General features: G+C 36.9%; 2 protein-coding genes across 2 annotated transcripts; one reads left to right on the forward strand and one right to left on the reverse strand.

Annotated features, from left to right (window-relative positions):
- The first annotated feature begins 27126 nt into the window (after positions 1-27126).
- On the forward strand, positions 27127-28283 carry LOC149630982 (uncharacterized protein F54H12.2-like). Its single transcript, XM_089851198.1, has 2 exons — positions 27127-27806; positions 27926-28283. Exons 1-2 carry the CDS (start codon positions 27127-27129, stop codon positions 28281-28283), a joined length of 1038 nt encoding a protein of 345 aa, XP_089707324.1.
- A 2178-nt stretch (positions 28284-30461) lies between these two features.
- On the reverse strand, positions 30462-32352 carry LOC149630983 (uncharacterized). Its single transcript, XM_089851238.1, has 4 exons — positions 31902-32352; positions 31433-31842; positions 31033-31353; positions 30462-30961 (listed from the first exon to the last, which is right to left on the reverse strand). The coding sequence occupies exons 1-4, from the start codon at positions 32120-32122 to the stop codon at positions 30615-30617; spliced, it is 1299 nt and encodes a 432-aa protein (XP_089707364.1). The 5' UTR covers positions 32123-32352; the 3' UTR covers positions 30462-30614.
- Positions 32353-72089: the final 39737 nt, after the last annotated feature.

Consider the following 72089-nt stretch of genomic DNA (forward strand, 5'->3'; position numbering starts at 1 on the left):
ATAAAAATACAGAAATTCAGTTCACGACTGATTTACTTTTTAACACACTCAAAACTTAAGTGTTAAGCTAAAAATAGGACTGATTACTTAAATTTCATTCTGATAATCAATATTTTAACTATAAAATTATAATATACATGAAATTGAATATGTGTGTTTAAAAGACCCCACTTGTCTGTTGAAATGACAGTGAAGGTCCCCACTTGTAAATTTATCGAGTGTGAAAAATGAAATTGAAATACCTGATGGAACCATATAGGCTTCGACACTAATTCAAAATCTAATAATTTATACACAAATGTCCCAGATATAAGGTTGGAAGACGGTTTAGGTCCCCACTTGTAAACCTGAAATTAGCTCAAAACTTTAGTGTTAAGCTAAAAATAGGACTGATTGCTTAAATTTCATTCTGATAATCAATATTTTAACTATAAAATTATAATATACATGAAATTTGAAAATGTGTGTTTAAAAGACCCCACTTGTCTGTTGAAATGACAGTGAAGGTCCGCACTTGTAAATTTGTCGAGTGTAAAAAATGAAATTGAAATGCCTGATGGAACCATATAGGCTTCGACACTAATTCAAAATCTAATAATTTATACACAAATGTCCCCAGATATAAGGTTGGAAGACGGTTTAGGTCCCCACTTGTAAACCTGAAATTAGCTCAAAACTTAAGTGTTAAGCCTTTAAAAGGTCCGATTACCTAAATTTCATTATAATAATCAATATTTAAACTATAAAATTAAAATATACATGAAATTAGAAAATGTGTGTTTAAAAGACCCCACTTGTCTGTTGAAATGACGGTGAAGGTCCCCACTTGTAAAATTATCGAGTGTGAAAAATGAAATTGAAATACCTGATGGAACCATATAGTCTTCGACACTAATTCAAAATCTAATAATTTATACACAAATGTCCCCAGATATAAGGTTGGAAGACGGTTTAGGTCCCCACTTGTAAACCTGAAATTAGCTCAAAACTTAAGTTTTAAGCTAAAAATAGGACTGATTAATTAAATTTCATTCTGATAATCAATATTTTAACTATAAAATTATAATATACATTAAATTTGAAAATGTGTGTTTAAAAGACCCCACTTGTCTGTTGAAATGACAGTGAAGGTCCCCACTTCTAAATTTATCGAGTGTGAAAAATGAAATTGAAATACCTGATTGAACCATATAGGCTTCGACACTAATTCAAAATCTAATAATTTATACACAAATGTCCCCAGATATAAGGTTGGAAGACGGTTTAGGTCCCCACTTGTAAACCTGAAATTAGCTCAAAACTTAAGTGTTAAGCTAAAAATAGGACTGATTGCTTAAATTTCATTCTGATAATCAATATTTTAACTATAAAATTATAATATACATGAAATTTGAAAATGTGTGTTTAAAAGACCCCACTTGTCTGTTGAAATGACAGTGAAGGTCCGCACTTGTAAATTTGTCGAGTGTAAAAAATGAAATTGAAATGCCTGATGGAACCATATAGGCTTCGACACTAATTCAAAATCTAATAATTTATACACAAATGTCCCCAGATATAAGGTTGGAAGACGGTTTAGGTCCCCACTTGTAAACCTGAAATTAGCTCAAAACTTTAGTGTTAAGCTAAAAATAGGACTGATTACTTTAATTTCATTCTGATAATCAATATTTTAATAATAAAATTATAATATACATGAAATTAGAAAATGTGTGTTTAAAAGACCCCACTTGTCTGTTGAAATGACGGTGAAGGTCCCCACTTGTAACTTTATCGAGTGTGAAAAATGAAATTGAAATACCTGATGGAACCATATAGTCTTCGACACTAATTCAAAATCTAATAATTTATACACAAATGTCCCCAGATATAAGGTTGGAAGACGGTTTAGGTCCCCACTTGTAAACCTGAAATTAGCTCAAAACTTAAGTTTTAAGCTAAAAATAGGACTGATTAATTAAATTTCATTCTGATAATCAATATTTTAACTATAAAATTATAATATACATTAAATTTGAAAATGTGTGTTTAAAAGACCCCACTTGTCTGTTGAAATGACAGTGAAGGTCCCCACTTCTAAATTTATCGAGTGTGAAAAATGAAATTGAAATACCTGATTGAACCATATAGGCTTCGACACTAATTCAAAATCTAATAATTTATACACAAATGTCCCCAGATATAAGGTTGGAAGACGGTTTAAGTCCCCACTTGTAAACCTGAAATTAGCTCAAAACTTAAGCGTTAAGCTAAAAATAGGACTGATTGCTTAAATTTCATTCTGATAATCAATATTTTAATAATAAAATTATAATATACATGAAATTAGAAAATGTGTGTTTTAAAGACCCCACTTGTCTGTTGAAATGACGGTGAAGGTCCCCACTTGTAACTTTATCGAGTGTGAAAAATGAAATTGAAATACCTGATGGAACCATATAGTCTTCGACACTAATTCAAAATCTAATAATTTATACACAAATGTCCCCAGATATAAGGTTGGAAGACGGTTTAGGTCCCCACTTGTAAACCTGAAATTAGCTCAAAACTTAAGTTTTAAGCTAAAAATAGGACTGATTAATTAAATTTCATTCTGATAATCAATATTTTAACTATAAAATTATAATATACATTAAATTTGAAAATGTGTGTTTAAAAGACCCCACTTGTCTGTTGAAATGACAGTGAAGGTCCCCACTTCTAAATTTATCGAGTGTGAAAAATGAAATTGAAATACCTGATTGAACCATATAGGCTTCGACACTAATTCAAAATCTAATAATTTATACACAAATGTCCCCAGATATAAGGTTGGAAGACGGTTTAGGTCCCCACTTGTAAACCTGAAATTAGCTCAAAACTTAAGTGTTAAGCCTTTAAAAGGTCCGATTACCTAAATTTCATTATAATAATCAATATTTAAACTATAAAATTAAAATATACATGAAATTAGAAAATGTGTGTTTAAAAGACCCCACTTGTCTGTTGAAATGACAGTGAAGGTCCCCACTTGTAAAATTATCGAGTGTGAAAAATGAAATTGAAATACCTGATGGAACCATATAGGCTTCGACACTAATTCAAAATCTAATAATTTATACACAAATGTCCCCAGATATAAGGTTGGAAGACGGTTTAGGTCCCCACTTGTAAACCTGAAATTAGCTCAAAACTTAAGTTTTAAGCTAAAAATAGGACTGATTAATTAAATTTCATTCTGATAATCAATATTTTAACTATAAAATTATAATATACATTAAATTTGAAAATGTGTGTTTAAAAGACCCCACTTGTCTGTTGAAATGACAGTGAAGGTCCCCACTTCTAAATTTATCGAGTGTGAAAAATGAAATTGAAATACCTGATTGAACCATATAGGCTTCGACACTAATTCAAAATCTAATAATTTATACACAAATGTCCCCAGATATAAGGTTGGAAGACGGTTTAGGTCCCCACTTGTAAACCTGAAATTAGCTCAAAACTTAAGTGTTAAGCTAAAAATAGGACTGATTACTTAAATTCCATTCTGATAATTGATATTTTAACTATAAAATTAAAATATACATGAAATTAGAAAATGTGTGTTTAAAAGACCCCACTTGTCTGTTGAAATGACAGTGAAGGTCCGCACTTGTAAATTTGTTGAGTGTAAAAAATGAAATTGAAATACCTGATGGAACCATATAGGCTTCGACACTAATTCAAAATCTAATAATTTATACACAAATGTCCCCAGATATAAGGTTGGAAGACGGTTTAGGTCCCCACTTGTAAACCTGAAATTAGCTCAAAACTTAAGTGTTAAGCCTTTAAAAGGTCCGATTACCTAAATTTCTTTATAATAATCAATATTTAAACTATAAAATTAAAATATACATGAAATTAGAAAATGTGTGTTTAAAAGACCCCACTTGTCTGTTGAAATGACGGTGAAGGTCCCCACTTGTAACTTTATCGAGTGTGAAAAATGAAATTGAAATACCTGATGGAACCATATAGGCTTCGACACTAATTCAAAATCTAATAATTTATACACAAATGTCCCCAGATATAAGGTTGGAAGACGGTTTAGGTCCCCACTTGTAAACCTGAAATTAGCTCAAAACTTAAGTTTTAAGCTAAAAATAGGACTGATTACTTAAATTTCATTCTGATGATCAATATTTTAACTATAAAATTATAATATACATGAAATTTGAAAATGTGTGTTTAAAAGACCCCACTTGTCTGTTGAAATGACAGTGAAGGTCCCCACTTGTAAATTTATCGAGTGTGAAAAATGAAATTGAAATACTTGATTGAACCATATAGGCTTCGACACTAATTCAAAATCTAATAATTTATACACAAATGTCCCCAGATATAAGGTTGGAAGACGGTTTAGGTCCCCACTTGTAAACCTGAAATTAGCTCAAAACTTAAGTAATAAGCCTTTAAAAGGTCCGATTACCTAAATTTCATTATAATAATCAATATTTAAACTATAAAATTAAAATATACATGAAATTAGAAAATGTGTGTTTAAAAGACCCCACTTGTCTGTTGAAATGACAGTGAAGGTCCCCACTTGTAAATTTATCGAGTGTGAAAAATGAAATTGAATTACCTGATGGAACCATATAGGCTTTGACACTAATTCAAAATCTAATAATTTATACACAAATGTCCCCAGATATAAGGTTGGAAGACGGTTTAGGTCCCCACTTGTAAACCTGAAATTAGCTCAAAACTTAAGTTTTAAGCTAAAAATAGGACTGATTAATTAAATTTCATTCTGATAATCAATATTTTAACTATAAAATTATAATATACATTAAATTTGAAAATGTGTGTTTAAAAGACCCCACTTGTCTGTTGAAATGACAGTGAAGGTCCCCACTTCTAAATTTATCGAGTGTGAAAAATGAAATTGAAATACCTGATTGAACCATATAGGCTTCGACACTAATTCAAAATCTAATAATTTATACACAAATGTCCCCAGATATAAGGTTGGAAGACGGTTTAGGTCCCCACTTGTAAACCTGAAATTAGCTCAAAACTTAAGCGTTAAGCTAAAAATAGGACTGATTGCTTAAATTTCATTCTGATAATCAATATTTTAATAATAAAATTATAATATACATGAAATTAGAAAATGTGTGTTTAAAAGACCCCACTTGTCTGTTGAAATGACGGTGAAGGTCCCCACTTGTAACTTTATCGAGTGTGAAAAATGAAATTGAAATACCTGATGGAACCATATAGTCTTCGACACTAATTCAAAATCTAATAATTTATACACAAATGTCCCCAGATATAAGGTTGGAAGACGGTTTAGGTCCCCACTTGTAAACCTGAAATTAGCTCAAAACTTAAGTTTTAAGCTAAAAATAGGACTGATTAATTAAATTTCATTCTGATAATCAATATTTTAACTATAAAATTATAATATACATTAAATTTGAAAATGTGTGTTTAAAAGACCCCACTTGTCTGTTGAAATGACAGTGAAGGTCCCCACTTCTAAATTTATCGAGTGGGAAAAATGAAATTGAAATACCTGATTGAACCATATAGGCTTCGACACTAATTCAAAATCTAATAATTTATACACAAATGTCCCCAGATATAAGGTTGGAAGACGGTTTAGGTCCCCACTTGTAAACCTGAAATTAGCTCAAAACTTAAGTGTTAAGCCTTTAAAAGGTCCGATTACCTAAATTTCATTATAATAATCAATATTTAAACTATAAAATTAAAATATACATGAAATTAGAAAATGTGTGTTTAAAAGACCCCACTTGTCTGTTGAAATGACGGTGAAGGTCCCCACTTGTAACTTTATCGAGTGTGAAAAATGAAATTGAAATACCTGATGGAACCATATAGTCTTCGACACTAATTCAAAATCTAATAATTTATACACAAATGTCCCCAGATATAAGGTTGGAAGACGGTTTAGGTCCCCACTTGTAAACCTGAAATTAGCTCAAAACATAAGTGTTAAGCCTTTAAAAGGTCCGATTACCTAAATTTCTTTATAATAATCAATATTTAAACTATAAAATTAAAATATACATGAAATTAGAAAATGTGTGTTTAAAAGACCCCACTTGTCTGTTGAAATGACAGTGAAGGTCCCCACTTGTAAATTTATCGAGTGTGAAAAATGAAATTGAATTACCTGATGGAACCATATAGGCTTTGACACTAATTCAAAATCTAATAATTTATACACAAATGTCCCCAGATATAAGGTTGGAAGACGGTTTAGGTCCCCACTTGTAAACCTGAAATTAGCTCAAAACTTAAGTGTTAAGCCTTTAAAAGGTCCGATTACCTAAATTTCATTCTGATAATTAATATTTTAACTATAAAATTATAATATACATTAAATTTGAAAATGTGTGTTTAAAAGACCCCACTTGTCTGTTGAAATGACAGTGAAGGTCCCCACTTCTAAATTTATCGAGTGTGAAAAATGAAATTGAAATACCTGATTGAACCATATAGGCTTCGACACTAATTCAAAATCTAATAATTTATACACAAATGTCCCCAGATATAAGGTTGGAAGACGGTTTAGGTCCCCACTTGTAAACCTGAAATTAGCTCAAAACTTAAGCGTTAAGCTAAAAATAGGACTGATTGCTTAAATTTCATTCTGATAATCAATATTTTAATAATAAAATTATAATATACATGAAATTAGAAAATGTGTGTTTAAAAGACCCCACTTGTCTGTTGAAATGACGGTGAAGGTCCCCACTTGTAACTTTATCGAGTGTGAAAAATGAAATTGAAATACCTGATGGAACCATATAGTCTTCGACACTAATTCAAAATCTAATAATTTATACACAAATGTCCCCAGATATAAGGTTGGAAGACGGTTTAGGTCCCCACTTGTAAACCTGAAATTAGCTCAAAACTTAAGTTTTAAGCTAAAAATAGGACTGATTAATTAAATTTCATTCTGATAATCAATATTTTAACTATAAAATTATAATATACATTAAATTTGAAAATGTGTGTTTAAAAGACCCCACTTGTCTGTTGAAATGACAGTGAAGGTCCCCACTTCTAAATTTATCGAGTGTGAAAAATGAAATTGAAATACCTGATTGAACCATATAGGCTTCGACACTAATTCAAAATCTAATAATTTATACACAAATGTCCCCAGATATAAGGTTGGAAGACGGTTTAGGTCCCCACTTGTAAACCTGAAATTAGCTCAAAACTTAAGTGTTAAGCTAAAAATAGGACTGATTACTTAAATTCCATTCTGATAATTGATATTTTAACTATAAAATTAAAATATACATGAAATTAGAAAATGTGTGTTTAAAAGACCCCACTTGTCTGTTGAAATGACAGTGAAGGTCCGCACTTGTAAATTTGTTGAGTGTAAAAAATGAAATTGAAATACCTGATGGAACCATATAGGCTTCGACACTAATTCAAAATCTAATAATTTATACACAAATGTCCCCAGATATAAGGTTGGAAGACGGTTTAGGTCCCCACTTGTAAACCTGAAATTAGCTCAAAACTTAAGTGTTAAGCCTTTAAAAGGTCCGATTACCTAAATTTCTTTATAATAATCAATATTTAAACTATAAAATTAAAATATACATGAAATTAGAAAATGTGTGTTTAAAAGACCCCACTTGTCTGTTGAAATGACGGTGAAGGTCCCCACTTGTAACTTTATCGAGTGTGAAAAATGAAATTGAAATACCTGATGGAACCATATAGGCTTCGACACTAATTCAAAATCTAATAATTTATACACAAATGTCCCCAGATATAAGGTTGGAAGACGGTTTAGGTCCCCACTTGTAAACCTGAAATTAGCTCAAAACTTAAGTTTTAAGCTAAAAATAGGACTGATTACTTAAATTTCATTCTGATGATCAATATTTTAACTATAAAATTATAATATACATGAAATTTGAAAATGTGTGTTTAAAAGACCCCACTTGTCTGTTGAAATGACAGTGAAGGTCCCCACTTGTAAATTTATCGAGTGTGAAAAATGAAATTGAAATACTTGATTGAACCATATAGGCTTCGACACTAATTCAAAATCTAATAATTTATACACAAATGTCCCCAGATATAAGGTTGGAAGACGGTTTAGGTCCCCACTTGTAAACCTGAAATTAGCTCAAAACTTAAGTAATAAGCCTTTAAAAGGTCCGATTACCTAAATTTCATTATAATAATCAATATTTAAACTATAAAATTAAAATATACATGAAATTAGCTCAAAACTTAAGTAATAAGCCTTTAAAAGGTCCGATTACCTAAATTTCATTATAATAATCAATATTTAAACTATAAAATTAAAATATACATGAAATTAGAAAATGTGTGTTTAAAAGACCCCACTTGTCTGTTGAAATGACAGTGAAGGTCCCCACTTGTAAATTTATCGAGTGTGAAAAATGAAATTGAATTACCTGATGGAACCATATAGGCTTTGACACTAATTCAAAATCTAATAATTTATACACAAATGTCCCCAGATATAAGGTTGGAAGACGGTTTAGGTCCCCACTTGTAAACCTGAAATTAGCTCAAAACTTAAGTGTTAAGCTAAAAATAGGACTGATTACTTAAATTTCATTCTGATAATTAATATTTTAACTATAAAATTAAAATATACATGAAATTAGAAAATGTGTTTTTAAAAGACCCCACTTGTCTGTTGAAATGACAGTGAAGGTTCCCTCTTGTAAATTTATCGAGTGTGAAAAATGAAATTGAAATACCTGATGGAACCATATAGGCTTCGACACTATTTCAAAATCTAATAATTTATACACAAATGTCCCCAGATATAAGGTTGGAAGACGGTTTAGGTCCCCACTTGTAAACCTGAAATTAGCTTAAAACTTAAGTGTTAAGCCTTTAAAAGGTCCGATTACCTAAATTTCATTATAATAATCAATATTTAAAATATAAAATTATAATATACATGAAATTACTTGATAGGAAGTGTATTAAATATACGAATGAAACAAAGTGTTTCTACCCTTTATGTCTATTCATTTAGAGCTGTTTTTCTAGACCTTCCAGAATCAAAATATTATAGAAAACAAAGGGGTAGGTTCCTCAATTATTCATAATAGATAAATCGCGCCAGCATTTATAACAAATCTTTTAAATCCTACGACTCATACCGTTCGAAGCTCTCTGTTTGAACTTTCCATCTCTAGGCACTGATTGACGATTGAGTCTCTAGTAATCAATTATGGCTTTAAAAACTATTTAAACGCTTCAATTTGCCTAATTTATTATGAATACGAATTATTACTAATTAATATTTTCAATCCACCATAAGGTCATATGCGATGTACCATAAGTTTGTCACTGGTTACTGAGAGCTTCTCTTGAAGTGACGTTGACAAAGGCTTAACACAGACTAAATAGGAAGATGGACTGGAAAACCGAGTGTACTCAATTCTAGAGTCCATCTCGATAGCTCTTACTAAGTCTCTAGCATAAGTTTCATACTTATGAAACATATCTTACTAACTTATGATCCACCTTATTCCCTATCTTATCTTATCTAAGCTTATCTCGGGATTCGTGGAGAAGAGGTTACGCTAAGAAATTTATCTGTCGGCTGCTACTGTAGCATACGACAGACGAATTTCTTTATTTTCTTCTCGTTAATCCTCTTTACGAATCCCGAGATAGACCCATTTTCCGACGATAGGGAATAAGGTGGATTAGCTGGCATAACCGAGAAAAATTCAATTTCCCCATTGTTTTCTCATTTGAGAATGATTCACCAACCTAAAGTAATAAATCTAACCTTGATATCTCTCAAATGTCTGCGGTAATTAAAATTAAGCTTGAAACCAGATTTCATTTAAACGAACCTTTAATTAATCAGGATTATGTTAAATTTGTGTAATTAGTCCAAAATTAACATATTGTGAGGGAATTCCAAAATACATGCGAACAGACCAGAAGCCTTCCAGAAGCTATATTAAACCCATAATTCTTCCAATTAGTTGCAGCAATTAATTCTTCTCTTCAACAGAGAGACACTTTACTTGTACGCGACTCTAAAATCACATAACACAAGCCTGCAAAGTACCACGTGACCACGTCCACGTGTTTAGTTATTCGTAAACCTTCGGTTGAGAAACCCAAATTGTACCCAAAGAGAACCGAAGAGTGAAACTTGCTTGTCCACTATCAAAAATATATTTAGCCCAAGTCCCAAAGGCCCCACAACAAGTGATGCTATCTGTCTCTGTTATCTGAACTATTTTATTTCTTTCATGATTTATCATTATATATAAATCCACCTACAATTCATCACGCAGATTTTCTCCTCAGAAGTAAATGAACTTAAAGCTACGACTCTATGAAACACAATTAGAAACTCTCCCAGATAATAATAATTACATTTCAACCGTTAGAGCTCAATTCAAAAATAAACTTTTCGCGCCACTGTAATCTACTTCTGTCTCCTTTTTTCAAGTCTTTGAACACCCCTCCTACCCCAAACCCGATTTCCATCTGTTTCCTTCATGTACATGTAAAGAACCAACAGTAGTTGGCAGAACAAAACAGAAGGTGTATAATTCTCCCCTACATTATCTGCACTGTCATAATGGATGGCAACCAGACAAGAGTCTCTCCTCTCGTTTTGTTGTGAAATCATAAACGCGTGAGGAAAATTGTTCTCTCGCTATAGGATAGGCGACTCCGAGGGGTCGGTCATTCACGAAATCCAACTTAAGAAATGTGAAATCAATAACAAAATGAGAAATCCGGCAAGAAATCAAACTTATTTCGCTGATTTTGAAATCTCACAAAAATCCGAAATCAGTAACGAATTCACAAAATCCGTAACGAAATAACGAAATTACAAAATCAGTAACGAAATAAAACAATAAAAACATTAGTAAAGAAATCACAAAATCAGTAAAATGGCGAAATACATTCCAAAATTCACAAAATCCAAGAAAAAACCTCAGAATCCAAGGAAATCAACAGAAAAATCTCAAAATCCGTGGAAATCACGGGGAAAATCTGACGAAATCCGAGGGATTTTATCGAATCTTGAAATGAGTCAAAATCCGACGAAATCAAACGACACCCGAAGAAATCAAATTGAATTTCGAAATCCCGGACATTTTATCCAAAATGACCAACCCCTCGCTCTACTCCTCCGACGGCGGCTGAAGCGATATATACACTGTTCCAGGTTCGGTTGTCAGTACGAGCAATGCTAGGTCTCTATGTAAGGTTGGTTTTTGCGTACTGCCAACAGAAGAAAGCAATACTGATATTTAGGATTTTAAAACGCAATATTCTGTATACTGAAAAAAAATATTGCTTCGTCGTTACATAGAGACCTAGTTTGGCTTGTGCTGATAACCAATGCTGGAACAGAGTATATATCGAAATAATCATAATAAGTTCCCATCGGACGCTTTAAAAATTTATTGAACAGCACGCGCACTCCTCGCTATTGAAATCTATAAAACCACAGGAAAAAAAAAATAAATCTAATCAATCAAACGACAAAATAAATCTTCCTCTCGCAAAGACTTTAATAACTCATACTCATACAAAAAACTCCTTCTGTTATCAATAAATAATTAGCCATTAAAACAAAAATTAAAAATAATAAGAATGGCGAAAATGGAGCTTAAAGAAAAAGTTAGCATTGACTTAAGTCGAACCTCAACTTAAACTCCATAAATTAAAATTTAAAAATTATATACAACCCAAGGTCTACTCGTTCAGCACACGCAAAGTGAATTTGTTTACATTAGGGTTTGGTGCTAATACGTCGCTGAAATCTCAGCGCATGTTTCTAGCTATGTCAATATCACGTGGATTGAAATTCAAATACATTATGTATGACGTCAGAAGTGACGACTTCTACATTTCCTCCCCATTAATTGTCGCAGAAAGACCTAGAACATGGCTGTTAGAGATTCCAAGCAGATGAAATCTATGCATTCCAAGCCATATATTTGGGGAGAGTTCTTAACAAACACTTCGATAATGAATTAGTGTCAAAACCAATACGACTCTTTTAGCTATTTATAGATATTTGTTAAAATTCAAAAAATTTACTAATGGGGATCTTTACTGTCATTTCAGCAGACAAGTGGAGTCTATTAAACACACATTTTCCAATTTCATGTAAATTATAATTTTATCGTTAAATATTGATTATTATAATGTAATTTAATTAATCGGACCTATTTCTAGCTTAACACGTAAGTTTTGAGGTAATTTCAGGTTTACAAGTGGGGACCTAAACCGTCATCCTACCTTATATCTGGGGACATTTGTGTATAAATTATTATATTTTGAATTAGTGTCAAAGCCTATATGGTTCCATCAAGTATTTCAATTTCACTTTTCACACTCGATAAATTTACAAGTGGGGACCTTCACTGTCATTTCAACAGACAAGTGGGGTTCCATCAAGTATTTCAACATATTTTTTAACACTCGAAAAATTAAGAGAAAAAAGTATGTCTGAGTTAAGGTCAGTTTTTGCCCCAAATCAGAAAAAATGATGAAAAGTTTGTTAATTAAATATCAAACTATTTTGCTCAATTCCGAACCGAGAATTCTTGAGATTTCGCTCAAACTCTGAGTAAAGTTGCTAAAAAAACATTTTACTCGGGGGAAAGATATAGAATAAATCCGAGCTGTGATTATTAATTAGTTAGCAGATTAAAATTCAAACTAATGAAAATGGTAATTGATTTTTAATTACTTTAATGCTAATTTGAAAATAATTATAATAGATTAGTATTCATTAGAAAGGCATTTATCTATTTAAAAATTAATTAGATTTAGTTTTGGCTAATTAGCCAATTGGATTTTCAATTAATCTCTTTCGACGATTTGAAGTAAAAAAATCGAGTTTCATCTAAACGAGAGAGAATGCATCCCACTACCAGTAGCGAAGGGAAACAAAATTGTTATCCCATCCACTGTTTCCTCTCTCTCTCACAGTGAAGTCTATGACTCTTTCGTGAATCGTAACTCCCGTATTTTGATGTTTTCATGATTTTTCCTTCTTGAATTAATAGCAGTGCCCATGGATTTATAACTCCGGAGTCCGTTTTAGGAGCAGTGGCAAGAAAAATTATGAAATGAAACTAAATTTAGCATGACGGAAGTTTCGAGGCTTGGCTCATTTCTCGAGAATAATACATTTTAGGCTTCCATACCCCTTTATCGAAAACATTAAATGCATTACCAAAGGCGGAGTAGGAAGTCTATGGGCACTTTTAAGGCGTTATTTGTTACTTACAGTTTCTTTTTTGACCCTAATTATACAGGTAATTAATTACAAATTTGAAATAGTAATTTTCTTGGTTTAAAAATTTATGACTAATTTATCATTGAATTTAATTATTTTATGCCTAATTGCTAATTGGCTAATTAATTAGTTAAAAATATTTTTCTAATTGCTATTTATAATTATTTACAGTTATTAGCACAGCTTAGCATGCAATTTTATATTAGAGGCATTCATGTTTTTTTGAGGTTTTATAAGATGCAAACAATTTTCACTAGCGCGATTGCGCTAAACATTTTCCTACTATTGAAGCTTTTTGTTATTACAGGCTAATAAGAGAAACCTTAATTAATTCTATGATGCTAGAACATATCAATTTAAGACTAGAGATGTTAAACAAGCTAAATACGAATGATATTGCAAAAAACTTCGAGAAGAATTGGTATGGCATTGTATTTTATTAACGTTGTTTTACTTAATTATAACAAATTTCTTTATAACGGTGTTTTCATTCCTAAATTTATCGATATTTCAAAATAACAAATGGCTTGAAAAGAAAATTATTTGTAACCACTAAATATTTTGCTTTAAAATTGTCTTAGTTCTTTTAATTTACCTCCCTTGTAATTTTAACAATTACTTGAAAAGAAGTCTATTAAATACTTAAACCACACTTTCTAAATACGATTGAAACAAAGCTTTTCTACCCTTTGAGTCTATTCATTTAGAGCTGTACTTCTAGACCTTCCAGAGTCAAAATATAATAGATAACAAAGGTAGGATCCTCAATTATTCATAATAGATAAATCGCGCCAGCATTTATTACAAATATTTTAAATCCTACGACTCATACCGTTCGAAGTTCTCTGTTTGAACTTTCCATCTCTAGGCATTGATTGGCGATTGAGTCTCGAGTAATCAATTACGGCTTTAAAAACTATTTAAACGCTTCAATTTGCCTAATTTATTTTGAATCCGAATTATTACTTATTAATATTTTCAATCCACCATAAGGGCATTAGCATGTTCCATAAGTTTGTCACTGGTAACTGAGAGCTTGTCTTGATTCTGTCCAAGGCTTACCACAGACTAAATAGGAAGATGGACTGCACTAAATTCTCGCGTCGTTCTCGATAGCTCTAAGTAAGTCTCTGGCATAAGTTTCATACTTATGGAACACATGATATTAACTTATGATCCACCTTATTCCCTATAGCCAGAACATAGGCTTATCTCGGGATTCGTGGAGGAGAGGTACGGGAAGAAATTCCTCTGTCGGCTGCTACTGTAGCATACGACAGACGAATTTCTTGATTTTCTTCCCGTTAATGCTCTCCACGAATCCCGAGATAGCCCCAACTTCCAACCATAGGGAAAAAGGTGGATTAGCTGGCATAACCGATAAAAATTAAATTACCCCTTGTTTTCTTATTTGAGAATGATTCGCCATCTAAAAGTAATTAATCCAACATTGATATCTCACAAATGTCTGCAATAATTCCAATTAAGCTTGGAACCAGTTTCCATTTAAACGACACTTTAATTAATCAGGATTATAATAAATTTGTGTAATTAGTCCAAAATTAACATGTTTTGAGGGAATTCCAAAATAAATGCGAACAAACCAGAAGCCTTCCAGAAGCTATATTAAACCAAAAACGGATTTATGGGATAAGAACGTCGGAGTTAGCGAATTCACTCCCCATCCTCGCATACTTTATTGAGAAACTTCGTCTGCTTATATTTTGACTCCACCCGCAAATTCTGTATATAGCTACTTCTAGAGATCGAATTTGTGGGTGGAGTCAAAATATAAGCAGACGAAGTTTCTCAATAAAGTATGCGAGGATGGTACTAGAGGCTAAAGCTATGATCCGACGTTCTTATCCCATAAATCCGTTTTTGATTAAACCCATAATTCGTCCAATTAGTTGCAACAATTAATTCTCCTTTTCAATAGAGATTAACGTCGATAGCGATGAAGACACTTATACGCGACTCTAAAGTCACACAGAGCCGTCGAGAGATTTGCGGGCCCCGGGAATGGTTATGTGTCGGGCCCCTGGAAAAATTTACCAACTCTTTGGGATGGAAAATATCTGGGTTCAGAGCTGCGGTTCCACCAACTTAAGTATTCCGTGCACTTGCATAAAGCACTGCAAATACTCCTTACTTAGGCACTTTTAAGCCCTGGTATCCTTGTTTTGGTTAATGGTGAAATTCTGAAATTGCACTAACTTATTGTGCCTACCTCTATCGCCAAATTACAAATTTGAACCTAATATAGTTTAATAAATAATTTAAATCAAATTTCCATTGTTTCACTCACTGGCCGTCCGATCATGAAAACTAAGGTACTTCTAGAAGACGAAGAAAAATAAAATTTGGGATTTATTTTGCATTTTATATATAAAGTAAGGAAAAATTTAAAAATACTGAAATTTCTTGATATATATTTCTAGTTCTCACTTTGAAAATTATACCTATGAAAAGAAGTGAGATCCTAACGGAAACACTAACGCGCAAATATACGCAAAGGTTTGCTTTGAAACTGCTACACCGTTAAAGTTCTGATATCAGATGAACGACCAATTTTCATATAAATATTTTAGAATTTTATACACAAAAAAATTTTGTCTCGTCTGTACAGCACATCAAAAATGAGATAACCAAGTGAAGATATGCATGATATAAAGGAACTGAACAAAATTATATTTAAAACTTGGCTGTGAATGGTATTTCAGAACATTTTACGTCTAACAGGTCCAGACCGAAGCTTGTCATATTTTTACGAGTTATTGTTTTTGTACGGATAATTAGTTTAGAAGTTCATGTTCTTTAGGTTTCTTTAATTTTATCTCACAAAATATTGAGTTACAATTAAGCAACCCATTTATGAGCGACTCTGAGACGCTCTCCGTACTACTTGTTGTGTTGTTAGACTACTTATTATTAGACTACTTTTCCTAAACCCATAATAATCAGCTTTAAAATTAGAAAGCTGTTGGTATATGACTTATTGGCTTATGAAATATTTAATAATATTTATGCCTGCCCGATTGTCCGCAGTAAAGAAACCACTGTAAAAATGTTGACGTTTTCCGTGTAGGGTTTTTCTCGAGAGAAACAAAACTTGAACCTCCGTTTATATTTTACTTTAAGTGATTCATGCTTTTTGAGAAAACGGGCGAGTAATGGAATGAGAAGAATTTAAGAGAATTCTCAAGTTTTAAAACTAGCACTCTTTATTCTCTTTTTGGCCTTTCAATGTTTAAAGGGTCTGTAAAAAGGTCAGCAGACCGTTGAAGTTTTATTTTTGAAAAGTCATTATTGACGTCACCCCCCCCCGTCCCATGTTAAGGAATTTTCCATTTTTTGTGTTATTGAGCCTTATCCGGCAGATGATACAATTGAGCCAATCCCAGCAGGGGCGTAGCAACTAGAGGGGCAGCGGGGGCGAAGGCTCTATGGGACTTTAATAATAGGCAGCCATTTTGCCCCCGCACCAGTAGAAAATCTTGGCTCATGTTGGCTCACCCTGAATCCCAGCTCCTTTTCTATTGGTACGATCGCTGCTTATAGCAAACGCAGTGGAATTTCGGACTCTCGGAAGTGAGAATTGGAGAAAAGTTGTTTGGGGCGGCTCACAACCAATCACAAAAAAAATTAACCTGACGTTAGGAACCGCTTTACATTTACGAAATAATTCCTCTTTGACGCGTTTTACATCAGCTGTTGATGTAAATGATTTTTAGGGAGGGTGCTTATTGAAATCAAATTCAGCGGTCCGCTGACAACTTTACAGTCCCTTTAAACTCAGTTGAAAAAAAAACATTTTTTATAAGTTCTATATTTATACTTTTACAACCATTATCCACTAGAATTAACAAAGGTCGAGACCCGGCAGGGCCCCCAAGAGGTGCGGGCCCCGGGAAAATGGCCGAATTGCCCCCCTCTCTCGACGGCCCTGAAGTCACATAACACAAGCCTGCAGTGTCCACGTGTTTAGTTATTCGTAAACCTTCGGTAGAGAAACCCAAAATGTACCCAAAGAGAACCGAAGAGTGAAACTTGCTTGTCCACTATCAAAAATATATTTAGCCCAAGTTCCAAAGGCCCCACGTCAAGTGTTGCTATCTGTCTCTGTTATCGGAACTATTTTGTCCCTTTCATGTATTATCATTATATATAAATCCGCCTACAATTCATCACGCAGATTTTCTCCTCAGAAGTAAATGAACTTAAAGCTACGACTATATGTTAAATTTTTTTTTCAACAAGCCCATAATATAATTTTAAACATATTTAGCCTTATCAAACACTATAAGAAACTCTCCCAGATAATAATAAATAAATTTCAACCATAAATCTTCTGGAAATTAGAGCCGAAATTCAAAAATAAAGTTTTCGCGCCACGGTAATCTACTTCTGTCTCCTTTTTTACCAGTCTTTGAACACCCCTCCTACCCCAAACCCGATTTCTATCTGTTTCCTTCATGTACATGTAAAGAACCAACAGTAGTTGGCAGAACAAAACAGAAGGTGTATAATTCTCCCCTACATTATCTGCACTGTCATAATGGATGGCAACCAGACAAGAGTCTCTCCTCTCGTTTTGTTGTGAAATCATAAACGCGTGAGGAAAATTGTTCTCTCGCTATAGGATAGTCGACTCCGAGGGGTCGGTCATTCACGAAATCCAACTTAAGAAATCCGAAAACAATAACAAAATCACAAATCCGGCAACAATTCAAACTTATTTCGCTGATTTCGAAATCTAACAAAAAAACTGAAATCAGTAACGAAATCACAAAATCAGTAACGAAGTAACGAAATCACAATATCAGTAACGAAATAACGAAATCACAAAATCGGTAACGAAATAACAGAATGAAAAAATTAGTAAATAAATAACAAAATCAGTAAAGAATTCGCGAAGTCCATTACAAAATTCACGAAATCCAAGAAAAAGTCTCAGAATCCAAGGAACTCACAGGAAATACCTCAAAATCCGTGGAAATCACGGGGAAAATCTGACGAAATCCGTGCGATTTTATCGAATCTTGAAATTAATCAAATCCGACTAAATCAAACGATACCCGAAGAAACAAAATTGTATTTCAAAATCCCGTACATTTAATCCAAAACGTCCGACCCCTCGCTCTACTCCTCCGACGGTAGCTGATGCGATATATACACTGTTCCAGCTTCGGTTGTCAGTACGCGCAATGCTAGGTCTCTATGTGAGGTAGGTTTTTGCGTACTGCCAACAGAAGAAAGCAATACTGATATTTAGGATTTTAAAACGCGATATTCTGTACAGATAGTTTTCACACATGGAGGATTCATACCATTTACACAAGGAAGACGGGCTATCTGGAGGACAAAAGCAGACGGGTTTTTGTCCGCCAGATAGCCCGGTCTCCTGGTGTAAATGGTATGAATTCTCCATGTGTGAAAAGTATCTATACTGAAAAAAATATTTGTTCGTCGTTACATAGAGACCTAGTTTGGCTAGTGCTGAAAACCAATGCTGGAACAGAGTATATATCGAATAATCAAAATAAGTTGCCATCGAACGGTTTAAAAATTTATTTACAAAAAACCATCCTCACCATTCAAATCAATAAAACCACAGGAAAAAATGAATCTAATCTACCAAACAACAAAATAAATCCTCCTCTCGCAAAGACTTAATAACTCATACTCTTACACAAAAAACTTCTTCTGTTATCAACAAATGTTTAGCCATTAAAACGAAAAAATAAAAATATTAAGAATGGGGAAAATCGAGCTTAAAGAGAAAGTTACGCATTGACTTAAGACGAACCTCAACTTAAACTCCATAAATTAAAACTTAAAAATTATATACAACCCAAGGTTTAGTCGTTCAGCACACGCAAAGTGAATTTGTTTACATTAGGGTTCGGTGCTAATATGGAATCTCAGAGCAGGATTCTAGCTATGTCAATATCAGGTTAATGTCAATATACATTATGCATGACGTCACGAGTGACGACTTCTACACCTGCCCCCATTAATTGACGCAGAAAGACCCAGAACACGACTGTTAAAGATTCCAAGCAGATGAAAGGTATGAATTCCTCCCAATATATATGGGGATAATTCTTAACACTTAGATTTTGAATTTGTGTCAAACCCTATACGATTGTTTTAGGTATTTCAACAGACAAGTGGGGTCTATTAAACACAAATTATCTAATTTCATGTATATTATAATTTCATAGTTAAAATATTGATTATCAGAATGAAATTTAAGTAATCAGTCCTATTTCTAGCTTAACACTTAAGTTTTGAGCTAATTTCAGGTTTACAAGTGGGGACCTAAACCGTCTTCCAACCTTATATCTGGGGACATTTGTGTATAAATTATTAGATTTTGAATTAGTGTCAAAGCCTATATGGTTCCATCAAGTATTTGAAGATAATTTTTCACACTTGATAAATTTACAAGTGGGGACCTTCGCTGTCATTTCAACAGACAAGTGGGGTCTTTTATACACACATTTTCTAATTACATGTATATTATACTTTTGTAATTAAAATATTGATTATTGTGATGAAATTTACGAAATAGCATCTTTATGTTTCCTTCAAGTATTTGAATATATTTTTTAAAAAGTGGGGACCTTCGCTGTCATTTCAACGGACAAGTGGGGTCGTTAAAATATATGTTTTCAAAATTCATTTTAATTCACTTTTTTTAATTAAAATATAGATAATTATGATGAAATTTACATTATATGTAAAGTTAGTCCCATTTTAAAATGTGGGGAACTTGGCCGTCTTTTTAATGTACATCTGGGGACATACAGTTTTTAATCGAGTTAATGTTTTAAACGAAGTTTATTTAATGACGCCTAAAGAATTAGGAAATGTAGTTTTCGTACGTCAAGTGTAATTAAATTTTGAAAAAATCACCGTTCGGTCTGTGAGATACAAGATTTTAAATTGTTATCGCTAAATAATGTATATTTTGTATTTCTAAAGTAGCGACATCTATCTGTGCTTAATGTAATGAAAACCCATTTTTGAGCCCCCACATGTACGCCGAAGAGACCATATGGTCCTCATTTCGTACAACTGGGTACCCGGGTGTGTGAAAACCTCTGGCGACATCTCTCGGATATGTGTTAATTTCCATGGTCCCCACTTGTAATGTGAAAAACCCAAGTACCTTACAAGTGGGGACTTTTTCAAAAAAATTAATTTGGGCTCTAATTAGTCTAATTATATCATTTATCTAATTACTTACATGTGAGGACTTTAAAATGTCCCCACATGTAAGTCGGGTCCCCACTATGTGGGTGAAAAGATTGTCAGAATCCCCACTTGTCAATCGTATGCAGACGCACCCCTACCCGTAAGGGCACACGATTGACACCTTGGGACCGGTAAGGAGTGATTGACATCTGAGGACCCAATTAACTATAGTTCATTAAGAAGAGGATTTAATAATTAGTTGATCACCGTAAAGCAAGGGGGGCCCATACGCGCTTTTCGCGCGTCGTGTTTTCGATTTTCCAGACAACCAGCGCGTTGGTTTACAAAGCTAGCACGGAGGGGCTTATAAAATATCTTACGTATGTCTGTCAGCCATCCAGTCTTTTCAGAAACAGCGTTATAGTGCAAATGTTGTACAAATAATTTTTGTGCGAGTATTTTTTAATTATGAATTTTAGTTGATCGGTTAATGTGTTTATAAGAGTAAAAATAAATATAAATATAGGCACAGTAAATTTCATAAAATCCATTTATTTCACAGACTGTTTAATTACTTTGGAAGTTGGAATAAAGTTTTATTTCAGGGTCCTGCACATGGTACAAAATAACAATAACTTTTCTAGTATATTAATTAGTGCAAACTATTGATTATCATAATTATAATTGATTATTATTAATATTATAATTATTCTATCTCGTGAAACATGACAAGCTGAATCGACCGGTGCCCAAGCCAAAACCGAGGCTTACCGGATATTTTAATACGTGGCAAATTATAGTCAAAACAAAATCACTGGCCGTTAGCTTCAAAGCCAAAAATAATATTAATGGTAGTCTTAAATAACTATATAATTTATCTTGAGATTCTCGTGTATATTTACCCGGAACAACTTTTACCGACCAGGACCGTGAGCCCGTGACTCACTCGCCCGAAGTATGTTGTCGGAGCCTCGGACTCTAGATCTCGCGGAGGATATTTGCCGTTTCGCGCCCAAACCCCAAAAGTATCGGCCAGGAACCGTTAACCGTTTAGCGAAAGATTTCTCTCTCCCCACTTTCATCACACGTGACACTTCGCCCTCTCAATCCTCAAGCGATACGCGTCGCCTTGTTTCGTATGTTTTGAGATATTTCTACCTCTCGCGCCTAGCTCCGAAAAACCGAGATATTTTGGGTCTGTACGAGCCAACCTAATAGTGCAATTTTTTGCGCATATACAGACCTTGACCGTAAAGCATATAATTAAACACTCGCTGTGGAAAAAGAACCCAAAACATTTATATGTAGGGACCTTAAAACACGATATTTTCACCGCATAAATGGGGACCTCAATTCCAGGTTACTTTCAAAATTCAGATATAGATGTCGCTAAGTGAACGTCCCCACTTGTCAATGAAGTCCGTGCGTGGATCTTGAAAGTGTATATTCACAAAATGTCCCCAGATATAAGATAGGAAGACGGTTTAGGTCCCCACTTGTAAACCTGAAATTACCTCAAAACTTAAGTGTTAAGCTAGGACTGATTACTTAAATTTCATTCTGAAAATCAATATTTTAACTATAAAATTATAATATACATGAAATTAGAAAATGTGTTTTTAAAAGACCCCTTTTGTAAACTTTTAGTGTTAAAAAAGATCTTTAAATACTTGATGGAACCATATAGTCTTGGACACTACTTCACAATCTAATAATTTATACACAAATGTCCCAAGATATAAAAAAGGTTTAGATCAAAACTTTAGTGTTAATTTAGAAATAGGTCCGATTAATTAAATTTCTTTCTGATAATCAATATTCCAACTCTAAAATTATAATATACACGAAATGAGGAAATGTGTTGTTGCGCTTAATCATGCGCGGGGTCAACCTATTCATTCAGTGTGTCGTTAAACTTTATTGAAGGGTTGGGCCCGTGACATGTTAGAAGGCTTGTTGTTTACCGGTTCCCTATGCCTCGATAAATAACATCTAGGCATCACTAATACACCCTATGGGCTGAACGATTGACCCCACACCTGTATACCCTATTCAAATTGAGAAAACGTTGAGGTTGTCAAAGATGTAGAGATAGTTTTAGGTTTACCAATTCTATTATAAGTGTATCTTGGATATAATCTTGGATACATATAAAGGGGTTGTATAAGACCACCGAGAACGCGCAGGGAAAATATATATCACCCATCGCGTAGAAAGAGTTGAACTTTTGATAAAATCTCTAAAAACTTTCCATGAACTTTATAAAAAGCAAGGAGAGTTGTAAAAAAGAAAAGGAGGGAACCATCAGATTGGTCTGAGTTAGAAACCAGCGAAGACGCAAAAGACTTTGGGTCCGCAACTAGACTTATTTTTGAGAATGTACGCGAAGCAACGGCGGAGCGGACAAAGAAACGCACGCAAAATGTTTAAGTCTGCGCGGCCTCCTTTTTGAGAGACCGGCAGCTATGGAGCACCATGCCCGTTAACTAGACGGAACGTAATTACGTAATTAAGTTATGGGACATAAGCGTCGGCCTTATGCCGCGAAACTGTGCGCGTACGTTTAATCCCGAATACCAAACCGCCGGCGTTACCTTTCTTTGGACGCCAGGACTCCCTCCTCATGGAGCATTAACCACGACCGTACCTCCTGAACTGCAAAACAGTATCGTACCTAATGTTTAATTACTATTAATTAATTATTTATACTTTATCAAGTGTATTATTCTTTGCATGTTTGTTCAAGAATTGCATGATTTTAACGGTTTATATCCGTATAGTTGAACTAACTAATGTTTAGTTGCCTTCCATGGAAGTTTATTGTTTTAAGTAGGTTAAGAGTGTATTATTAATTTTTGTCATGAATAATAGTTTAAAAGTAAAATCACATTATTTGACAACCTCAATACCTGCGACAAAGTTAATATACCCCTAGACATATTATTTACGTACCAATCGCTCACCCCAATAGTGAAAGTGATGCGAGATACCCGGATTACTACTAATTACTAGTAAAAAGCGTGACAAATTGGGGGTCCGTCCGGGATTCCTTATTTTTGTTTTTGTTTATTATGTTAGTAAAGAAAGGGAGGAATTCTTTTTGCTATGCTAGTTAAGTAAAGGAGGAAATCAGAGGTCTCAATACTGTCTGAGGAGCATTAAATTACACCGCTATTGTCTTTCTTAAAGTTAAATCATTAAAAAACGCATCATATTCATCATCCTATAAAAAGTACGATAGTAGTAGGAAAACCCCAATTCAAAAACAGGGAGGTACCGGGGGTGCTGGGGGTGCCGAGGGGTACCGATGGGTACTGGGGGTGCCGAGGGGTACCGATGGGTACTGGGGGTGCCGAGGGGTACTGGGGGTGCTGAGGGGTACTGGGGGTGTGGTGAATTCATGGTTTTCAATGTCGTCTTCTTATTTTTAAATCAATACGTTACACTTATGTGTCTTAAAAATATCTATGTATATATAAGAGTTATCACGTTTGTTGGGAACTGAGGTAGTGAATGTCGAGGACCAAGGTTGTCCTTGTCTCCCGATTGTAGTGTGTAAATCCCCCAGAGGGTGTACTTTTCACCGGGTCGAGAATAATTGTACGCTGGTCAAGGCATTTTGCTTAGCAACATGGCTCCGTCGGAAAGATTACACAACCATTTAGATTTTCTAAAATACCTTAGTACATGCAATGCATGTCAAAATAGCATTTGAGAAGCGAATCAGTCCGATTTTAATTAAATAGCTATTTGAAAATGATAATTTATAAGCACTTGTGGTATCAATCTCAGGCCAAATTTGAAAGAAAACTAATGAGCTACACGTTTTACTCGAACTTTCTATTTTTCCAATTCTAAAGAGTGAAGAAATCTGCCAAAGACTAGAAACTAGAAAGGTTTTAATGGACGAAGTTAGAAGGAGTGTAAGAAATTTTAATTTTCATGGAAGGAGTTGGGAGGAGTTTAAGAAATTTTAATTTACATGGAAGGAGTTGGGAGGAGTTTAAGAAATTTTAATTTTCATGGAAGGAGATGGGAGGAGTTTAAGAAATTTTAATTTTCATGGAAGGAGTTGGGAGGAGTTTAAGAAATTTTTTTTTCCATGGAAGGAGTTGGGAGGAGTTTAAGAAATTTCAATTTTCATGGAAGGAGTTGGGAGGAGTTTTACATTTCGCTTGGCGCAGTTCTGTGGAGTTGAAACTTTTGATTATGGCATTGGGAGGAATTGGAGTCATTGTTGTGTATTGCCTTGGAGTTGGAAGGAGTTGGAGGTTAATATTTTCATTTTGCAGCTCTCTAGAAGATACATATACTTTACACAAAGCCGCTAGGAAAAACTTTCCAAGAAACAGAACAATTGTGTATGGAATCGACGAACAGTGGCAAATAGATTTGGCGGATTTGAAAAGTGTGACTCGTTAAAACAAGGGTTTTTGATACCTTCTCTGTTGCATAGACGTTTTCAGTAAGTACGCCTTCGTGGTGGCGACCAAAGACAAGAAAGGACCAACCATACTAAAGGCTTTTAAGGCTGTTCTGGAGTCAGGTCGCTCACCTAAGAGAGTTCAGAGTGATCATGGGAATGAGTTCGTCTGTAAAGAAATTCAACGAGAATTAAAAGGAAGGGCGATAGTGTTCTTTGCCCCTGATTCTGAACAGAAGGCGACGATAGTTGAGAGGTTCAACAGGACTCTAAAGGCTCGTATGTACCGTTATTTTACGGAAAATAATACCCTAAAATATATTGACGTGCTAAAGGATTTAGTCTGGGCCTACAACAACAATTATCACCACTCGATAAAATGTAAACCGGTTGAAGTCACCCCCGAAACATCGAAGGGTGTCTGGGAAAACCTTTATGGGCAAGTAAATTTTTCACCTCCCTCAAAGTATCCGTTTGATGTTGGTGATGTAGTTGGTATAAGCAAGCATAAGAACATATTCGAGAAAGGATATCTACCAACATGGACGGAAGAGTTGTTTACAGTAGTGGAGAGATTTCTCCGCAGTCCCCCGGTATATAAGATTCACGATTTGAATTCACAACCCATTAGTGGAATATTTTACAAGGAACAACTACAAAAAGTTGGAAAAGACCTAAGTACCAGCGCGTTTAAAAGAGAAAAGTTCTTGAGGAAACGTCGCAGACCCGACGGTACACTCGAGAGATTAGTTCGTTGGAAAGGATACCCTCCGTCTTTTGACAGTTGGGTTCAAGAGATAGATATAGTATGAGTTTTTACATTTTTTTACCTTCAGACTCCTCAATGGGGTATTTCCCCGACAATACCAGGAGTAAATTCAGGACATACCTCCCCGAACCCGTAAAATTACATGGACCTTACGAGGTGGGCTTAGCGGAAATTAGCTACCCGCACACTTGGGATAATATGGACACGGTAGGCACTTTTGCGCTTACCAAAAATGGTAGAAACGGATATACGAGGATTTTAGCGTTACCGGCGGGATATTACGGAAATATTGAAGACCTCCTGGAGCAACTTAACGACACCGAGGATGACATTTCGCATGATGTTATTCTTAAAAAGCCGGAAACGACCGGAGCCGACATTGCCGAAGACGGTTCCCCCAACCTCAACTATACGTATAGCGCTAAGTATTCCTTCAGTTACATTCGGAGGATACGGCGTGTGGAGATTTACGTACAAGATAATTATACGTTAACAATACCGGGTCAACTTTCCGTTATGCTTGGATTTTCTAAAGATCAGTCAAAATCATCGACTTTCTCGACCTCCAAAATGGCTACGTATCCCGCTGATCTAGACGCCGGTCTACATTCGCTATTCATCTATTCCGACGTCGTGGAATGTAGATCCGTGGGTGACGTACATATACCGTTGCTTAGAATCGTCAGCGTTCAGGGTGATGATGGACAAATGGTGGAAAGGGACTTTCCGAGACCTCATTACCTCCCCGTTGCTAGCAACACTTCTCAGTCAATCGAGGTCAACATAATGAGCGAGCTGGGTATTCCCGTTAATTTCAGGAGAGGGAGAGTTCACGTAACCTTACATTTCAGACCCCGTAGAATGTGCACCCCGTTATAAATTAGTAAGTACGACGGATTAGTGAGTCATTTACGCTTAGACTGTTAGAAGGGGAGTATCGTTAAATCTACAATGTCCTTGAGCCAATCGGACTACAACCATCACTTTTTAAACCAGATCGGACATGGTAGGGAAGTTGATTATCATAAACACTTTCATTCTCAGTTAGGAGGATCTTTGGGGGTCTACCGAGGCTTACCGGTGCAGCACGGTTACGGATTAGGTAATCTCATAGCCTCCGCCTTCCGTCGAGCTGTACCATTACTCAAAAGGCGTGCCTCATACCTCGGGAAAAAACTTTTGAACACGGGTGCAAAGGTTGTGACTGACGTGGCTAGCGGAATACCCATAAAAACAACCTTAAAGTCCCATGGTAAAGCCGCGGCTAAAGACGTTGCCCTTAGCGCGGCGGAAGAAATAAGAAAAATGACCGGAAATGGGATTTAAAGGAAACGCAAGTCCAGATCACTCATCAGTTCAGTCGTGACGAGAAAGAGGAAAGCAACGTCCTTAAAACATCCTGATATTTTTTCATAAAATATAATGGCACGTATCCACCCCAGTTCGCACGGGTCCATCAGTTCGGAAGTCGAGGTTTTCGACGTCCCACTAACCAATTGCAGTATTCTGAGTGGCGAATGGGTTGAATACAATCCCGTCTCCAACATTAACGAAAATTCAACGATCACATTTAATGTGGCCGGTAGTTCCGACGCATATTCGGACTTGTCCAAGACTTTACTTCATGTTCAAGTTAGGATCGTTAATCCTGCGGTTGGAACTACACTGCCAGTTGCCACGGACAAAGTGGCACCCGTAAATAATTTCCTGCATAGTCTTTTCAGCGAAGTACACCTTTCAGCGCAAGAGAGATCGTTGACGCCTTCACCGCAAAACTACCCGTACAAGGCTATGTTTCAAACGGCGATAACATACGGCGGACCGGCCAAAACTAGTTATCTATCTAGTTCTTTGTTTTACAAAGATACGGCGGGAAAATTCGATGACGCGGACACCAACGAGGGATTTAAGAAAAGGGCCGCCTTTGCTTTAAATGGGACTATTGATATGTTGGGAACTGTACATTTAGATCTTTGCCAACAACCTCGATACCTCCCAAATTTGACGGATCTCAAATTCAAATTTGTTAAAAGCCCAAACGAGTTTTGCTTGCAAACTACGGGTACGGTTAAATGGAAAGTGGTTTACGAGTTAGCTTCCCTGTATGTCCGTAGAGTAAATTACCGTCAGAAGTGTTAATCGCTCACGCTAAATGCCACGAACTGGCAACTATGAAATACCCGATTATTCGCACAGAATGTAATTCATTTTCCATTAATAGTGGTACTAAAATATGTGTAAGAGATAATTTATTCATGGGACAACTTCCGAAAAGGGTTCTTTTCGCCCTTGTAGACCAAAATGCGTATTTAGGGGATTACTCAAAGACGCCCTTCAATCTCCAAAATTTTGATTTAAACCATGTTGCATTGTACCTAGATGGTGCGAGTGTTCCGCATAAACCCCTTACCCCAAACTTTAAAGATGGACAGAATATGAGATCATATACTAATCTCTTTACGCAAACATCTCAATGGTTATTAGAAGAGGGGAACTTTATTTCGCGGGACGAATTCCCTGACGGAAATTGTATATTCGCTTTTGATTTAAGTCCCGACCTCAATAGTTCAGCCTCCTAATTTCAGTTGATAAGGAATGGTAATTTACGTTTGGAATTAAAATTCGCCAAAGACTTGCCCAAGACTATCACGGTGCTGTATTACTCTGAGTTTCAGAATTTGGTTGAGATTGATAAGAATAGGACTGTTATTTACGATTATAATTAATGGACACTCTGCAAATAACAAAAATTATGCAGAAGGATAAATTCACCAAGGATTTGTTTCGTGGAGTTTTCGCCGCGGATAAGCTACCGAAAATTGTGAAAACTTTTCCGTCCTTGTATATCGTAAATACTGGAATGTCAAATACCAACGGAGAGCATTGGACGGTTATTTACTTTTCTAGTAACAAAAATACTGAGTTCTTTGATAGTTTTGGAAATCCGCCGGACATGTTTCAATTCAACGATTTTGTAGAAAGAAATAGTGTAACTGTCACTTTTAATTCTAAACAACTTCAAGGAAATTTCACTAACACGTGTGGTGGATTTTGCGTATATTTTTCTCTGTATAGATGTAGAGGTATTAAATTGTATGATATTTGTTCTAAATTTGGGAAAGATACGAAGTTCAATGATAAAATGATAACTGAGTTTATGTATAAGAGATTTTCAATAAAAATTTTTTTATTTATTTTTTTTGTTTGTTTTTGTTTTTTAACGCGCGCGTTTAAATTATAACGCGCGCGTTTAAATTATAACGCGCGCGATTAAATTATAACGCGCGCGATTAAATTATAACGCGCGCGATTAAATTATAACTCGCGCGATTAAATTATAACGCGCGCGATTAAATTATAACGCGCGCGATTAAATTATAACGCGCGCGATTAAATTATAACGCGCGCGATTAAATTATAACGCGCGCGATTAAATTATAACGCGCGCGATTAAATTATAACGCGCGCGATTAAATTATAACGCGCGCGATTAAATTATAACGCGCGCGATTAAATTATAACGCGCGCGATTAAATTAATAACGCGACGCGCCGGACGCGGGCAGCCCCCCCCCCCTTCCCCCTCCTCGAAAGGAGTTTTCCTCCGCGGTCTAACCCGGTTTCTACTTTCCATCAAAACTTGCAGAGGTTAACGTTAATAGTTAGTATAGGGCGCTGTAGGTTAGCTGTGGCATAGGGGCTAGCCACCACCCCTCTATGCATTGTAAAGGGAGCCACCTGTAAACAAGCCCAAGGATTAGTGTGGAAATCCCTTCATAGGCAAAGCTTAGATTATTATTATTATTAAATTAGGCACATGTAGGCTTGACTTAAATAAGAAACATATATTGGATTAAAATCATTTATTCAGTTAATCATAAATAAGAGATGAAATATTTATTACATTGAAATAATTATTATATTGAAATTTTGTAGTGTCCATGTGCAAGAGTAGATATTCCGTCGATAATATATCTCTTATCGTCACATGGATTAAGACATTGTTTTGTCTGTCTTATAGTTGTGAGTTCATGTCGGTTACTCACTATACGTTTCATTTCTTCCACGGTCAGTTGTTTCTTCAGTAAACATTCGCGACACTGTTCATGGCGCACTTTCTTCTTAACTACTCTACGACAAATACCTTTAGCGGTTTTCTTTTCACCCTTGGTTGATAACATGGAATACATCTTCGGTCTTAGGCCACAAAACTCTTGGATCGGGGTTCCATCTAATTCGTCCTTAAACTTGCCTAACACTTTCTTGTTTTATCACTGTATAGTACGTGATCTTTGGGGTAACCCGAAAAATCATATACTTCACTTTTCGCGGCGAAATCTTTGTAGAGATCGTCCGTCTGGATTAGATACGTCAGTGAATCTGTATCTGTAAACAGAAGTTTGGCGTCGTTCCCGTACTGCGATCGGATGACATCATAATGAAAGCGAAACATGAGTAACTTGGAGAGGTCCAGAATCGCAAACCCGGTGTAGATAGGTCTGTTAAGCGTGAGGCACTTTTTTAGTTGGTGAATACCCACAAGGTCATTTTTGAAGATAGTAAAACGCTTGAAGGTTGGAGAGCTGGCTTTCTTTATAGCACGTTCCGGGGTCTGAACTAGGTTGAAGGTGATCCTGTTTCTCAGATTCTCCATTGTTTTACCTATAATAGATATGGTTATTAGTGATTATTAAGTTATGTTAGGATAGGTTAGGGTTAGGTTATGAATATGGTCATTACGTACCGTAAACAGCGTTATTTTGGAGTTTGAAAAATCCTTTTCGAAATCATTGACTGCCATCTTCCTTTTTTGCGTGTTGAATTCAATAAAGGGCTTCAACCATGCCCCTTGTTGAAACGTTAATATCCGGTGGATCTTGCTAAGGATTAGTCCCTTGGAAACGTAGTACTTCAGATTTCTGTAGTGAAGTACAATTTCTCTTTTTTGTAAAAGGATGGAACTAGCTTTGGAAAGCTATCCTTTTCTTTGAGTCCTAATTTTCGAAGTTGTTCCCTGCTGTAGTCGGACAGTTCGTCAATGGTGACAATTCTCTTCTCTGGGGCTAAGGGATAACAGTTGTGATCGTCGTGCAGTTTGTCGGGATACTCCAAATCCACTTCGAGTATGTAGCCGGTCTCATCGTCATCAGGATGGTTTAAAATAATTTCGTTGGTAAAATCGGGACATGGGTGAAGCCATTTGAATCCACTTATGGGTAGGTAGTCGCACATCACGGTGCCATAGAGGTTATTACAATCTAATAAATATCACAGGTTAATAAATAAAATTGTATCCCATTTAACCGGGTATTAATTTAAGAGAACTTACCCAAGTACGTGATGTAGCTGCTTGGTTTAGTGGGATCATAGGTTTCTGGAAGATCCTTGTTGTTCGCTTGCGCAAACCTGTGACTAATCATTGCCACTCCACCCCTGATTCCTTTTTCAATGAACAAGTGCATATCGATGTCCTGCAGAAGTTCCAGTTTGACCTTTGTCATTGACAAAGCACTTTCCCAGGCAAATCCTGGACCGGTGAAAGCGTGAGTGCAATCAAGTTTGTAGTAATTCAAGCACATCGACCGAAAGCTTTGGAAAATATCCGCCAAGAGTAAGACATCCGATTGCACGTACAAGTTGTGATATTCGCCTGAATAGAAACAATATTTCAGTTTAAAAACAATTAAAAAATAAATAAATAAATAAATAAATAAATAAAAAAAACATACCCAAATTCTTTATGTTAAATTTCCTCCATACTGTCTGAGCATGATTATAGTCCTCATCGGATATGTGCTCATCAGTTAACGTATTGAAAAAAGCCTCTTTGGGTGGAAGCGCAGTTTCCTCAAAGCGGGCCTCACTGTCCATGTAGTCGTATGCATAAACTTGTTTTCGCAGTAAAAGTTGAACTTCGTCCGGTTTATATATTCGGTTCATGCAAGGGAATTTATCAACACCACCTTTGGCGAGATTTGCAGCAAGGACTTCCAAAGAAGCTGGCATAAACCTTATCGAATCCAGGAACCGAAGGTGTCCAAGAGAGAATGAAATGTAAGTTTTAGAGTTACTAGGAATACATTTAATTTCTTGGTCCTTGACAAGTCCGATTTTCTCCATAATTAAGTGTGCGTCATAACTGAAAATATAATTAAATTATCCCCAGATCTATCACAAGAATTTTAAAAAAGTATTTACCGAGAAAGTTTATGTAGGAATACTGGAATAAACTTTGGCGGCTTTAGCTTGAGATTACACGAATTGTGAGCTGCTCCTCGGAAACGTCCATTGGTGTGATCATGGTCACGTACCTTGTAATCCTTTTCAGTGAAACATCGATCACATACGTAACATGTCTTCGATGATAAAAATGCCTCCTCTTCCGTTGGTGATAGGTTCATTGGGACATTATCCCTCATTTTCTCCAATAAAATATCCTGTTCAACCAATAAATTCTCGAGGAACCTGCTTGTAGCATCTTTCCCTCGGTACGTTACGGGTTGAGATGGAACATTATCTGGACCCACAATAGTGTAACTAAACCCACAAGACACATGGTAGGACAATGTGGTCGTGGACGAAAGGCTTGAGTCGGGAAAGCAGGTTGAAACTTTGGGGAGTATAGTTTCGAAGTCCGCGAAAATAACATATTTATTCTGTAAAGACAATTTATAAGAAAACACTAAATAAAAGGTTTACTTCAACCTTCCCACCTTCCTTCACCAAACCAAACCTAACCTAACCTATACTAATATTAATAATAGCTACGCTTTGAATAAGACACATGGAATTCTAAACCCTCACCGCCATTCTACACCAAACTTTACCTAATCTAATAATAATAATAATAAAAATAATAATAAACTACGCTTTAAATAAAACACATTTACGACCGCTACATAATAGTAATAATATTTCAACTTACTTTTTGTTGCCATCCATATTTCTGGAATTCGAGAATCGGTTCTTTAACAGGCATAATCACTTTCTGGGGACCATGTATACTGCAATCTTTTACATGTTCATCCCGATTGGTTTCTGCGTTTGGTCCAACAAAACGGTCTCCGGAGACAGTAGCGACAGTAATATGTGGTATGTCCATCTTTTGAAATATTACTCAGTAAACGACTCAGACTTCGAATAACGGTTAAGTGTTGCTTTTCTCCTTGTGTTATAAGCAACAGATCGACTTGTCTTTCCTTCGTCACTCTATTTGTACTGATGAAACGTGGGAAAACAATTTTTTCGTAGCAAAATATGTTAACTGACAGATTATTGTTCTTTTCAAATTTCTCTAACTTTTCGTGGTTGAGAACAAAAGGGAAAGTGATTCCCGTAAGGTCTAATTCATCCTGGAACGCGGTGTAGTGTTGTACACGATGTGGATTTTGTTCGACTCGGTGTAAATGGGCTAGAATACTCCATAAAAACATCGATTGTCTGAATTCACGATATTTGTGATTGCCTTTTTTGCAACGAGTTCCTTCGGTAGTTCTATAAAGGTTCCGCCTTTCAATGGTAAATATGTAATAATATTTATTTGCATATGAAGGATCCGATCTATGGTCCATCCACTACCGCCTTTTTGAAACTCTTCTATTTTCCTTTTGAAAGATGCAATACACACGTCAAGCTGTTTATTAATGATGTCTGGCGTCACAGTCAATTGCACGTTGCTGTTGTGATATGCTAAGAACTCCACTTCCTCTCCCGTATTTAGTTCCCGTACATATCGCACTCTCACGGACATATACCACTTAATCCTTTTGTCTCTCGATAATTTATCTTGTAAGTAATTTAGAGTTGCTAACCTATGACGATTCACGTAAACTTCTGGATCACTTTCCGTAGCCGCTGGTGTGAAGCGGGCACAAAATATTGCGTTTCTTAACGCCACCAACTCTTCAATTTGATCGGGAATATTAGGTATAATAGGTGTAGCGACAACCGGTTCTGGAAGGTTATCCACTTCCCCATCTTCCACTTGTTGCATGAAATTTTGAAGATCTTCATTCTCCCGCGCGCTGAGGTCTTCCATCGTAAATTCCTCGGTATCCGGAATTACAACAGGTGTAGCGACGACCGGTTCAGGAATGTTATCCGCTTCACCATCTTCCATTTGCTGCATGAAATTTTGTAGATGTATATTCCCCCGCTCGCTGAGGTCTTCCATCGTAATTTCCCCGGTATCTGGAATTTCTTCCGTTGACGGTAACGGGGCCGAGTTTACAGCCGTAGACGTTGAAGGTTCCTCTTCTCTCGGGTTCTTAGCACTCTTGGACGTTGAAGGTTCACCATTCCCGCGTCGTTTCGCTCTCGAACGGGTCAATTGAGGTTCGCTTGTACCTGAGGCATTGTGAGACTGTATGTGACGCGTTAACTTGTCTCGCCTCGTAAACGTTTGAGTACATTTTGTACACGGAAAACTTATCTTTTCGTGCTTTTCATGTTTATGTCTCAACATACTTTTCTTTTCGGAGAATTTCGCGTTACAGATATCACACATAGCCATTTTAACTAACTTCAAAACTATGTTTTTAATCGAAATTAAAAATTAGGGTTCTTACTGGTACTGGAGTTGATCTTTTCCGCTGCGATGTTGCTTAGAGAGCTACCGAACACGTGTGTGTGTGTGTGTGTGATTTTTAGAAATTGACGAGGGTCTTATCTATACTATCTTTTTTAAACAATACAGTTCAAGTTTCATCTTGTATTGGAACTAACCTTTGCTATCAGTAAATGTTGGTGACCTCTCAAATCTAAAGTGATCTTTGCACGGTATTATTATCTTCCCTATTGTAAATATTGGAGATCTATCAAATCTAACTTTATTCTATCCCGTGTTTTCGGTAAATGTTGGTGAACTTTGAAATCTAGATTGATATTTGCACTGTCTTTGACTTCACTATTGTAAATATTAGAGATCTATCAAATCTTATCTAGAACTTTATTCTGTCCTGTGTTATCGGTAAATGTTGGTGAACTTTCAAATCTAGATTGATATTTGCACTGTCTTTGACTTCACTATTGTCAGAAGTGGTATGAGACTAGAAGTATTGAGCTAACCAAATTCTTCACTCGGCATTAGTGAAAAGACTTGATAACGCAAGAGCGGTTGGCCCTCTAGTAGCGGTTTCTGAATTTTCCCTCCAAAACGGTGAGACGCTCGCGGTGGTAGACGGCCGAACTAGATTCAAGGAGCCGCGTCGTGTTCGGGCGCTTTAGGTTGAGGGGAAGGGGGTGGGAAATGTTTTTGGAACTCGACCAATTTTTCTCTCTCTAGTTTTAGCGCGTGGGAATCGGCATAAAATCCTCAAATTTGTTCACTAGTGCCAGGATGTACTATCAATGCTAGAGCCCTTCACTTCTAGTCTCATCTCGCTTCTGCTATTGTAAATATTGGAGATCTATCAAATCTTATCTAGAACTTTATTCTGTCCTGTATAATCGGTAAATGCTTTGCAATAAAATATTTAACATTTTTCAACTCTAGATAGTACTATACTTTAACCTATATAACTTTTTAAATAAATAATTATTAAATCAAGGTTTGTTTTTCAATAATTTAATTAAATCTTTTTGGTACAAAGTAATAATTCAATTTGAATATAAGAAAATTTTATTTATTCACAGATATTGTTTAGAGTCACAAATAATTTTAGTTACCATTTGTTTACAGAAGTGAAAACTTAAAAATGTTGATTTCTTGAAAACATCGGTAATTGATTCTATATTTAAATTACTAACTGCACTTGAAAAGTTCATTTCAACCCGTTCAGCCCAATCGTGTACAAGACATTCATGCAGTAATTGAGACGGATGATCGATGAAACATCCGTTGCACGAATTTTTAATTAGGTTCGTGAGCTGAAGAACAACAATTTCCTTTATCGCGTGGAAAACCCTCTTGGTCTCGTTAAGCATAATCTCAACTTGGGGGTGTTTCTCCATAAGATTTTGCCATATCCTAAGTCCTATGGCAAATCCATTTTTGGTAGGGAAAAGCATTCCGTAGTTTTTACCGCTTCCCATTGTCATTTCGCGGATATTCAGCATTTTACGTTCCTGGTAGGTTTTCAGTTCTATCAGTTTGGTAGTTGTCCCCTCAAAGAAAGATGAAGTTGGCTTGGCGTCATCATTTTGGAAGAATTCTAATATTTCTTCTTTCATTCGGTACAGTTGATAGTATTCGCCCTCGGTTAGAAAAATACCGGTGGACCCATCCGTAAATCCTAGTCTAATCATGCAGTTGGGCGTGATGGTAATAGATTTACTTGACGATATTTCAAAAACGTTCGTATTGTCCCTGCAGATAAAAAACGATCGAGGATTAACAATATAATAATTATAAAGTAATAGTGGTTATAAATAGAACCAATTAAGAAGGAGCGAGGGTTCACGGAATAATAATTAAAAGAAAATGTGTACTTACATTATTAATATTAGAGTCCTTTAGTACAATTGAAGGTATCCGGAAGCTAACACTAGACTTTAGTTCTCTAGTTTTAAGTTTGATGTGTGAAAGAGAGCTGAAGACGCAGTAGAATGATGTTATCAGTTAGAATTTTTCAGTTTTACGATAAAAGCCTTTGAGTTTCACAAGAACAAGTTCGTTCTTGCCCTTTATTTACATTAGATAAATAAAGATTAGATTCGAAATATCTTCCACGTGGGAACTACAAACACCACTACCAATTTATCTTATCAGTACTAGTTCCATTTATGGTTTATTCAAACACTTTATTTACATTAGATGCGATTTAGAAATATCTTCCACGTGGGAACTACAAACACAACTTCCAATTTATCTTATCAGTACTAGTTCCATTTATCGTTTATTCAAAGACTTTATTTACATTAGATGCGATTTAGAAATATCTTCCACGTGGGAACTACAAACACCACTTCCAATTTATCTTATCAGTTCTAGTTCTATTTTATGGTTTATCCAAACACTTCATTTACATTATATGCGTAAGAATTCAAATCCTCGACAAGGGTCAAGGAAAGACCAAACTGATTAGACTTTTAGTGAATTCTTTAATCTCCACGTGAAGGTATTTAGAAAATCTAAATGGTTGTGTAATCTTTCCGACGGAGCCATGTTGCTAAGCGAAATGCCTTGACCAGCTTACAATTATTCTCGTCCCGGTGAAAAGTACACGCTCTGGGGGATGTACACGCTCTGGGGGATTTACACACTACAGTCGAGAGACGAGGACAACCTTGGTCCTCGGCATTCACTACCTCAGTTCCCAACAAACGTGATAACACTTGTGCTTTCTCGAGTCCTTTAGTCACAAAGGTACTGGCTCTTTTACGGATGTCTTGGACTACTTTCGGTAGAGAATTATAATCGTGGTCACCCTCTTCAAATCGTAAGTCACAAATGTTGCGGGTCAACCATGCACAATGTCTTTTATCACTACGTGAGAGTTGCGAAAAGGGACACGGTGACTTAAAAATCCAAACTTCATAGTCTGATGTTTCCTCAAAGTACACACACATTTCCTTAATCACCCATTCACTGTCTACGCTGAAAAAGTTTACTTCGATGATGGTAGTCATTTTGGAATATACAGTGCAGCTTGCTCTCCTGGTAGTATTCCGGAACGCAATCTATGATTGTCAGCAGTACCTGCCTTGAGATCTACAAAGAGATATCCGAAACTTTCAGACGTAGCTTGCTTAAAAGCGTCTACGACGTATTTGCTGTTTGTTGGGTAAATTTGCCTCGCTAGATGAATAATGGCCGACTGGTCACGAGGTGTTTTGAATATAACTAAGTAATGCGCATTTAAGTTTAGTTTACGGATTTCTTTCCCCGGGTAATAAAGGATCTGCATTAATATTAAAACTGAGGTATTTCTATGATGGGAACCCCTTATGAAAAGATTTGTCACATCTTTGTTATTAGCAATTTCACATAAAAGATCATCTAATATAACAAAATTCCTCGTATTACTCTCTAAAACGTTAACATCTAATAATCCCTCGTGAAACTCCATAATTGGTGTGTGGCTTAAGATAGTATCAAAAAGTTTCGCTTGATATTCAGTGTAACACCAAATTATTCTTTCAGGCACGGGTGAAATACAAATTTTCCTATGCTCAATTAATTTCGCAACAAACACACTCTTCCCACATCCGGTAACACCAGCCACGAGCCCAGTGAAAGGGTGTATCAAACTTAAATCCATCTTTGTAAATGATGCAGATCACTTTAGATCAATCCTATATATGATTAATTTAAAGAAAAAAAATATTTTAGATATACTTACATGAATGATAAATGTCCTGTTGTAGGGGTAACTTCTCGAAGAAAGACCCGTTAGCCTTTTAATGATCATTTATCTGTATCAACTTATTTTATACTCTTTAAAATGACCTTTGTATCCCGCATCATTTACATCCCCTCGAGACACCCCTAGTACCCCCAGTACCCCTCGGCACCCCATGGCACCCTCAAACACGTTGACGAAAGACAATATGACGCTTAATCTTTAAGCCTAACATATATAATTTCCCCCTCCACCACCACGTTGTCGAAAGTCAACGTGACGTAGAAAGCCCCGAGTCACGTGTAAGACAAGGGTTAGCGAAAAGTTCAATTTTCATCTCCAATATCGGAGATAATATATATTCGTATTTACACTTTATTTGCATTCTAAACCATTGCAGGTTACGAAATTCATAGTTCACCCTGTCCTCTTGAGGAATCACGTACACCGTCGTATCCGAAAACCGTACTCTTTTTTCCGTTCATATTCCCCACCTACTTCGTTGTTAAGCCTAACATAGTTTACAAGGCAACGTATTGATTTAAAAATAAGAAGACGACATTGAAAACCATGAATTCACCACACCCCCAGTACCCCTCGGCACCCCCAGTACCCATCGGCACCCCTTGGCACCCCCAGTACCCATCGGCACCCCCAGTACCCATCGGCACCCCCAGTACCCCTTGGCACCCCCAGCATCCCCGGCACCCCCAGCACCCCCGGTACCCCCCTGTTTTTGAATTGGGGTTTTCCTACTACTTACGATGTTTGATAACAAACGGCCCACTTAAGTTGAACCTATTTTCTATTGAAACTTACCCTTTTATGGGCTCTCCTTTCAACCCGAGCACTTCTTTCACTTGCTAACTCTACTTTTGACGCCGAAAATTTTAGTTTTTTTTGTAAAATTTAAGTTTGAAATCCAATCTGGATCGGCGCGATCCCACCCAGGGCAACCAGACACAACCCACAGATTTTCAAATTCTCGAAAGCCTTGGCCTTCAAATTCGATGTGTAAAATTTCAATATCCTACCCCAAATTTTTCGTCTGGCAACAGGGATTCGATAAAATGTCACTCCGGATGTACCATTCCAACTTTTACAATCGTTTTTGCAGCACGAAACCATTTCAATACTACTATTTTGAAAAATCAAGTGGAATCATATGGGAAAATCAATGGTTACAAAATACAACTGCCCCCAAACATTGTTCCTGCGCATGCTCACTTAGCGAAATGTTTTGCCTTTTTACCTCCGCTCTACCAGTGAAAAGGTCTATTCTAGGATAAATGTGGCTTGATTACAGTTGTATAGGGTAAAACGTACTTTCTGGCTGTTTCTTGGTTCGTTTGGGCTTCTAGCGTTTGCCTTAGCGATTTGTAATAGCACGGTTCTCGGCTGGGGGCATCTTACTTCAGACATAGTTACTATCTCTGTTTGGTTTACGATTTCCTCTTGATTCGGCTTCAACCCCTCTCTTCTATTTCCCGCAATTCAGTGATGCCAGGTGGCGCAAATGGAATGTCTCTTTTCAACCCTTTTTTTTTGGACCAAAATTTCCCTAGTTCAGGGCTGCCAGATTCCGCGCATAGAATGATAGAATTACAACTGTTTTAGGGGTGAATTTTTTTAGAGTATTTATGGGTATGTCAGATAGCAATCATAATACGGTAATAAAAGTTGAATAATACCAGAAGATAAGTTACTTCTCATTAGGAAATGAGATTGATGTACATCATACATCTGACAAGCTTGACCAAGATTTTCTAAACACCAAAAACTATGAAATTTGTGGGAAACAATTACTTTTACATTATAAAATAAAAATGGCAAATGTCCTAAAGGTAATTCTTTTATTTTCATCTAGCAATGAGTAAAAAATATTAACAATTCACTTTTCATTCTTGCATTAAGCATAAGACACTTAAAGTTAAATGTTGAAGTTGCCAAATCAGTTTGAAATTTATTATTGCACATAAATCACCAAAAATCAGTTTTGAATATTCAGGAACAATCACCAATAATCACAGTTTTCAATATTAAGGCACAACGGGAAAAATCACAGGTTGTCTTTGGGAACAACATTTTGCCTTCATCTTTTTAAATATTCATATTGTTATGGAGTTGAAGATGTTTTTCTTGTACTTTAAAAGAAAAACAGTTTATGCCTTTTGATTGGAAAGCTGATCTTATGACGCAAACTGCGTTTAAAGAGTCTGACCCAATTCTATTTCTTTTCTTGTTTTTAATATCATTTACATTAGAAAAAATTCTCTCTGCTTCTGCGTTTGTATGTGGCAAAGTTAATGCATTATTAGCCAGTTTACTAATATTTGAGAACATAATTTGATCTTTGAAGTCTTACTCTTTTGAAATAGCAATTGGTAGTTTTAAAGTTCTTGTTTTTCATCATCACTAAAAACAATTTTCAGTTTTCGATATTCAACTTCTACTAAGTTAAAATCCACCATTTTACCGTATTTTTCGGTTAGTTCTTGAAAAGGATATTTATTTACATTTGGTTCACTATATAATGACTTAGATGGATCCAAAAAAGACAGCTCACTAAGAAAATAATTTTAAGTGGTAACCTATTATGTATTTATATGGCACCCTGGATTTAAAATTTTTAGCAGACTTTCCTAATATCATTAACAGCTTCTTTAGGCAAAGTTTTCACAAAAGCTAGATTTCACTTAAATAGTTGACAGGGTGCTGAAAGTTAACTTCTAGCTTTTTGAAAGACTCTGCGTAATTAAAATTTTGGTAAAATTCTTTATACAATTTTTATGAGATGTCAACCAATTTATGAATAAGAATTTTTCTATATTGAAAAAAGCGTCGAAGGAATTGAAAATGTTTAAAATCTATTTAAGGAATAGCAGATAGCGCTTATTAAACTCATTTCTGAGTTCTGAAAGTACATTTTTCGCCATTTTCAACTTGTCTTCAAACACTGCTATTTGAAAAGAGTTTTCAAGAGCAGCCCAGTTTTCTAATATTCGGCAGAAACATTGATGTAGTGCTAGCCAACGAGTAGCTGCTGGTTTTAATATTTTTTTTCTTTTCTACATTAAAAAATTCTTGCATTTCACATAATTGTGCACATCGTTTCGCCGAGCCAGAAACATAGGTTGCAATGTTTCTTAGAATGACTTCAGGAGAACGTGGTAACTGTTCACAAGCTTTAGAGGAAATCAAAGCTGATGAGTGACAAATGCATTTTAACAGGGTTGCGTCGGAAACATCTTCTTTAATACGAGAAAAAAATTCATTGCGTTCACCAACCATTACACTGGCACCATCTGATGCCACCCTAATGAGATTCGAAATCTCCCCGCTGATTGGGGAAACGTAAAGGACTAATAAACACATAAATTTGTGCTCTAATCCACTAATATCGAGTATGGCTCTTTTTGCAAATAGTTTATAGTTTCTTCAGTTTCAATTTTTCTGTTTTAATCATCCCAGTACATTTGGTTCTATGCATACTAACTCCACTAAGTATTTTGGAATAAAAATAACGCTTATTTTAAGAGCGGCATTAAGTCAATCGTTGGAAACGCTACATTATGTTCAGCAAAGAAACTGGCTAACTTTATTTCTCCTTTTTTTACGTTTTCATTTAACTGGTTCTTCTCACCTTGCTTTGAGAAAAGATTTGCTGATGAAGTACTTTTCATATCTTGGATTCGGCACTTGTGTTTATCACCAGAAGCATGTTTAAGGAGGTAGTCAACACTTAACAGGCTGAAAAGGTTCATTTCCCGTCCCTATTATCTAAGGAACCAAAAATGCTATTAATTAGCGGTTTTGAATAAAATATAAATCAAAATCATCTTTGGTTCATGATATATTTTTGATAATGATAGCGTGAGAGATTAATTAATATTAAGTAAAAATTAATCGCCTTACTTTGAGTGTTCCTGTACCTATTATCTCAAGTTCTAATAATGCCAACGTAGTTTATGGTACAATTTGAGATATTTAAGTTTAATTGTTTTTAAATTACGATAAGATATGTATATTCGAACAGTGTTTCAAACGTGAACTCGAAGATGTCGCTACAAGCAACCTCTTACATAAATAGCTCAGGTTGGGGTTAAGAATTTCATGCCCCATTTTAACCCCCAGTCTGAACTTGAAAAAAATATTTGTTGAGAGAACATAGGCGACCGTTTACACCAGTGAATGGCGTATAAGGTCGATCTATTAGGGGTTTCAGTACTTTCCCTCCCCCTCTAGGTGGTGCCGTGCTTGAGGGGAATATACGACCACTGTCATGCCCACTAGGGGCGGTGTAAGATTTTGTTAGCTGTTAAAGTGCTGGCGCGAAATTTGCATTTTTTTAGTGTCTTGGTATGGCATCACGTGACTTATTGATGGTGAAGGCATTCAGTGTCATTTTACTCTAGTGGTATTATTTGGTGTATTTTTAGGACATTGTGTACATTTAGGATATAATTTCGGGAAGCCCTCAGATGAGCGGATTCCATAATAGAGGTCCTCATATCAGCAGTTCCCTAAATAGTGCTTTTCCGAAATGCATTTTTCCACGGAAATTAGAGAACCTTCAAAATCCGTAGGAAGAATACATAATCCAGCAAAGAAGGGAACTAATTAGTTTGTTCTAACAAAGCCATCGAAATAAAATAAGACCTTGGATCCGTACTCATTTATAACCAATGAGTTTCGCTAACGCCAATCCTATATCTAGGGACAGGAGATTTTGGCGGGGAGATTATACTTAGCACCCTGCACTCTTTTCCCGCCTAAAACCATAGAGACTATAAACCCCAAGGAGTGGCAGGAATGCCAAAACTTGTTGCTCTTTTTTCCTGCGCACCACCTTTGCGCAGGTACATAGAGACTTCTGATGTGACGTCAAATTGTTGTTGTTAACATTTAACGATTGAAATTTTAAAAGCATCAAGCACGGGATAGCAACATGTCTCTTTGCTGTTCGGTTATTTTTATGTGGTTATTTTCAATTAATATAAGAGCTGGTAACTATGCATTGAACATAAGTATTCAAGACTATTTTGGAAAGAGAAATATGTTTAAAATTGTAAGCAAGCAAAAGGCGTTTTCTTACTGAATTTAAAGAAAATGAAGAACCAGAAATTAAACAATTAAGACTGAAAATAGATTCCTACATTTTGGAAATTTTATCGAATTTAACAAGAGATCCTTCTACATAGAAACAATAGAAATTTGCAATGGGATATGGAAAATGGGACTTTTGACTTTGAGGGACATTTTGTGCAGCAATTAGCATTTTTGTGATATTAATGCGTCTATTCAAATGAATTTAGTACCTAAATTCCTAGAAATCTATGTCCTGTTTAGTATTGAAATTAAAGGTTGAAGTTGACTCTTGTATATTAAAGCATGATGAAAGAAAGAAAAGGACTTCAAAAAAAGAGAAAATCAAAAGAAAAGTGAAGTTTCTAAATACCAAAGCCGGTTTGCTGAACTAAAAAACTCTTCTATACCAATCAGAAAAAATCTTGATGTTCTAAGGCACGTTGCCGGATATATAGCCAGACAACTTATTAGAAAAAATGTCCAGAAGACACAATTAAAAACTTCATCCGAGACGATGCTAGTGAAGCAGTAGGCGATGGATCGGAAAATGGACCAACAAGTTCACACGAAGAGGGCATATTAGAGTATAGCATGCATTTTACCAACTTGTTATTGAAATCATAAAAATCTCCGATCTTTTCTACTCGATGTTGCCCTGTTAGTCAAAAAACGTCTGGTTACATTATTTAAATAGAACTGGGTTTATTTTAACTTCATCACGTTGGTTTCTCGATGTAAATTAGCTTTTTATTTTTAATATAATAAGGCAATTATATTTGACGACTTCTTAATGTATATTTATGGTATTATTAGCGAATTAAATGGCGTAGGCAAATGTATGCGTTTGTATGAATGATATTAGAGTGATGGAGGAATGGCATTTAGGTGACATGAATAGAGATATTGTCAGGTTTAGATTAGCCACGGAGCCAAGTTAAGATCATGAAGGCCCTTGCGAACCGGCCAGCTCTCCTGGTTTATGGGTCACCCATGCCGCTCAGATATAAAAGGACTCCTTACACGGGCATTCGAGAGATACGCTTCGGCGACAGTAGAGGGATAAGACCACTGGTGTCCAGCCCCTGCTAGTTTGTCGTCTAAGTTCTCCGCTCTCAGATAGAGGGCTAAGACCCTTGTTGTCCAGCACCTATCCGAGAGAACGTCCCCGCAACCCTGAACTAGGTTCCGGTGACCCCTAGTTCATATACCGAAAAAAGAATATTTAAACGTACCATAAAACTGTCGTCTCACTTAAGAATAAGCCTATTCCAACTTATCCGTACAAATACTAACGCGACAAAGTGACGGAGGTGCGGGGCACTATTTGTCCGTACACCCAACAGATCTACTGCGTATGAATGACCCTGAGTCTTCCGATACCGAAATCTACGGTTCACCCGAAGAAAGTATTTCCCCCCCTCGATTACCGTTCGACTACAACGTGGCCTATTTAGCCGATCTCGTCGACGAACCATACAAGCCAAGCTCCGCCAGAACTGCCGAGACGTCGGAAAAAAGATTTTCCCGCCGACATAAAAATCTCGAATCCGAGTTTTCGAGTCTTCTTCCCGTCACCCGACGAGGTATTTCTGCGCCGAGAAACCGAACCACTTGCTTCCAAACAAATATGGCCGCTACTCCCGACCAAATCGCCGCTGCAGTAGCCGCTGCGATTCAAGCCGTTAATATAGCGCGAGACGCTCCTCGATTCAACCCGGACTCCCAGGACGTGTGCGATTGGCTAACTGTCTTAAAGAAAGTGATACAGGCCGACCATAGCCGCATATCCAGCCTGCCCACTGTCCTTGAGGGCAAGGCGATCAATTGGTTTTCGTCGAAAATCCGACAAAACGACGCATCTCAAGTTACTCCTACTTGGGTAGAATGGGAAGCTGAACTTTTATCAGAATTTGGCTAAAATTCAATAGCCACTTTCAATAAATTACAAACACGCAAGCAACAACCCGGTGAATCACCGGTAACTTATTTCCGAAACGTTACAGAGTTATGCTCCCGCGTTAACCCCTCAATGCCTGAAGTGGAAAAAGTTCATTTATTCAGGGGCCTACTACCGCATCTACAGGACAAAATCGTCCTCATGAACTCTAGCACTACGAAAGATTTCTTATCGAACATCCAACTCCTTTCTACCACGGAGTCAAACTTCACTTTCTCCGAAAGCCGCATCATGGATGTTTTGGCAACGGCTTTGGCCGGTAACTCCGTCCCAATTACACCCGCAGCTACTACACCCTGCCTCTATAAAGCCCCCATGGACGAGGAACTCTCCAAGCTGAAAAAGGAACTAAGGAGCTTAAAAGACGAAAATCGTCTCCTCAAAGAGGAAAACAGCGAAATACGAGAGGATAATCGCCCAATGAGGGAAGAAAACCGCCATCTCCTTTCCGACTAAGGCCACATACATCATAGCAATCGATGTTCCCTATGCAGTCGTACCGACAATCTAACCTCCTACTTCCCTGCCCATCTTCCTTCTCGCCCAGTACATGAACAAAACACTCCTGATGCCTCTAGCAACTCACAACGTGGTTTTAGGGACGGCCCCTCAAACTCTAGAGGATGAAGTCCATCACCCTACCTGAACAATAACAGAGAGCCCTCAAGAAGGGATTCAACACCGTCTAGAGATCGCAGTCCTTCTCCTTACTTCCCCCAGCGTCTCAGGTTTTGGAGGGAAAGTTCAGAAACCGCTACCATAGGGCCAACCGTTGGTGTGTTATCAAGAATATTAACTTTCGCCAAGTGAAGAATCTGGTTATCTCGATACTTCTAGTCCCTTAACTAACTTCTGCTTATACATATTCATGGTTAAATGGTGTTAAGTTGACCTCATTAATACTTTCCAATCGCAAACATTATCTTAGATACAATTTTCAATTGTAAGAACTGAAAATTATACCTACTATGTTTGTTATAAGGTAATTAACTCTTAGTTTTGAGTTGAACTGAGAGTTATTTATCTACATGTAATAAATATAACGTTTCACTTGATAAAGTCTCAATTATCCTTTGGCATAAACAATGAGCATTTTTACTTATCTACCGAGAACGAAACTTGCATATGGTCGTAATTTTCATCCGGGATGTCATGTCCTTGACCAAATGGATTGCATTGTTTTAATGATATATTCAAAAGATCATCCCAATATTTAGCTCTTTTAAACGCACAAATCGCCGAAAATCTTAATCTGGAATGTTTTAAGATATTCAAATTTTCGACTTTCTCTTAACCTGAAATAGATCTTTCAAAATGTTTTTGGTATATCGGTTCCAATCCTCTAGCAATAGGAACATAAAATTAGTTTTTGACAACTCATTTTTCAATGTTTTATAAAATTCATCTGAAATTCAGTTATATACCGTATGTAGTAAATTTATGATCCATGGTGTTTTTTAGTTCAATCTTTATTCATTAAGAACTGCTACTTCATGGAAATCTTAAAATTATACGTTTATTTACAACTAAAAATTATTATTTTGGAAGCTTTCGGACCGCGGTCCTTCCTCAACCAAGGAACAATTTTTTCCTATGCTATTATACATCTATTGCTATTACGGTAAAAGTCGAACTAATAGCTCCATCCTAGATATCCATCATATGAATTGGCTAAAAAATAATCGTAACCTTCTACATGTACTTTAATATAATTTACGAAGATAACTTTCACGTGACTAAAGGGTCTCGAATCAGAGTATTCCACTAATTGTGTTGCCTCATTTATTATATACTCTTAAGTTTGTGTTAAAAAATAGTACACGCAAAAGGTAAGCGCTATCAAACGGTAGCTATTAAATATACAGTAATTTCTAGAACAAGAAATTTAAGTGCTGTATCGTAGATGTTAAATTCTGATCCATGGTTTATCTCTAATTAAATTCTAAGTTTTATTAAAAGTCCGCTACTTCATGGAGATATATATTTATTTTATTTAAAGTTTAAAACAGGAGCTTTCGAGTCGTGACTCTTCCTCAGCTAGTCATAATACTTATTAAATTTAAATTTACGATTAAAAATTTCCTTTTTACATCGATTCATGATTTATTTAAACAATGACTACCCCTTATCTGTTAAGTTTTTTAGATTTTTAAAACCACCCCATCCTCCTATAGATATTTGCCCTTTATCTAAGTTCAATCTCCCCCTATCTCTAATATAAACTGCTTCCTTGAACCCTCTTCTATACCAGTTTGTTTCTTGGCATATGACTTTCGTCGTATCCCAATTTATCTCATGATTGTTTTCAGATTTTACATGCACGGCTAAACCATTGTTTATATCTCCCTTTTTTACACAGTTTTTATGTTCTGTCTGTCTTTTTTTACTTGTCTTTTTGTTTGTCCTACGTAAGTTAAATTACAATTACATTTAATTTCATAGACTACCCCTGTTTTTTTCAATTCTTCTATCTTCGGTTTGTTCTTTATTAATTGTGATTTTAAGGTATTGCTATTCCTACTCACTAATGTTACATTGAATTGTTTTAACTGTCTAATGGTTTTTTCCGTTATCCCATTTATATATGGTAATGATATGATATTTTCCGGTTTTTCTTTTTTTACATTATTCCGAATTACATTATCGTCAAATATTTGATTAACTAAATCTTTTGGATAGCCGCTGTCTATAAATTGTTTTTTAAATGTATTTTTGTCTTTCTGCGGTTCATCCGATAATGTTTCAATTTTTCCCTTGAACGATTTTATAATACCTAATTTAATTTTATTGTTGTGTGATGATTGGTAATTTAGAAACATTTTGGCATGGGTGGGTTTCTGATACATGGAGCAGGTTATTTGTCCATTATTAGGTTTTACTAAAATATCCAGGAAAGGTAAACATTTATTTTCTTCCCCTTCGTACGTGAATTGTATGTCTTTTTGAATTTTATTTACTGTATCCAATAATTCCCCGACCTCTAATGATTTACTTTTAATGATAAAGATGTCGTCCATAAACCTTCTCCATAGTTTCACATGTTTTTTAATTATAGTTTTTTTTTCAGAATGCTGTTTTCGATATGCTCCATAACTAGGTTTGCAATGGGTGCTGATAAGGGATTGCCCATGGTCAGGCCTTTTTGTTGCGCGTAATAATTATCCTCGAACATGAAATACGTGTCCTTTAAACAAATTTCTACTAATTTTAAGATTGTGGTTAGTTCTAGCGTGGTTCTGTCCTTTAATCTATTATCTGTTGTTAATTTTATTCTAAGAATTTGTAAAGCTAACGGAATTGGTATAGAACCATAAAGATTAACTACATCCAGGCTACATATTTCATCTTCTTTATCTAAACTTTGTTTTTTTATATCCGAAACAAATTCCTGTGAATTTTTAATCGAATATTCCTTTTCACCTATTATTGGTGTAATTATTTTTACTAAACGTTTGGCACATTTGTAGGTTGGGCTTTTAATTGCAGAGACAATTACTCTAAGGGAGTTACCATTTTTATGGATTTTTACCATCAATTATTCTGGGTTTCTTTGTTTAATTTAGTAATTACTAATCTATTTAATTTTGCTGTATGACTCTTCTTAAATTGTATAAAATTACACCGTTCCCAGCATTGTAACTGGTCCAATAAATAATTATAAGTCTGTTGGTTCATACCCGTTGTCCATAATGTTTCCCTTTTGTATTGTAGTTCTTGGATGATATTCCTTCGTCTTCGGCGTGTGTCATTCAGAGCTTCCTTTAAAATCGTTTTCTCTAATCTCGTAGTTTTTTTGAAAATTCGTTGTGATGTTAATACTGTTTTACACTTCAGACCGTTTGGGGTAACGTCATTGTCTTTGCATCGATGTAAAAAGGTTATTTGGTTGGTCGTTTTCGCCAATTTTTTGAATAGATGCTTTAGTCTGTAGAATACCGACACGCTTTTCCTGTCGTTGGTATAATCGTAGATGTTAAAATTCTGATCCATGGTTTATCACTAATTAAATTCTAAGTTTTATTAAAAGTCCGCTACTTCATGGAGAAATATATTTATTTTATTTAAAGTTTAAAATCAGGAGCTTTCGAGTCGTGACTCTTCCTCAGCTAGTCATAATACTTATTAAATTTAAATTTACGATTAAAAATTTCCTTTTTACATCGATTCATGATTTTTTTAAACAATGACTACCCCTTATCTGTTAAGTTTTTTAGATTTTTAAAACCACCCCATCCTCCTATAGATATTTGCCCTTTATCTAAGTTCAATCTTAAAAATAAATGTCTCACCGTGTACTTTGGGTGAGTCGAGTATACAACTTGATCAAGTGTCGAAAAATACATCTTGAACCTGGAATTTTAAAATTTACGTTCAAAAAATAAGCCTAAAATTGTGTAACAAAAAACGTCTTCACCTTCCAAAGTCAGCACTCTAAAGAAAAAAATGAAATATTACTATTTAAGAAAGTATTTTTATAATTGTTAAACTTAATATAGTAATTTATTTCGTTATTTGACTTTTCACTTCATGCCGAATCGAATAATGAGCACTCACCGATCCATCGTCTTCAGCAGGTTCGAGATAGGAGAGAGAAATTTCATATTTGGTATCGCTTCGGGCAAATGTTCCAATAATGTTTAACTGGTTTATTATTTACGCAAACGGCAAAGTCAATCGACTTTTGGTCATAAAATAAGGTACTTACACACATGGACCGTTGCAACGACAATCCTCTATTCTTTCGATAATTAACTGACTCGAGCTTTGGAGACAACATACTGAAAAAAATTATTTCATATAAAAGTCCAATAAATACATCGATGAGAAATAAGTGTATTTCGCATACCAGTTTTCAAATTAGATATATTACAAGGTGGAAAATTTCCCATTTCTTTGATGATTGGGTCATAGCAACCGCATCTCTTCAGGTTGACTCTCTGAATGCACGTATTAATGCATTCCTAGGCCCAATCGAAGTTTAGCAGACCAAGCGTGAAGGAGAGGTTGAACATTTGAAACCGACAGAAAATTAAGAGCAAGAAAGTTACTTTTGAATTTTGGTATTTTTGAAATTGCCTATAGTAATTGTGAGTTCGGATACATATTCTACCGGAAGCTTCCATTAAATAGCGATATTGAATATCTACCGCTAGGGATAGATTTAATTTTAGAAGTAGGAGTAAAGAACGGTTAGTATTTACTTCAGTCCGACTCATAGCCCAGTATAGAGCCCCTCCCTTCAACACGTAGCGAAAAGTTTAAGTTATCCTTTTGGCTCACTAAAACTACGTTTTGATGATGTTGCTGACGGGGACGGTGAAAAAATAAGTTATTCCTTTTTACCTCTGTCGCTATGACCCACCTCTTATTTCATACCCCCTCCGTCCCGTGGAAGGGGGTCCGGGTCTTTGACGCGCGCCCACATTACTCTGTTCTCCATTCCTACTTATAAAATTAAATCTACCGCTAAGTTTTGTATATGGTCAATAATTAATTGCCCGGTATTGATAACTTGTTACCTCCATCTCTAGAAATTACCATTTATGGAAGTCGGCAATTTTATTCCATATATTAGACTATTTCGTTGACCTAAATCCCTAAGTTCTAAAAAAAATGCAATTAAATCAAGTATACGATGGCTTCGTTGTGTCTTATAAATGAGTCAGGTTCCCTAAACTTATTGTAATGGAGATTCACCGTTTAAAACCGGAGTCTACCCATTCAACCGAATACCATTGGAACGAATTCCATACGTCCGAAAATTTCTAGCCAGTATTTTAAAATCTAGCCCAATGGCGGTTTTCTATTAAAAGGGAATATTTTCCCATTCAGTCGAATCCCATTGTAACGAATTCCCTTCAACCGAAAGTTCCAAGCTAGTATATTAGTTTATTTGATTTCGAAGTGGTCTGCGTCCCACCGTGGTCTAGTGGTAAAGTTTCGGATTGTCACGCAGAAAATCTTCGTTCGGATCTCCATCAGGAAGGTGAGTTTACTAAAATCGGATTACAAGTATAATTCTGAATAATCGATAATAATCGAATTTAATTTCCTTGCAGGTGCTGAATTAAGAAGGCGAAATTATAATTCAGCAGTATTAAGGATTTTGTTATGTATATGTATGATAGTTCATATCCTTATGATAGTTCATATCCTCCTCGCTAGGTGCCGCTAGTGCATTAGGCCTAACGTAGGAGGAGATCAATAAAGCAGATCAAATATGGCACCCGAGCTATGAAGTTGTTGTTACTCTTCTCTCGTTAATAATCATTTAATTAGTTGTTTATATTAACCAATTATAAGTCAAACTAAAATATAACATGGTGCCAGAAGTCCGCACGACTCTCCACGCATAATTGTTTCTCGTCTGTCAGTATCTTCGTTCTCTTTTTGCATTTCTTGCCCGGAGGTAAGCGTACCAAATATGGCCGCGAATCTCCCGTCCATGCAGCCCTTTGAGGCCGGGGCGAACCCGCCCGAGGCTTGGCGCCATTGGAGACAGGATTTCGAAGATTACATAGCGGCGTTGAAATATGACAATGAATCTGAAGGTACGAAAACTGCGCTCTTTCGCCATATTTGTGGTGAGGAATTGAAGAAACAATACAGAATGTTCTCCTTGCAACCACTGGCGCCAGCGACAGCAGTTTCACTTAAACAAATCCTTGATGAATTCGATAGTCAATTTGGAGATTACCAAAACGAAATTTATGCCGCGTTCCTCTTTCTGGAAATTACACAGCGTCAAGGTGAGCGCTTTCAAGACTTTTATTCAAGATTGACACAGGCTGTTAAAGACTGTAATTATGAGAATAAAACGGATCGCATGTTGAGAGATAAGATCATCCAAGGCCTACAGGACAAGCCTCTCCAGGAGCGTTTGCTACGAGAGACGAGCCGCCGTGCTAAAACCTTACAAGAAGTTGTATCCGAATGCAAAGCAGCGGAACAATCTAAGGCCCAGTCAGAGGCCATGAACGAAAGCCGTAAAGAAGTTCATGCTATCTCCCATAAAGGTACCAGAACTCAAACGTCTCGTCCACAACAAGGTCAAAGTCACTCACAGGGCAGCTCCCACCAGCCAAATGTGAAGGCCGACTGTCGCTCTTGTGGAAGACAACACCCTCGCAATCGGTGTCCAGCTTTTGGAACTGTGTGCACCAAGTGTAACTTTAAAAATCACTGGGCATCACAATGTCATACAAGGCGTGTCGAAAATCCTAAACCAAAGAATATAGGAGGACACCACCGTTCAAAGAGCACAAATAGAAGAGTTCATGTTTTGGAATCCACCACTGAGGAACCACCTATTTACTTAGGAGCTCTAACGGTACAACCCACTGTCGGTAACCTCACAAACGAAGATGAGGAAGTAGAGTGGTCTGAAACTATATATGTCAACGACGAAGTTGTCACAGTCAAACTGGATACAGGGGCACATGTAAATGTCATCCCCCAGGACGAACTTGCTACATGGACTAACCCACCAACACTTACGTCAGCTAAAACAGCAGTTTTAAACTACAATGGGGAGCAAATTCCCATTACCGGCGTTTGTACCATGACCTGCGCGTCCGATATCACGGGGCAACAAAAGGCCTTTGAATTTTACGTCACTAGCTTACACACTAGCGCAATTCTTGGACTGCCAGCGTGTACTCAGTTAGGATTGGTCTCACGCACCTATCGCCTAAAACCGCCTCCTGATAATCTCGTTGACCCAAAATCTAAACCGTCCCGTATAGTACATACTGTGGAAGCGCCATCTACCCCTGAAACACCAGAAGATGTCATCGCTGACTTTCCGGATGTATTTGAGGGCTTCGGAAGACTCAAGAGGGAGGTTAAGATCCAATTAAAGGAAGGGGCCGTACCACATGTATCGGCGCCGTTCCAAATACCATTAGCGTTACATCCTCGAGTACAAACCGAGCTTAAGCGCATGGAGGATCTTGGTATTATCACTAAAGTCACAGAACCCACAGAATGGGTCAGTAACATGGCTATATCCGATACCCCAAAGAAACTAAGGATTTGCCTTGATCCAAGACCACTCAATCAAGCAATACTACGTCCACACTATCCGATCCCTACAGCGGACAGAATATTCGCCAATTTGCAAGGATCAAAGTACTTTACCGTCCTTGATGCCAAAGATGGCTTTTGGCAACTTCCTCTCGATGAGCCTTCGTCCTATCTCACGACGTTTACCACACCCTGGGGAAGATTTCGGTATCTCGTATTGCCTTTTGGTTTAAATAACGCGCCTGAGGAATTCCAACGCGCAATGGACGAACTTTTCGAAAATGACTCTCGCATCAACCCCTATTTCGATGATACCGCCATAGGTACGAAAACATTACCAGAACACTGCGCGTTACTTCGTAAAACGCTTGAGATAGCCAGGAAAGAAAATCTGAAATTCAACCCAACCAAGGTGCAGTTAGCTCAAACCAGCATCAAGTACTTGGGACATCTACTAACAGAGAACGGCATTAAACCGGATCCGGGTAAAATTGAAGCTATTAAACAATATCCCCAACCGCAGAGCAAGGACGACTTGCACCGGTTCCTGGGTATGATCACGTATCAGGCAAAGTTTACACCGAATCTCTCTGATCTCACATCCTCCCTTCGCCTGCTCATGAGGAATGACACGGCGTGGCTCTGGGATGCCAATACACAACGAGACTTCGACAAAATCAAGGAGACTTTAATACAAAGCCCTTGTCTGAAATTCTTCGACAATGAAAAACCAGTCACCGTCTCGGTAGATGCTTGTAAGAATGGCCTCGGTGCTGTCTTACTTCAAGAAAACGGCCCAGTAGCCTATGGCTCAGCTTCGCTAACAGATACTCAACAAAAATACGCTCAAATAGAGAAAGAGCTACTCGCCGTTATCTTTGGCCTGGAACATTTCCATAACTACACATACGGCCGTCGCGTCACTGTCCAGACCGATCATAAGCCTTTGTTAGGCCTCAGCGCCAAACCATACCAAAAAATCACTCCTCGCTTGCAACGCATGCTACTGCGCTTGACCAGATATGACTTCCACCTGGAGTTTGTTCCCGGAAAAGAACTTCTAATTGCCGATGCCTTATCCAGGGCACCTCGCACTGATCTTACCTTTAAAGAGCTGGATGTGGAGGTACAACCAATCCAGGTTTGTGTCATAGCTGAGGCATCAAATGGCTATTGGCACAAGTTACACCACCAGACGGAAAACGATCCGCACCTCCAAGCGGTGACGCATCACATCCGCAATGGTTGGCCGGCTAGCAAAAAACTCTCAGACGCAGATGCTCAATCTTTTTGGCACTGTCGTGAAGAACTGCATGAAACGGCTGATGGATTGATCTGCAGGGGCCACAGACTCGTCATACCCAAGGCAGCCCAGCTTGAAGTACTGAGCAAACTTCACACTGCTCACAGAGGAATCACCGCAATGAAAACAAAGGCGCGGGAATACTTTTATTGGCCTGAAATGAACGCCCAAATCGACAAATATGTCGAGCGTTGCACAATTTGTCAAGAATCGCAAAGGGCTAACGCACATGAACCTTTGCTCGACAGGGACCTACCTACCCGCCCATGGCAGAAGGTAGCCTGCGATTTTTTCGAACTTCAGGGTCAGAAGTATCTTCTAATGGTGGACTATTTCTCTAAGTACGTTGAAGTACAACTCACGCACGGGGAAACAGCTAAAGCAACAATCATGGCCATGAAAACTATCTATGCTAGACATGGAATCCCTGAAGAAGTAGTAAGTGATCAAGGTCCGCCTTTCACTTCATCTGCTATGGCCGACTTTCATAAGGAATGGAACATCTATCACAACATGTCGTCACCCTTGTATCCGCGATCGAACGGTCAAGTTGAGAGGTCGGTTCAAACCCTCAAACATAGCCTGCTCAAGGCCTTAGAAGATGGAAAAGATCTGCATTCCGTCCTACTGAATTATCGCATCACACCCACATTAGGGTTAAAATCCCCAGCGGAACTTTTGATGGGTCGGCGCCTTCGTTCCTTCTTACCTAGTCATTCCGACAGGCTCTTGCCTTCATATGATGTCTCAGACGCGGCGAATGCACTGGTCACACGTCAAACCCGCCAGAAGAAGTATAACAACGCCCATACAAAACAACTCGTAGAGCTAAAGGCCAACGAGCGCGTCTGGTTTCGCCACAAATTGAACGAAAAATGGCAACGCGGCGTCATAGTCAATACTGGCGCCAACCCTCGTTCCTATGGCGTTAAGGCAGCGGATGGTAGAATATACACTCGCAACCGTTTCTACCTGCGGCCCGATCTAACAACGGATCGAGAGTCTGCATGGAAACACCAGCGTACGGTCGAGGATTTCCACACCGTACCTCTTCCACCGCCACCACCTCCACCGCCGCCACCGCCACCGCCGTTGCGTCCTCTACAAGACCCCGCACAGCGTCCCACGGGATCAACGCGAAGTGGTCGGGTACCACGCAAGCCGGAACGATTCCAAGACTATGTTCCTTAAAGACTTTTATAACTTACTAATATTTAATGAATAACTGTTTTCTTATAAATCCGTCCCCTTTATTACTCTTGTTTAATTTGAAAAAAAAAAATGGGGCATGTTATGTATATGTATGATAGTTCATATCCTTATGATAGTTCATATCCTCCTCGCTAGGTGCCGCTAGTGCATTAGGCCTAACGTAGGAGGAGATCAATAAAGCAGATCAAATATGGCACCCGAGCTATGAAGTTGTTGTTACTCTTCTCTCGTTAATAATCATTTAATTAGTTGTTTATATTAACCAATTATAAGTCAAACTAAAATATAACAGATTTCACAACGAGAAATAGAGCATTGTTAGGTTGAGTTACAAATTGGATGTTATGGGTGGGGTATTTTATTTTGGTTTTTTAGGTTATTTTGGGTTATGTTAAGTTAGGTTTGGTTAAGTTAGGTTAGTAATATTTTATTAATCATTTAACATTGTTACGCCTTTTCCAAAATATTGATGATTAGCTTCATTGACGTCTCAAATAATATGCCTTTTCCAAAACAATACTGTTATGTTAGATTTTGTTTGGTTAGGAGGACTGCTCTTCCTCTTTGGAGCGGTTATACACTTCAAGTAAGTGTATTCCTTATGGAATGAAAAAATAAATAAATAAAACCATCAAATTCTACTCTTTTTAGTATTTTTGGGTATGCGATATTGGGTTAATTGGAATAGGAGAACTGGAAATTGGGTTCAATGAGGTTTGGATAAATGGGAATTGGGTGTTATAGTTATAAGTGCAATATGACCTTTAATTTTTCATACATTTACGTACAAAGTACAAAAATATTAATTGGTTAAAAAATTTTATAACAAGATAACTATAGAGGCTTTTTAGACCAAATTACTGAAATAATTTACCGCCAAATTCGGCTACATTTCGGTCGAATGGGATTTTGTCGAATGAGTTTCGGTCGAATGGGCCAGGAACTTCAAAAACCATTGGCTGATCCACATTTTACCTGGAAAGTGTTAACGATGTATAAGCCTACCGTTCGGGTTTGGTCTTTGTAGTCCATACAATCATCTCTGTAAGGCGATTTCAAACGGCGAATAGTAGTCTAAAATAAAAAAACCAAGTATTTAATTACACCTTCCTAATCGTGCCGACAAAGCGAACTTGTTTCATGGATATAATAGTAGTAGTTTTGACCCTTAAAAACACATTGTTCTCTTTCTCTAAATCGAGATAAGGATGAGAGGGTCCGACTGAAGTTCGCATGCCAAACTCCTTTGTATTGTATTTGGTCAAATGATATTCAATTCGATGGAGATTGAAATTGATTGTTAGCGCTGTACCAAAATATAATAACAATAGCAGTTATATAATGGCGTTTGAACGCCAATAAATATAAAATAGTTATTAAAACCTGAATTAATTCCGACTGAAGGATTATTTTTTTCGTTCGGGATCCATTTCAGACAGGTTCCTAGCTATAGACTATTAAGCTCAATAATTGAACTGCAACAATTCACTTCTTATTTAATTGTTCCATAACATTAAGTTATGATTGTTATATACCTCCAGTTGCACTCGCGAAAAGCGTAAGAACAGGAACTGATAACTAGGCTTTTTTCCATGCCAGTGGAAATACGTAGAGCTTTATTCATGTTGGCAACTGCCTGATAATAAGTAGAATATTCCCTTTCATGTTCGCTTAACTCCACCCGGTTAGGATTTTGATCGCAATCAAACACATTAAAAACCTTCATTTTAAGGAGTCCTTTCTCGTATACTTGTTACAGGGTATTACCACATGTTGTTGTTAAGAAGAGCTATGTGTTCCTAACCTAATTTCTACTTGGTTTTTTTATACTAAAAATAGAAATTTTTTTCTTGCCTGTAATGTAACTAGCTATTAGTCTTAGGAGTAAATAAAACCAAGGATGATGGGGGAGGAATAGAAGGACTCAATTGTAATTGGTTCATCTGCAGCCCTTCTTAACAATCACCAATGCGTCCGACTATTCCTCCCCCGTTTTTGCCGTCCCACCCAACCTGAGCCGTTGCACAGTTAACGCTAGGAGGATATAGGGGTGAAGGAGTCTTCGGCCGCCCGTTCTTAGAGCTCAGGTTTCGGCTTCTCCGATGGGAGATTCGTGCACACGCACCTAGTTACATTGGTTACGCGCATCACTTGACCACGCAAATCCAATTCAAAATATAGCGGGTTTTTCATGCTAGCTTTGGCCTTTGATGCAACGCCGCCTATATTATGTTTTCACTGCACAAGAAGAGATATTTTTTAATTTGATCGGGCGTTATTAAGACCCTCCCACAGGCTTTAATCCATCTTTAACACTTATCTAGTGGTGTAGGGAAAGATTAAAAAACCTTTACCTTTACTTCAGTTTTATCTAAGAACCATAATTTACTGTTAATAAAAAATAAAATAATGATAAATGTTTCGTTAAAGCACTAGAATAATGCAGTGCGACGCATTTAGCCTTTAACAAAAATTAAAACGAATGACGATGTGCGCGGAACTAGGTGCGCGGCTAAGAATCTCCCAGAACGAGTGAAAATGGGGGGGGGGAACCACGGTCGGTAACCAGTAAGCGCGTTTTAATGGGAAAACGGGCAGTCGAAGACTCCCTCACCCCTATCAGTTAGCACAAAAATTGGATTCACAGTTAACGCGCCTATTTCTCTCAGATTTGGCATCATCCTTGAATTAAGAAAGTTTAAAAAAAATCGTGGTTTTTATGTATTATTGACTAATAGGCCGATAGAAATTTTCGCCTCTGAGATTGTTTTTACTCGGAAGCACTGGTTTTTGGAACGGAAGTATGTTAGTTTCAGTCGGTTCATATTATTCTCGTCTTCACTTCTGTTGCTCAATTCGCGAAGAATATTTTGTTTTAATTATCGTATAAGCAACCTCTTTTGTTTTCTATCAATGTTAATAATAGGCAACAAAACAACTTGGCGGAGGCTGAGCGTTGGACACGCCAGATTATACTGTTAAACCTAGACTCCGAGACGAAAAAAGATCCGATGCCTGAACCTGTCTGTTTTGTCCGAAAAAATCTAAAATGACAGTTTTTTACCTGCCTGGACAGAATGCCTTCAAAAACGTCTGGCAAAAAGTTTTTTTTTGTCAACTGCTCATAGCGTTAGTAAAATAAAACTATTGACTAAGTGGGCAAAGATTCTGAACAATCATGAAGGACCAGAGCTACTCGAAATAGATGATTTGAGGTATAAACAACAAGTAGGCGCATATTTTTAAGGGTCTGTTATTAGCAAATGTACTTTGGGCATCAAACTGATGCTGGAAACCACAAGTACAGTATACCACGCTTTTAAAAATTTAGCATAAAGTCGATAAATTCCTCTGAACAACTAAATTCATCTGTTGGTTAATATTTTTTACAAAAAAAATTATAAATAAATATTATTTTAATGTAAAATATTTTTTGAATTATAAGAATCGAAAATTATAGCTATTATGTTTCTTATAAGAAGATGAACTCTTAGTGTTTTTAAAATGTGAACTGGGAACTATTTAGCTACATGCAATAAAAAATTCTTTTATTTTTGATACAGTCTCGCGTTACGGTATTTCTTTTGGCAAAAATAAAGATTTAACTAAATGTGCCCAGAATTAATTAAGCATTTTTATTTACTTACCGAGAAAGCAATGTCCATTTTATCGTAATTTTTATCCTTGTGGTTATATCCTGGACCAAATGGATTGCATTGTTTCAAAGACATATTAAAAAGATCATCCCAATATTTAGATCTCTTAAACGCACAAATCGCCGAAAATCTTAATCTGGAATGTTTTAAGATATTCAAATTTTCGACTTTCTTGTAACCTGTAATAGTTCTTAAAAAATATTTTCGAAATATCGGTTTTAATCTCTATTCGTCATAAACTGAGCCGCAACATTTTACAACTAAACAGTGAATATTTTGATGATTTTGGGACAATCAGGATGTTAACAGAAATGAATAAATTCTAGCTTTATTTAAAACGGGAAGTGCGAACAAATAGTGATAGTAAGGGAAAATAAAATAACTTTTGTCAACGTATTATACAAAGGCACTTTCGAGTTTTAATATTTTTCATCAGATATTCAACTAATATGCCACTTTTATTATTGTTTGAAGGAATATTCTGCAGAATTAATACAGATTTATTCACGAAAGCTAGTAAGACCTGCAGACGGCGTGAAAGTATGGTTTCAATTACGCCTATCAGGGACTATTCTTTCATTAGTAACTCCCAAACAGAAGAAAAATCTTGTCTTGGAGAAAGGGCTGGAGTAGGTTTTTCAATGTGTTGAAATATCTCGCGTCTTCTTTCTCTCTTTCACCGGTTACAAGTCACATCATGTACGTGGCGAATGTTGAATGAACATTTAGAATCCCAGATTACTTTCAATTACCAATACGTTGCGCATGCATTTTGCTATAAGTTAAATGCGAGATCTCATACTCTCTTAAAAATATCTCAGTTTTTCCCGAATTCCTCCTTTCCACTTCCCTTCTCCCTCACACTTTCGCCAGAAGTCCATTAAATTAGCCAAGGAAGTAAACAATTACAATAGCTGGTATAGCGTACGTCTCTGCTGGGGTAAGAACGCCTTCTAACTCCTTGGATAGGAGGTTAAATTTTTCTTCTTTCCTAACTTTGTTAGAAATCTCGAGCTCCTCTCTAAGAATTCTTTCTTGACGTGAGCGGGGCTTGACTTCTTCAGCCCATGAACGCTGGATCTCTAAAGGGTAGATTGTTTGCTTTATAAATAAATAAAAAAGGAACGGCCACGGTCGTTAAATAGTTTTTTCAATAGGTTTATGAAGAGTCATAAAAAACTGAATGACCTTGACTGTTCCAAAATTCACACCCCCATCTCTTCTCCTGATTATATGCTAGAGAGGGCTTGGTTTAACAGTGGAAGGGGGCATTTTCCGGTCCTTTTAGAGATACAGCGTTTATTTTCAACCAATAGCTGTTTCCCTCTCAATAGGGCAAATTTTGGCGTAAGAGTCGCACCTAAACCGGAGATCTGAGAAAAATAATCGCAAGGTGGCGAATGCGTCGCCATTCTTCAGTACTACTACACAAGAGAGGGGAGTCCCAAACCCCGCTTTTGGCTACTTCCTAGGCTAATTTAATGGACTTCTGCTTTCGCTTCGAAGACGAACGAACTATTTCGTTATTTTACGCTAACGGTATATATTTATTGCTCCGTTGTCTGAATTTAACTTCCCCCTATCTCTAATGAATATTGCTACTTTTAACTTTCTTTTATGTCAAGAAACCAGATGGTTTAAAAGAAGCAATATTCAATAGAGATAGGGGGAATTTAAATTGAGACAACGGGGCAATAAATATATTCGGTTGGGGTGGGGTTTCCAGCTCAGTAAAAAATGATGGGACGAAGATATAAAACACCTAGGGTACAAAAATGTAATCGAAGAAAAGCACTTAAAATTAAATTAGATATAGTAACGGCTGAGGAAGGACCACTGTCCGAATGCTCTTGAAATTTTAAATTTACATTAAAATAAATTAAAATATAAAATCCGTGTAATAGCAGTTCTTTTTATAAACAAGTTTATTATTTAATAATTAATTATACAGGGTGTTTCTGGAAAGTCGGGCACAAATTAACAGGCATGTTTCTTGGGTCAAAGGGAGTCCGAAAGGTCCTATAACGTTTTGGGGTAAAGCGCTCCGTTGCGACGTTATGGGCTCTCAAAAGTAGGCCGAAAATCAAAGAGATTTTGCAGAATTATAGCACTAGCATTGTGGTTTTCACCCAATTGTTTTCGATAATTGAGCATAAGGCAATGATCGAAATAAGTTCAAACCTAGTGGAAGACCTTGAACGTGTTTAACGGCCAAAAGCGTTAATCCCTTTGTTTTTATTAATGATTGTAATTAAAGGTAAGGAAAGTAGCTCAGATATCGGTTACTTGTTTGTTCAAATGTACTGGTAAATGACCAGTCTTTTATTCTTTATTTCAATTAGACACATTACTTTTACAAAAATTCGAATGAACCCCTTAAATTTTACAATAAATCGAATGAACCCCTTACATTTTACAATAAATCGAATCGATTTCATTAATTTTACAAAAATTTGAATCAAACCCATTACATTTACAATAATTCTGTAATGTATTAGGTTTTTTATCATAATAGACTAATTATGTTTTTTATAATCTTTTTATCGATGCAATCATTGTGTATATATATGAATTCAAATTGTAATAAAGTATCACTTTCGTACCCGGATTCGTGGATGTAGTTTCTTGCTAATAAAGACATTACAGTGGCGACGGAGATTTTTGCCGCGTATTCGCGTTAGTTTCGGGCTGCAGTTCCACGTGATGACAGAGAAGAGGAAGTTTTCTGCCACAAACGCTAGTTCGCCAGTTGGAATGGCGGCGACCATTGGAAATGTTGGACCGTTTGATGGTAAATTGGAGACTTGGGACTCATACGTAGAACGGTTGGAGCTGTTCTTCGAGATCAACGACATTCCGGAAGCAAAGAAGGGTCGCACGTTGCTTGCGTTGATCGGAAGAGATACTTACGGGCTGGTAAGAAACTTAACAGCACCGGACAAGCCCACCACGAAGACGTATGCCGTCATTGTTAAATTGGTAAAGGAACATCTCAACCCTGCTCCGAACCCCACGGTGGAGCGTTACCGTTTCAGTCTACGTAACCAGACAGGATCGGAGACTGTCAGCGAATACTTGACGTAGCTGAAGCGCTTGGCGATGCACTGTGATTTTGGAGCACAGTTGGAAAACAACTTACGCGACAAGTTCGTACAAGGAATGAAGAATGAGGGCATCCTGAAGCGTTTATTGAGCGAGTCAAGCCTTACGTTGGCAACAGCTCTCAGTTCTGCAGTGTCTATGGAATCAGCTGGTCGTCATGCCATCGAGCTGAGACAACATAAAGACCCTGTCGCTGACGTAAACCGTGTATCGGGAAAGTCTCAGGGCGAGTCTTCCGGTACGCAGCCATGCCACCGATGCGGATGGTCAGGACACAGCCCAAGCGACTGCTTTGCCATGAACCAGACATGTAATAACTGTAAGAAGAAGGACCATTATGCGAATGTCTGTCGCAACAGTTGCGGGAATACCGGTGCCAGTCTTCCGGGCAGGAAGAAACATGGATCACATCGACGACGTAGGCACGCAAATAGAAATACCACCAAGGCTACAAATTACGTCGAGGAAGACGAGACTGACGCGTTACCGTTTTATACACTCGCCGGGAAGAATATTCCACCGATTCTAGTAGAGGTGTAAATACAGGACCGGAAGGTGGTAATGAAATTGGATACTGGGTCTGCAGTCACGGTCATTTCCCATCGAATGTACACTGAAGGTTTCAGTCAGTGTCAACTGAAGGAGACGTCGGTCAAACTAAAGCCGTACATGAGTCCTATCATGAAGCCGTTGGGGGTATTCCGAGCTTCAATGCGGTACGAAGATCAAACGCACGATTTCAAAGTGTACGTTGTTCCAGGCGATGGTCCAGCGCTGGTCGGACGGGACTGGATGACTGTTTTCCGAGTAAATTGGCGAGAAATCAAGATTAACTCTGTATCTGCTGCCACGGGAACTACGGTACCGGAATTGTTGCTGAAACATCAAGACGTTTTTGAGCCAGGATATGGAAAACTAAAAGGGTGTAAGGCGAAGCTGTACATTGACGAGACGGTGGAACCAAGGTTTTTTCGACCGCGACCTGTCCCGTTTGGAATTCAAGAGGCAGTGAAGACAGAGTTACGACGGTTGGAGACAGCGTGCATTATAAGGCCCGTTTCGCACTCTCAATGGGCAACACCGATAGTTCCTGTGGTGAAAGGCAACGGATCCATACGAGTTTGTGGCGATTACAAAGTCACAATCAATCCGCATTTGCGCAAGGACAAGTACCCGCTTCCCACGAGCGACGATTTGTTTACAAGGCTGGTGGGAGGTGACAAATTCACGAAGATAGATCTGACTGCGGCTTACTTCCAAATCGAATTGGAAGAAGATTCCATCCGATACACCACTATCAACACCATTAACGGATTATATGAAGTAACGCGCGTACCATTTGGAATAACGCCCGCATCATCAATTTTTCAAAGAGCAATTGATGGCGTGATCAAAGGACTGACGAAAACCGGAGCCTTCCAGGACGACATTATCATTACCGGAGCGGATGACCATGAGCAAATTCAGAATTTGGATGCGGTACTTGGTCGGTTGGCAGAGTCCGGTTTGCGCATCTCGAAAGACAAGTGCAAGTTCATGCAAGAATCAGTTCATTATCTGGGCCAAGTCATTGACAGGAATGGAATTCATCCTGTACCCGAAAAGGTTCAAGAGATTCTTTCAGTAAACGCACCCAGGGACATCACGCAACTAAGATCGTTTCTGGGAATGCTGAATTATTATGGAAAGTTCATACCCCATTTGGCGACCTGTTTGGAACCGCTTCACAAGTTGCTTAGAGGAGAGTCACAGTGGACCTGGAATGGCTCGTGCCAGCGAGCATTTGAAGATGTTAAGGATCGCCTTGCACGATCAACGATTCTGACTCACTTCGACGCTACGTTACCAGTTGAGCTATTCTGCGACGCGTCAGGATACGGCGTTCGAGCTGTATTGATGCATAGATGTCCCGACGGAAGTAGAAAGCCCATAGCTCATGCCTCGAAGTCTTTGAATCAAGCCCAGAAGAACTACTCGCAAATTCATAAAGAAGCATTTGCAGCGGTATACGCTGTTCAACGTTTTCACCAATACCTGTATGGAAAACATTTCACCCTGTGGACTGATCATCAACCATTTGTAACGTTGTTTGATCCGACGAAGGGAATTCCAGACACCGTTAAACCTCGTATGCAGCGATGGGCCATCATCTTGATGGGTTACGATTTCACAATTAAATACGTCCGCACAACCGACAACGTCATTGCCGATTTTTTGTTCCGTTTGCCGCTACCCAAGATGGACAAAGAACCGGGCGAGAGTGACGAACTCAGAAGTATCTTTCGTCAGCAATTGGACGTCTTGCCCGTCGATTCTAAGAAGATTGCAACGGAAACAAGAAGAGATGTCCTGCTCTCGCAAGTTTTACGTTCGGTTATGGACGGTTGGCCGGAGAAGATGTCACCCAACGATGACATTCGGCCGTTCTTCATCAGGCGCAACGAGATCTTGGCAGAATTGGGATGTTTGATGTGGGGATCTCGTGTCATAGTTCCGAGCAAGCTTCGTGAGCAGATTTTGGCTGAGCTCCATGATGGCCATATGGGAGTTGTCAAAACCAAAAGTCTTGCGAGATCGTATTGCTGGTGGCCACAAATGGATCGTGACATTGAAGATTTAACCCGCCGATGTCAAGCGTGTCAGGAGGGTCGAAAGTCAGACGTGAAGACTCCGCTGCATGTATGGGAACATCCAAACACGCCATGGAGCCGAATCCATGCGGATTTTGCCGGGCCATTTTGTGGTCATACCTTCCTGCTGATCATTGACGCTTTCTCTAAGTGGCCGGAGGTCAAAGTCATGAAGAACATCTCGGCGGCGGAAACCATCTCGGCTTTCAAAGACGTTTTCGCTCAGCATGGTTTGCCGGAAGTGTTGGTCACTGATAATGGCAGTAGTAGTATAGAGCCACACTTCCTACCTCCGTAGGTGTAGAATGTAGGTGTAGAGTGTAGGTGTAGAATTTCAAGGTCACCCTCTGCCACGCCCCCAACAGCGCCACCTGGAAAACTCGCGCGCGCCCCCTCGCGGGAAAACTCGCGCGCGCCCCCGGCGGCTGCGCCCCCTCGCGGGAAAACTTGCGCGCCCCCTCGCGGGAAAACTCGCGCGCCCCCTCGCGGGAAAACTCGCGCGCCCCCTCGCGGGAAAACCCTGCGCGGGAATCTGGCAGACCTGTCTCTTCTACAACTGTCTCTGTGACGTCATTGGCGGGAAAATCTACAACTGTATCTATGACGTCATTGGCAGGAAAACACCGTGCGCCGCCTATTGGGAAACTCCTCTCTTCTACAACTGTATCTGTGACGTCATTTGAAGAATTGTATTTGTGACGTCATTGATAAGAGACGAGAATGGATAGCTTTAAACGTACATTGCCAAGGGTTAATGTCTGTTGGAAGTTGCGCAATCCATTGTAATTTTTAGTTTGACTCAAAATTTCAACCTTTTTTCAAGGAGTTTATTTTGATTATGGTATTGTTTTTAATGGTAATTAAAAGTCAGTCTCTTCTACAACTGTGACGTCATAGATAAGAGACGATAAAAACTTTAAACGTACATTGCCAAGGCTTAAATCTTCTACAATTGTAGCTGTGACGTTATTGATAAGAGACGAATGGAATCTTTGAACGTGCATTGCCAAGGGTTAAATCTTCTACAATTGTAGCTGTGACGTCATTGATAAGAGATGATACGGGTGTAGAGTTACGCTTACAAAAGGAACAAAGATTTGTCAGCCCAAACGGAATCAAATACCAGTACTTAGTTTCAAAATACAATCACAGAAAAGTAAGCGTGTGTAAATACTCTCCTTTCAAATCTGGCGTATTCAAAGCAATTCACGTCTAATTTTCTATTAGAATGGTACTAAAGCCAAGGTGGAGGCCGAGGCTACCCCGTTTACAGGTCAACACCAAATGCCAGGACTCGTCCTAACGTGTCTAAACCTAACCGCTTAGATCCATTAACGGCTGAAGAAAGTCGCAGAGACCCTTGTAAATCTTTGATAGATAAACTACAGTCAGTCAGAGTTGCGGGTGAAAACTATAGCCATAAAGTGCCGTACCCCAACAACTTATTACGTAAGATGGTGAGAAGAAATTACCCCCACAGAATTTGTATAAGTCTTAGACGTCGATATGATGCCCAAATATAACCTCCACGAAATGTTCCTGGAGTATGCCTGAGAAAATAGACTCCTTCAAAACTAAGTTAATCTATACTTGATATTCAAGTAATCTCATCTGTATAAATGTTGATTTAAATATAAAATGTACAAACAACAGCTTCAAAACTAGGTTAATCAATACTTGATATTCAAGTAATCTCAATGTTATTTGTATATGATCTGTATACTTTCTCATTTAAATAAAAAAATGTACAAACAACAAACCTACAATCGTAAATTCATACGCAAAGATAAATTATCACTATGCAGCCAAAGGTAGAAAAACTAGTTGGTTTATATTGAACTAACATTGGGAGAAAAATGTTCAAAAATGGTACACCTACTGTTTCCGTTTTGTCGTGACAGATGTTCGTGGAATGGTTAGTTGATTCAAACGAAAAATATCGTTATAATATTGGATTGCTATTGGGAATGTACAGTTATTATATGTGAAAAACTAAGCAACATTTTATTATTATTTTTAATTTTTTACACAAAGATGATTTTCTCTCATCAGGTAAAGTTTGTCGCATTTGAAGCAACGGTTTTTCGTGTCGCATTTGGTGTTTTTTAAATGCCAAAAAAAAACAAATTTTACAGTGTACGGTCGTGGTGCCTCTCGCTTTTATAACGGATTTAGCCGTAAACCGACAAGTTGTGCCTTCTTCGGAACATTCGGCGTTACGAGCGTCCTTCGCTGACGAATACGTACCGCATACTAAACACACTCTATCCGGACTCAAAGGTTGAAATTTTTCTTCTATCGGGTGTATGTGATTATTTTTTGTTACAAAAACAGTGTGATGTCTTAAAGGACAATCGAGATCTCCATCGCAATAAAACGTTTGTCCGGCGTGATTTGGAAACTCAATAAGGCTTCCGCCGCATTGATAACATCCAGTCGGATAAGGTTTCATTTTATCAGTAGACATATTATCAAGAACTAGAACTAAACGATTTTTTCGACTAATGCGTTAGCAAAAACTACATTGGTTATTCAGTAGATATACTTTTCGTCACGGGGGGGAAAGAATCATATTATATTAATAAATCCACGGTACTATAGTCATCAACCGAATACACCCTCAAGTAACATTGGCTCGCTCGTTAACGTATCTGCCTTTAAACTCGTTGTTCACGAGTTCGAATCCCCTTAGCGAGAGTCCTTAACAAGCGAACCAAGGTTACTTTTGTAAAGGATATATTTTTATCTCTTATAACAGTTGCTTTTATAAAGCGAAAACAAGGTTGGTTGACGTCAAAGATAATTGGAAATATATTTTTATCTCTTATAACAGTTGCTTTTATAAAGCAAAGACAAGGTTGACGTCAAAGATAATTGGAAATATATTTTTATATCTTATAACAAACAGTTGCTTTTATAAAGCGAAAACAAGGTTGGTTGACGTCAAAGATAACTCGAAATATACGTATAGAAAATATCTTTTGCTCTCTTATAACAAACAGAGTATTTGGTTAATTTTTACACCATCAGGGACGAATCAAAAGCGTTCTCCGAAACTGACAATACACCGGACACCCCTTCCTAACCTATCTGCTGTAGTGAGGATTGTAGAATGAATTCACCCATTACTTTAGAAGCCGTCGTTAGACGAAACAACTTAAGACGAATTGAAAAATTTGGTGCTATCGGATGGGATAAAGATTACGGAAAATCCGAAAGGACTACAGATCCCGAAACGGGGTATTTACTAATAAACCCCACACCGAATGAAGTCTATAATATAGCCGATGGTGAAGGTTATATATGGCAATACGTCAATGGTCCTAATATAAATTTTGGATTGAAACACTTGGCAATGTACAGATTCTAACTTCTACAGTGCAATTACCCCCAGGGTCATTAATTGACATGTTTGCTAGACAGTTTCCATGTATCATAAATAACAAGGTTCATCAATTCAAATTGAAAGAATTCACTGGGGATAGTATCCACGAATTTAACGTACACCTGACACCGAACAAAATGTATGGAACCTCAAATATTTGTCAGTTAGGTAGTTGCCATCCTCGCAATGAGGAGGGATGTAAATTTCGTACATTTTATTATGGAGGATACGAATTTCATTGTCCAAACCAATACTTAAGAGTTCTTAACTTAGCTCTTCATATGTGTATGTTTATGGTATATAAAACTAACAAAGCCATAAGGAAAAATTATAGTGATGAAAACGACACAGCTACGCATTATATATTCAAGGCCATGCAGATTTGCAGGTTAGCCGAGTGTTTGTGTGATAACACTCACAGTTTAATGTTTCATGAAGTTCATGATCACATGAGATCCAATGACGCGAATAATTATTTCGCGAATAAGTATTTCGCAGACTTTCTTTAGGTAATAAAACGCTTGTAAGTTCTACATTGTGTAGACGAGGGATAGTGTTTAACAATATTTGTAGAATCCGAATAAAAAGAAAATGTTTGAATGATATGGGTTTCTAATTATTTTACGTAGGTTTAATGTAATTAATATTTTAAGCCCATTTTAAAACCTTATCTTTTCACCATTTAAACAACTGCCTATCTGTATTTTATTGTGGTATAGTGAAGTTTTAGAGGAGTGTTTTATTGTGTTTTACTGTGTTTTATTATAGTTTTATTGTACTTTTAGTATATTTTATTGCAATTTAAATGGTATATTGTGTTTTTAGGGTATTTTATTCGTTTTATAAAATACTATCAAAATAGCTAGGACCCAAGGATTCGTTATACCTGAAGGTGAATAATATAGCGCCTATACCGTGTTATATTTTACTCCGTTATAACTAACAGTTGTTGGTTATAGACTTCGTTCCATAAAATACTATCAAAATAGCTAGGACCCAAGGATTCGTTATACCTGAAGGTGAATAATATAGCGCCTATACCGTGTTATATTTTGCTTCGTTATAATTAACAGGTGTTTTAATAAAGCGAAAACAAGGTTGGCGTCAAAGGTAATTCGAAATATAAGTATGACGTCAAGGTTATAATATATTTTTCGCTCTTATAACTAGCAGCTGTTTTTGTAAAACGGAAACAAGATTTTTTTACATCTATGATAGTTCAAAATGTACTTATTTTAACGTGATACGTAGACCGCTTTAGATATAGTATATAACCCAGCAAGTCGCGGCGTACAATCACTTGAGGCAATATCTCTCGACCATAAACTATCTAAATTATCACGATGTCCAGGGTAAGATTTTTTTAATTTTCCACGTTTTTAAAAACTGCATGTCCAAATGTATCATTATTGTCTTTAGACGGTAAATCAAACGTGGGAAACTATCGAAATTAAATTTAACGAGAGCGACAATATCGGTGTAAAATTAGTTAAATTAAACAATAAATTATATGTAGATATTAGAAGATACGCTTTTAAAAAACCCCTTATATATGGAATATGTATTTCGATAGACGTGATAGAAGAAGTTAAAAAAAATTTAAGCAAACCATGCGGTATCATAAAACAGACCCTATGTTTCCCGGGAATGTTGGAACTGGAAAATTTTAAAGATACGGGTTATTTATTGACAAAATATAGGGGGGAAATGCGCGAAAAACAATTAAATTTAAAGTTTGATGAGGTACCAGAAGTTGTCAGTCTTATAGACAAAGTTTTAAAGAAAATGCCTGTAACTGTATAAGAAATTTGAAAATGTACGCAATAAAGAATTTTTAAAACGTATTTTTAGAAAAATTAATACTTTTTTATTTTAGAACTTGTAGTGTATATTATTTTAGATATTTTAGTTTGTTTCCTAGGTCTACGTCAAGAGTTTTATATCGAGTCGCGCCTAAGATCAAATAGAAAACATGTCATCGTCCGAAGAAGAGCCTTTGGATCTTTCCTATTTCAATCCTAAAAGGTTTTACGAATTATCAAAAGTTAACCAAACTGTCTCTCGAAAGTTCAACTGTTTAGCCTCTGAATATAAAATTATTTTTAAAGACCTTCATATGCTCAAATTGACAGAAGTATATGAACAATTGAAAAAAATCTTTCAATCCATTATAGAGACAATTTTAGAATCTTCTTCAGGTTACAATAGCGTTAGATTTTGTGTTAGGTCTGACTTACTGGAAAATGCTATAAATTTAAATTTTATGGCCCTAAATGAGTTAACGGCGGAAAGATTAATGACTGCCATTAGTCAAGTAAGTCAAAGCCGAAGAAATTTTTTTCTCGAGGGTGATGTCAGGCTCGATGCTATATTTTTAAACGTTAATGTACCAATATCAGGTCGTCGATCTGTTAAAAATAGATCGATGATAGCTCTCGACAAATATATTCAGAAAGGAAGGACATTTTTACCCATAATAAACGATGACGAACTATGCGTATCAAGAGCAATCGTTTGCGGGACGATGGTTGCTGATTTAACATATTTAAAGAAACAAAAGCTTAGTACTTTGACTTTTGATTTTAATCGTTATAGACGTATACAACTAGGTCATAGACCTTTGCAAAAAGAAGAAGCGTTAAAGCTTCATGCCAAGGCTAATGTGCCTATTGGTCCCGTTAGTTTAGACAAAATTGCAATGTTTCAAAAAGTATTGCAACCCGAGTATCAAATAGTTATTTTCAGTGCTAATGATAATTTCAAAAAGGTTTATCAAGGTGAAATGTTTTCGGAGAAAAAAATTTTTCTATTACAAATAGATCAACACATGCACGTCATTAAAAGTTTAGCCAGTATGTTTGGGGCCATGTCGTATTGCAATACGTGTTTAACAACGTTTACTAATTCAAAGAACGCAAAAAACACAAATGTTTTAATCAAAAAACCAAATGTTGGCGTTGTTACTCTGAGACCTTTCACGAAGACCCTCAGCTTGAAATATCTCGCTGCCAAAGCTGTAATAGATACTTTAAAGGGTCTGAATGTTTCCAATTTCACATAGAAAATGGCACTTGTTTAAAAATTAAACGGTGCTTAAAATGTTGCAAAGAAATTCGCGATGACAAACATAAATGTCTTACAACTTGTTCTAGATGTAAAATTGAGCACCCTCCCAAAATGTGTTACGTTCAACCCCTTGATGATACTTTTAAAGAAACTAGATTTTGTTATTTTGACTGTGAAACTATTGATATGAACTCTAAAATTACCCCAGTTCTATTAGTTTCGGCCATGCAAATTAATGATACCGAATACGATTATCAAATTTTTAGAGGTTTTGATTGTGTTGATAAGTTTATGAAATATCTGACCCAAACAGAAGATGAGACATCTTATACAAGGAACAATAAACGAATAAAAATAAGTAAACCTAAATTTGAAAATTTGACTATAGTGGCCCACAACTTTAAAGGTTTTGATTCGTATTTTATATTAAATTGGTTAATTAATAACCATGTAAAACCAGACGTCATATTCGACGGCTCTAAAATTCTAGCTCTCTTTATTAAAAGTCAAAATTTTAGGTTTATTTGTAGTTATTCCTTCGTGGCCCTTCCTCTGAGAGCTTTTACAGAAACCTTTCAATTGGGTAGTTACAAAAAACAGTTTTTTCCTTATATTTTCTTAAAAGAGGACACTTTAAACTATGAAGGTCCGTTACCTGAAAAGACCGCGTTTCAACCTGAA

Source organism: Phalangium opilio, unplaced genomic scaffold (assembly GCF_054372755.1).
Source record: "Phalangium opilio isolate 3A_F unplaced genomic scaffold, DU_Popi_V2 ptg000101l_1, whole genome shotgun sequence".
NCBI classification, from domain to species: domain Eukaryota; kingdom Metazoa; phylum Arthropoda; class Arachnida; order Opiliones; family Phalangiidae; genus Phalangium; species Phalangium opilio.

Bases quoted from the DNA above. Each gene is read 5' to 3' on its own strand.
- LOC149630983 (XM_089851238.1), bottom strand. From the start codon at position 32,122: ATGAGGGATAATGTCCCAATGAACCTATCACCAACGGAAGAGGAGGCA. The intron at 31,843-31,901 runs GTAAATACTTTT...TTATATTTTCAG, and splicing joins TTCCTACATAAACTTTCTCG to TTATGACGCACACTTAATTA. The intron at 31,354-31,432 runs GTATGTTTTTTT...GTTTCTATTCAG, and splicing joins ATTTAACATAAAGAATTTGG to GCGAATATCACAACTTGTAC.
- LOC149630982 (XM_089851198.1), top strand. From the start codon at position 27,127: ATGGCACGTATCCACCCCAGTTCGCACGGGTCCATCAGTTCGGAAGTC. The intron at 27,807-27,925 runs GTATGTCCGTAG...TTCCATTAATAG, and splicing joins GTTTACGAGTTAGCTTCCCT to TGGTACTAAAATATGTGTAA.